This window comes from Hirundo rustica, chromosome 3 (genome assembly GCF_015227805.2).
Source record: "Hirundo rustica isolate bHirRus1 chromosome 3, bHirRus1.pri.v3, whole genome shotgun sequence".
NCBI lineage: Eukaryota > Metazoa > Chordata > Aves > Passeriformes > Hirundinidae > Hirundo > Hirundo rustica.
In genome coordinates, this window is record NC_053452.1 from 83,356,265 (window position 1) to 83,425,436 (window position 69,172).

At 39.4% G+C, this 69,172-nt stretch overlaps 1 protein-coding gene and 1 long non-coding RNA gene across 3 annotated transcripts; both read left to right on the forward strand.

Annotated features, from left to right (window-relative positions):
- Window positions 1-29,298: 29,298 nt before the first annotated feature.
- Window positions 29,299-33,839, forward strand: LOC120751059 (uncharacterized). Its single transcript, XR_005700254.1, has 3 exons — window positions 29,299-29,412; window positions 31,705-31,881; window positions 33,431-33,839. It is a non-coding gene; the product is annotated as an uncharacterized LOC120751059 (long non-coding RNA).
- Window positions 33,840-33,941: 102 nt separating this feature from the next.
- Window positions 33,942-57,882, forward strand: HMGN3 (high mobility group nucleosomal binding domain 3). Of its 2 annotated transcripts, none has more exons than XM_040059135.1 (6): window positions 33,942-34,149; window positions 48,820-48,870; window positions 52,879-52,908; window positions 53,549-53,596; window positions 55,946-56,018; window positions 56,567-57,882. In XM_040059135.1, exons 1-6 carry the CDS (start codon window positions 34,135-34,137, stop codon window positions 56,578-56,580), a joined length of 231 nt encoding a protein of 76 aa, XP_039915069.1. In that variant the 5' UTR covers window positions 33,942-34,134; the 3' UTR covers window positions 56,581-57,882. The 2 variants fall into 2 exon arrangements, with proteins under 2 accessions (XP_039915069.1, XP_039915068.1); XM_040059134.1 differs by having other exon boundaries at window positions 33,981-34,149; window positions 55,946-56,059.
- The last annotated feature ends 11,290 nt before the right edge of the window (window positions 57,883-69,172 follow it).

The following is a 69,172-nucleotide window of genomic DNA, read 5'->3' on the forward strand; positions in this document are numbered from 1 at the left end:
CAAACAATTGTGTTAAGTCATTTGAATAGAGAAGAGAATATCTTTTTTCTTTCCTGTGCAGCAAATGGGGCATTGTTACATAAAAGATTAAAGACCAGGTTTAAAGTCCATATAAAGCAATACATTTAAGTCTGCTACCAAAATTTATTTGGATGTTCCCTCCTTCTGTTCACAAGACCTCTTTTATCAGACATGGCTTCCTACAGGATCCTAATTTTTGGAATCTATCTATCTGACTCCTATGAGCCCTCCTCATTCATCTTAAGTGAAGTGATCTGGGATGGCTTGAGCAGAATTCATTTCGGTCTTTGACACCTTCTCAGGAATAACTTATAAGCAGCTCAGCTGTGGGGCTGAGGAGGATGGAGATCTTGAGTGCAAAGAGGCAGAGAAAAGAAGAGAAAGGGAGGTGTGTGTGTATGGAGAGGGCACCCAAAGGGGAATGGGGGTAGAAGAATTGGGATGAAAACTCTCCCATTGGCTCAGCTAGAACTGGAGGAAGATGTGCCCACGGCAGGGTGTGTCAGAAAGGGATCCAAAGGATGAATTTGGTGGAATTTGCTTTCAGGCACTCAATTAAAGTTGTCACATTCAGTGCAGCACCAGCAGCACTAACACAGAGGAGACAGTGAGTACAGCATGTGCAGCTGTGATCCCACCCTGACTCTAGCCCCCAAGGCACACACAGAGATGCTGGCACCTACAGATAACCCTCTGCAGGGACACTCCTACACCCCTTACACTCACAACCCTCTCCCTGTTTCTCACCCAGAAAGGAGAAGGCTGAGGGACTCACTTTTTCCAATTGTTAGAGTGAGAAACTTAAACTAAGGTCTGGTTCCAGATCTCTCTCCAGCCTGAGAGAATTTAAACGCCAGTCATCACTCCTCTGAGGAATTTCCAGCCCTGTATGTATAAAGGAATATTTTAACTTGATGTGCCATTTTCCAGAAATCTTCCTTTTTTTTTTTTTTTTTTTTTTTTTTTTTTTTTTTTTTTTTTTTTTTTTTTTTTTTTTTTTTTTTTTTTTTTCTTGATAGCAGCACCTAAGTACCACCCTGAAGGGTTTATGTTTCAACAGTGAGTACAGTGGGGCTGTGTAGGGAACTCAGTCTTGTCAGCGTGCATTCCGTGTGTGTTGACAATGCCTGCCAGACACACTCCCCCTTGGGGACAAACTGCCTCTTTCCTGGATGTCCTGTAGTTGAGCAGACACCACAATACTCAGCCTCGTTTGAAGCAGGGCTGCCCTGAACCAGGAGTGTGGTTTAGGTGTATAACGAACAGAAAAGCATTCCCAGGATTAGATCAGAACAGATCCAGATTTTAATTTCTGTATTAATCTTGTTTTACTTTCCTTTTTTCTCTCTCTCTCTCTGAGATCTGGTCCTAAAAGTCTTGCCTGATACCATATAAAGATGCTGCAATGGACCAAGAAGTGGAATTCTATGTCCAGCTCTCAGATTACTTGAATACCTAATTTGTGTTTCAGCACAGCCACAAGTATTCATTTATTTACTGAGAGATGCATCAGTGCAACAAAATAAACTTTTCACATGAGCTCCCACAGACCTATTCTTGATTTATGGCATTATACTAGAAGCTCAGTCAAGCTAATTTTGTTCACCAGATACCAAGGGAACAAATTTTAAGTGCTCTGTTGAAGCATTTTTCTAGTCTGAATTTTATGTGAAAACCAACAGAGTCTACTTCAACTTATTCCAGTGCAGATGAGAAGAAACTCTACGGCAGCTATGGTATATGAAAAGCAGCTTGTGTTTCAGTCATTTCTTAACATGGTAGCCACTTTCTCATTTCTCTTTGTTTCTTGATTGCCATTAATCTTTAAAAGAAGCATGGTTCAAAATTTAAATTAACTCTAAAATCTATAAAAATATAAAATTAAGTATCTGAACCCAGGCTTTTGACAATTACATTTATTACTGCACACTGACTGAACAAGATTCTGTCTTAGATACAGAAGGGCAATTTGACATCAAAGAGGGACTCAACATAAAGTGCAACAATATCTATTAGAGAGAAAAGGCATTTGTGGGGCATTTGATTAATGTACTTTTAATTGGACTTTCCTGCCTCATTGGTTTCATTCTTTCAATTTAGTTCAAGCTGCTCAAATACATAAATAGGCAAAGCACCTACTATAATTAACACAATACACTGTTTGCAAATGGCCATATTTCTCAGATTGTGTATGCACAAATAGAATATTCTGCAAATATTGCTGAACTCCTACAGAAATATAAACAGGCAAGGAAAGTCCATTATTGTCCAGAAAAAAAATCCAAACAACCAAAGAAAAATAATACCAACACCCTCCTCTTTGAAAGCTATTTGGGTCACTTGATCTTTGAAATTTGTTTTCAACGGCAAATTTAATTTTAGTTCTATATTTCAGTAAAAATTCATAGGATGTTCTGTCAATACCATTCAAGCTCGAATTTGAGTGTACTAATACTAAGTTTTGTTCCCCACGTGATGCTCTCTAATCATATAGAGAATGTGTGAGACCATACTTGTATAACCAAATTCAAGAAACAAATATATACTGCATAAAGGATGACTAGAGCATAGAAACCCAACATAAAATGCTAAGTCCTACTTCTATTTATAACACTGAAAATATTCCAGGATTTTTAAGATCATATTGTAGGTGCTATTAATCTAGGATGTAATTTAAAAACAATATTTAAATTGCACAATTGCAAATAAAACACATTAAATATTTAACAACTGAAAATCATATGGGTAATTTGGATTTGATACTTACATTCTCAGAAAATGTGAATGGCATCTGGGCAATAAAGCACATGGACAAAAATTCCATAGCCAGGATATAAGCTGAGTAAACCATTTGTGTGAATATTTGGAAGAAAAGGAACAGACTGAAAACTGCACTTCTTCCATGTTTGTTTGAGTGATCATCTAGTTTTTACATGATGTAAAAATTACAGTTCGTATAATATTTAATATATATATTAGAGGTTTTACACTTTAAATACTCTTCGGTTGCCATATTAAAAACGCCAGGGTTCTCCTTCCTCAGTAAACACTATTTAATTTTCATTTTGGACTATGATTTACCTTGGGAGCAACCTACTGTTGAACACCTACGTGTACGGTACGCAAAGGGAACACCTACAGAATTGATGTTCTGGTCAAATACACCTTAGAAAACTACACAGCATTTCATTTAAAATAAACATAGACAATTAAAGACACAAGTTCCAAAAGTTACCTGTATATTATATGAGACAATAGGGAAAGATATGATTCTTTTCCTCACACAGATTAGGTAAACATTGCTCAGGTGAAATCAAATATTGGATTTATTTTATATTTACTATTGTCCTAGGTTACAATGTAAGATGTACCCAAAGTATGTATTCTATCACCATCTCCATGAGCTGTTGAGACTAGGTTGGGCAGTGTTTCCCTTGCCCCCTCCCTCCAGACTATCTTCTGTTAATGGCCCATCAATGCCCTGCTGCATGACTCATAGATAACTCCCTCCAGGAGCTATCTCTGGCTAATGGGCAATCAAGGACCCATTGCAAGACTGATAAAATGATATCAGCCATTGTGAGATGCTCTGCCCAGGGGGAGGAGCCAAGCATTCCCACCTGGATATAATCTGGGATTTGGGACAGCACAGGCAGCCTTACCCACTGGATTCCCAGAGGACAAGAGCTACCAGACCTTTCTGCAGGAACACTGCTTCAACAAGACCACTTCATCTGGACTGCTATCACCACGGTTTCAGGTTGTATTCTGACTCTGTCAGTGATCTTTTGTATTATTGCATGTGTTTTGTTTTATTTTATTTTACCTTTTTTTTTTTTTCTCTCCTATTAAATTGGTTTTTTCTTACTTGGAGTCTCTTGCTGGTTTTGCCTTCAAGCCACTACAACTACTTTCCATCCCCTCTTCCCTAGATTTTGCCACATAAAAGTGTAAAATTCTTATTCTGTTTTTCTTTATAATGTTTTTACCATTTCACCTACAAATTTAATCAAATAAGCTTGACTAATTACTAAAATTAATATAGTTTCCCTCAATAATTACTCACAAATGACTTTATAAATATTATTGTAGTCTTCATATGATCTTTACATACAGTTATGAAAAGCTAATAGTGTTACAGTTAAGTAACACTATTAGATGTGCTAGAAGCTAAGATGTTAATATTTTCTCATTGGCAAGGAGGATTTTTGAACTTACACTCCGTTTGTGGTGCACCTAGGTATTTCTGGGGAATATCTAGGTGTCTTGCAGACTGACAGGGCACTGGGTGCTCATTATTGCCCCAAAACAAAAGGTTCTGTAATGTACACACTTAGATAAAGAGTTATTTTTATAGGGGAAGGAATTCAAATTTAATCTCCCCATCTGCGTTGCAATCATTTGTGCTGAGCAAAACAATAGCAAAGCAAAGTAAATGTCCATTAGGAGGTAAGAGCTGGAGCATGCTCCGCTACTGCTGTTTCTGCAACGATTATACAAAGCAGCTGTCAGTCAGGAAATTCCTTTGGGAAAACTGCACTTCCTTCCTCCCAAATTAATTACATCAAACGTGATGGATTACATTAGGGAATGGGAGCATGCAGGAATGGTTGTAGGAAGTTTGCTTCCATGCTATCAGAAAGTTTCAATCAGGTGTTTTCATGGAGGTTGCACAATGTAACTGAACTGTCCATGTTAGCTTCTTCTCCAGCTGGGATAAGTATAGAACAGGCTTGGAGTTCTTATTTTAAATGCGTGCACTGTTGCTGTATTTTGAAGAGAAAAAGCCTCACCTGCTTCCTTCTCATAAGCTATGTAATGATACATATTTCTGAATAGTTGCCTGTAATATGCTTCCAACACACATATTAGAGTTGGTGTTCCTCTTATTTTTTATTTAAAATTTCTTCAGACTCACAGTCTTTCAACAGAATTGCTTTTATATCTCTAAGAAATATGTTTCTCAATGGCCCAGCATCCTTTTAACTGAGGACAGCAAAAAATTGATACAACTGTTGACAAAATATTTCAAAATCTAAATGCTGACAAATGGCTCTCTTATCTCTACACCTAGCTGTCCTTAAGATAACTTCCTTTAGTATTCCCTGTTCTCTTTAGTTCCACATCTTGTGTCCGAGACACAAGGAAGATATTATAGGCTAGTTTTACTTGTGTCTACAAAATTTACCAAAGAGATTCTCAAAGCCTTCTAAAAACCACATCATCCTGATTGCTTAAATGTGGGGTGTTTTTTTAATGTGCACATTTGTTTTGAATTCAGATTGCCATAGCTATTTTCTAATACCAAAAATCACTTTTATCACTAAACCTTCTCATTAATTTACCTGCTGCTTCAGTAGTTCAATAACTACTGAATAATAATAGCTGAATAACTCTGATATTATTTTTTTTTAAGTTAGCCATTATTTTCTGATCCCTGAATGGCAAGAGGCTGGATATAAAGATGTAATTGAATTGTGTGTCGCAGTGTCCGGTTTGCGCTGACCAACGCAGCCACAGGCTAGCTCAGTGTGTCTCACTGCGGCAGCGTGGTAAGGTCGGGGCGGCAGGCAGAGCGAGCCGCCTCCTCGCTGTGGGGACTTGGATCCCAACACCAGCGATGAGCACGTGGATGGAGCAAGCAACCGCGGCAGCTGAATGAAAGGCGGACTCCTCTGAGCAGGGTGTAACGTAGGTTTATTGAGACAGAGGGAGCGCGGAGCTCTGCACTCTGTAACCTGCTGCCCAGAAGAGACCCCGAGAGCAGGCGTGCAAGAGCTTTTAAGGGGGGGTGGAAACGGGGGTGGCGACAACTGGTCAGCCAGTCAGAGAAACTGAGGGGGTAACCGGGGGTGTGAACCATAAAACCAGGAACCAACCACAACATGATGGGAGGGGATTTCCAGGGCCCCAGCCTATCACTTGACGCCCTTCCTGGAGCTTTCTAGAAGCCAGGGAAGGGTCCTGGAGTGATAGACAGGGCGCCCAAGGGGAGAGAGAGGGGATTGACAACTGGGATCAAGGGGGAAGGGGTGATTGACATATAACGAACAGGGGACACTTAGCAGTAAATAAGTCAGAACCATTACAGAAACTGGAGGGTTTCATTGGGAAACATCGAACGAACCACTACATAAGATCTGTATAAATTTACATAAAACAAATCACACACCACCACAATTGTGTGTCACTGTAGTTATTTAATAATGTCATTGTAGCATAGTCTCCACAGGTGGTTGAATTAACTCAGTCAAGTCTGAGGCCAGAATGAGTAGAATTTCACAATGTTTATCACTATATGTTAAGCTTCATCATTCTCCCAGACTGCCATTCCAAGCTATGGATTTCCTGAAGTTATGGCCTTAATCTAATGTCATGAGGTTTTTTTCTGAAGTTAGTGAATATTCAAGAGCAAGAAATGGAATTAAATATTTCAAATATACTTTCAATACATTTAGAACTGTCTGAAATCAGACTCTTCCTGCTAAAAATTTTTTATAGTGTTCTAACACTAACAGCTTTCTTGACAACCCTGAGCAAGCTGTGCAAATGTTGTCTTGTTGGAGATCTCCAGTTTCTTCACATATAGGTTCCACTCTGCAAGCACAAGAAAGCATTACTACTGTGTCCAGTGTCATCATCCAAAGTTCATAAAATTCAGAAATAGTGGAAAGAGTGGATGAAAATTCACCTTCACTGAAGATAATGTATTGACATCAGCAGGACAGGATTTCACTCAAAATGCAAGAAATAGAGGGTTTTCACTTCTTCACTATATGGTTTATGCACCTGCAGTATCTTTGAGGAAAAGCAACACTCTAACCTTAGAGCTAATTTAAGTAATCAGAATTATTTAAAGAAAATTACAGTTTCAGCTAGTGAATTGTAATAGCTATACACAGCTGTTAAAATTGCTTATGCTGCACCACCACCAAACTCACAAAGCATCTGTGATGAGAGATCAATCATTTCCTGGTATTTATCAAGACATAGCCAATTAGAACAATAAATAGGATCACACACATTTTCATGTTATAGCATCAATTCATCTTTTACAATATATAGCTTTGACTGTAACCAACATTTATCTTGCTGAATTCTGTCCAAATTGTTCTCTTGGCTTCTCAACTCAAAACTCCTTTAATGCATTCCCTCTAAAAATGTTTGAGTCTTCCTTTTTCTACTGCTAAACTCACTCAAGCCCTTGAAAGTAATTTGCAGCATATTAGTTTCTGAAATACATTATATTTGTCCTTCACATCATATGGTGAGTGCTTGCGGTACAAAGTGTATTAATTTCAATATTGTAAGTTCTTTTGGTCTGAAGGGTCACAGACAGCTCCAGGGAACACAGATGACCACTTCAAACCTTTTTAATGAATACTGTCATTTTATCTTGACTAGAAAGAAATCTTAATCAATTTCAGTGCTAGACAATCCAATCACCATTCACACTCAAAAAGATTTGTGGTCTCTAAGTATATCTAAAATTCTGACTATTGAATGAGGCTTAATTTTATTCAGTTTTAGCTCTCTAATAGAAGGAAGAGGCTTAGTCTGTGCTGGCTGACAGATTTCATCTTCTCTTGGTGAAAAGAGATAGGCTCCTCTAGAACATGTTTAATCCTCTTTCTCTCAGAAACTTGTTCTGTGTCCATGCAGAAAGAGTCCAGCACTACAGAGGCTGCTAAGGGTAAAAGAGATTGACTCCACAAAGAGCAAGCAGAGGAAGACACATTATAGAAACACTATTTCTACAGAAGTAAAATCAAGAAATCAAAGGAGACTATGTGGTGCAGCAATGCTACTTGAGCTTCCTCGCTCGTTTGTGCCACCTGTTACAACTGGCCACAGTCAGACTTTGCAGTTATATCTTTCTAACGTACTTCTGTTCACAACCACTGCCCAACATGACAGATTCCTCCCTTCTCAAGCACTACCTACATTTCTTTTGTCCCACAGCTGTACAGTTTCCTTCAGACTGTCCTGAAGTGCATGTTCAGCACACTTGAAGAGCAATCCACGCTGCCGTCTGCCTCATTCTCTCTGTTACTTACTGCTTTCACACCCTCTTGTGTCTTCTTCAAATAGTATTAGCATCAGAATTTTGTTGCAAGTTTAACTGTGGGACCAGTTAGAACCACCAGGGATTAGTGATTCCAAATTTATGACTACATTTGGAAACACCGTCAGTGAAACAGTTTATCCTTATTTTACTCCATATCAAATGCATCTCAGTTAACTGTAACTTTATGTGTATATTTTGGTTGTGGTATACCAGGTCATGCATTTTTTACTCACTCTATTGTCTTTACAGATTAAACATAATTTAAAAAAAAAAATCAACACAGCAGGATTAATTCTATGTTCAGGAAAGTCCTGTTAGCTGGTATTAATTATATCCCCTGCTTTTATTTCTTAATGAATCAAGTCTCATATCAGTCATTTCACTAATTTGTCCAGGATTGATATTAAGATGTCAGAACTGTAATTAGCTGGGTCATCCTGTTTGGCTTTAGCGTAAAAACTGGTCACACTCTTCTCAAGTTGTCATAACTAGATAATGCTCTCTCTCTTCAATTAAAAAAAAAAAAAAAAAAAAAAGTCATTAGCTATGTGATTATTGCTGTAAATCAGAATTTCTTCAAGGTAATATTCCAAAGCAGAGCTGTATAGTATTAAAGTATCACACTAATTCACAATTTTCTTGTGTCCAAGGGAAGAATTCAGGGAGGATGTTCTCCATGCTTTGACTGACAAGGACTTGGCTCTAACTTCCCTTCACAGCCTTTCTAAACATAATCACATGTGGCTCTTTGTGAAGCTGTTAACCTCATCAAGCACAGAGACTTGTCTCCTCAGCCTAATGAGAGAAGGGACAACCTCCAAAGGTACATTTCCAAACTGCAATCCAGCTGCTGCCTCAGTTATCCTCAGCTGCCAAGTGGAAATCAGAAGTTATCTCAGATCCGTGGTCTTGAATGGACAATGTTTACAGTATCATAGAAACATTGAACCATTTAGGTCAGAAAGACCTCTAAGGTCATCAAGTCCAACTGCTAACCCAGCACTGCCAAGTCCAACACTAGTCCATGTCTCCAAGTTCCTTTTAAATACCTCCAGGGATGGAGGTAATCTGCACAATCCACACTCATTGTATCACAGGGTACATGCCTGTTCATTTTCTTTACTATCTGAATCATGGAGTCATAGAATCATGATCTGCCTGTCAGATCTTTGGCCTTAATTTGTCCAGCCTCATTTGAAGCTGCTGATACCATTTGTCCCCACAGCCCCCTGTGGCAACAGAAGTTCACTACCCAAATATGTAAAGATGTACTTTTTTATATATAGGCTTTAAGATGCTCTATCACTTGTTTCAGTGGATTTCCCTAGTTCTAGTACTGCAGGTTTCAGTGATTAGCAGTTCAGTTTAACTAACACCTACAAGATTTTTTTAAATCCACCTTAGTTTTCTCCTCTCCAGATGGAAGAGTCCTGTATTTTCACAGTATCTTTAGCCTCTGGAATGGGAAGAAGGGAAGGTTTTAAGCCTGCCACACTTTATTTTGTCCCATTTCCCACTCCAGGATGGTCATCCTTTCCTCTCATTCTATGTGTGATGGAAAACCAGACAGCACAGAAGCTCCTGGGGGAACTGGGAGACAGGGGTTGATAAAAGAGGTTTGACTTTGCCTGTGGTTGTGGGACAGCTCACAGCACTGCTATGCAAGAGAACCTTGTTTCTGACAAGGCTCCTGTGTATATCCCAAGCTCTGTGCCTAATCCCTGCAGAGAACTATCCCCCCCAGGACTGCTGTTCTCACAGGAGTTGTGAAAAGGTGGTTCATTAAACCCAGAATGTTGACATATGTATGAATGAGAGCCTCAGTGCACCCGTCCCCCATGCCCACTCTGACTGCTGGGACTGGAAGCTACTCATGATGGTGCTGGTGCAAAGCAGCTTCTTCAGGGGTGACAAGTGGGACTCATCACAATAGATCATCCTTTGAAAGTCCATCAGTAGAAGATGGATATGCCTCTTTGTCTTTGCTTTTTCTTTTAAACTGTTAGTGCTTAATGCTGTCTAGCATGTGCTTCATAATATATTTTTGGCCAATTTTCCGCTTGCCAGTCTGGAAAATCAGCATACAGTCATTTTTCAATATTGAGCTTTGTACACAGCTAATGTTAATGGAAAACAGGGGACTGTTAACAAAGACAAAGAGCATGAGCTGACATTATTTCCTTCAAGCTTCATTCAGCAGGAATGCCCTGTCAAGTGGAGCACATTATTCCCAAAAGCATTTTGAGAATGAGTGGGTGAACATCCTCTATCATTCTGTAATACTTGTCAAATATCAACTGTGCTGCTGGGAGGGATATACAACATTAAGTGTGTGGCTGAAGGACTGACACTCCTGAGCAAAGAGCAGCACAATACCTTTAATTTTTTTGTTAGCTCTTTGTAAAATAAATAAAGAATCTCTTGAGTGAGTGAAAAGCTGGACAGAGCCTGGCTCAAGTTTACAGCTGAAAAATATGCACAGGGAAAATCGAGAAGAGAGTCCTCTGTAAGAAAAATGATCTGACTGTACTTGTCATTGGCTCTGCAGTACATCATTTACAAAATCAAGGGTCTTACAAATGTTTCCTTAATGGTTTCCTAATTATTCTAATTAACGAGTTTCTTGTAGGTTCCATCAGTTACTGGTGAACTCATGTAATGTGTTTCTATTGCTGCCTTGTCTTCAGAAATTCTGTAAAACAGGAAGCCCAGAACATAAAACTGTGAAGAAGAATCCAATAACTAGAACTTCACAGAAAATAATAAATAAAAATAATTATCATGATTCAAAATGTAGGTACAGTGCTGGAAAAAAGGCCAAACCCGAGGGGAAATGGTGTACTGTCTTACCAACTGCCATGATTAGCTGCACTGTAGATTTCTTCCCTTTTTGCTGGTCATAGTGACAACAGAACAAAGACTTGACAAACCCTTTTCATTCTGTATATATTAAGCTATAATCTCACATTTTGAAAGCAGCAGAGAAAAACATATTACTTGGCAACCTAATATCAAATGATGAGTAAACAATTCAGGAATAAATTAAAGCACCACTGAACTCAAATTGCTGCTAAAGCTGAACAAGATATGAAAATATAATTATGTTTTGGGAATTCATCTTGTCTTTTTGAGTAACTCTAAATATGTATTTCACAAATCATTTCATAGATTGTTATATTTTCCTTCTTTTTAAATCTTTCCTAAGTCAATTAACAAAATAGAACATGACAATATGGACAAGTATAAGAGAACCATGACACAGAGAGGCAAGTTCATGGGTTTTTTCTTAATGCCACTCTAGAAAGAGTACTCTAACATGTTACAGATTACTAGGGCACCACTGCTTTGCCATGAAATCCTGGTTGTCTGAATCAGTTAGGTGACACCTAGGATTTCCAGCTAAATGCAAATCAATACAAAAGGGGAAGATGATAGTGAAAGAAGTAGTTTTTTAGAGGGAGAAGTTTGGCTCACAGGCTTTTAGATATTGAGATTCTATTGCATAATTAATCTTAATCTTCCCAATGTAAAGCAGGAATCTGCTGTAAAATAATATTATCCATTTTTTCTTTAGAAAGAAAAACATTCTTGGTAGGAGCCAAAAGAAGCAGGGAAGTCATTAGGAGATGCTAACAAGGTGGTTCAATGGGATCTATTCAGAACAAACGAGCAGTATTTTTTTCCTTGAAAAGAGAAATGCATTTTTCCTACAGACAACATCTGAGTCCCTGAAAATCATAAAACCTAATTGTACAATCTGATCCATATTAACAGTGTTATATGAATGAAATATGCTCCTGAAATTCATTCGGTTTACAAGGGTCTAATATGCTGATCACCTTAGAGAACCTGGTCACCAAGGTTAATTTCCAATTGATCAGCTTAGGCATGTAAAAAAGATATGATTACATCTGCAGTCAGTCCAAAACGTTAGCAGCACCAATACCCTTAATTCAAAATGAAGTTATTTGTAAACAAAAGTAGAGTCTCTATTATCTGATTACTGGTGTCAAGAGGACACAGTAAGCATAGCTGAAATTTTAGAGCAGGCAATAGCTCTGTACAGCTCACTAGCTGAATTATTTTCCTCTTAATGTCAAAACTAATGTGCTGCTAGAGGATGTTCAACACAGCAACACCTAGCATTGCACTGAGGCTTTGCTTAGCAAAGGCTGAGCTTCCCAAGAAAGGTGGACAGCAACCAAGAGGTAGAATTTCTTTCTGTCTAAAATCTTTCTGTCTGTTTCTCTCCACTTCAGCAAGAGTTTTTGAATTTTAATCACTTGGTCTGAATTTCACACACTTCTTTTTAAGGTTTAGTACAGGACATGCAGTATGCAGGCTGCACATGGCTCATTCTGGACCCCAGGTATAATCCATGGTCTTAGAGACCCATGTCAGTTTTCATTTCTCTCTTTTCCTCCCATAATTACCAGTGAAACAATAGAGTGATCCTAGGAGTAAACAGAAAAAAGCACTTCATTTCTGCAAGAGCACAGAAGGAAACACTCAACAATCTCTTATCCTCTTCTCAGGCTTATATGTACCCATTGCCAAAGCTGAGGAATTTCTGTGAGGCTTCAGCTTCTAGGACTCTACTGAGATGCTATAGTTCTTATTTTTTCCTCTTTTTTTGGTTTGGGTTTTTGTTTTTGTAATGTACATTTCTCATATTGTGCCGTTTCTACTCTTGAGAACTAGACCTGATTACATCTAGCCATTCTAGAAGCCATAAATGGTTTTATAAATTAATCTCTGAATGCCTCAGACTGAGAAAATTTTAGATGTATTTGTTTAGAATTAATTACAGCTTAAATGTATGATTCTTGTTCCAAATAATGACTTCACAAAATATTCCCTAAATCCTTAGACCTCCCCTGTCCACACTGGTGAGGTCACTGTAGACAGAAACTTATCAAGATAATACTGAAGAATTTTCTCCTAGTCAAAAATGCTAAAACTGATTTCACAAAAATCAAAAACAAGGAGGGATAGGGACATCCTGTGTCTCCAAGTTCAACAGAGAGGACAGGCTGATATATATGGGTTTGCTAAGCAGAAGTAAGACTTCGGGGATGACCAGGGGCTTATAGGGAAGTCAGTTTTCTTCTACATAGTCAGAAATAAAGATGAGAGGCAACAGGTACAAGGAGCTACAGAGAAAATCTGACTGAATAAAAGGAGGAAAAAAACCCAAACAATTCACAGGAAAATGGTCAAGTGCCAAATGAAGTTGCCCAAAGTGGCTGTGGAATCTCATTTCCCAGAGATACTTTCAATTCAAGTGCACAAAAAACTGAGCAATTTAATCTAACTTTGAATTTAAAAGTCTGCCTTTGAGAAGGAAGTTGAACTGAGTGACCTTCAGAGATCTATTCCAATCTGAATTGTGGTACATTTCTTCTTATTTTGCTAAGCTACCCAAGACAAAAATTTTGTCCCCTCTCATAAAAAAGAACCTTAAACTCATTATTATCTACCATCAAAACGGTAGATTATTTTCCTGTGCCAGTTAAGAATTTGTAAAGAATGGGGTGTATTGAACAAATACTGCATAAATGTATAAATACATTTGTATTGCATAAATATAAATATTGCATAAATGCTTGTAAAAAGTACATTGTCGTGTTTGCAGGTTGATATAAAACAGAAGCTCAGTAGATGGAGACACTTCACACTGAAATGCATGTGATAGAGTCGTGACAAAGGAAGATGTTTTACTACATGTGAAGTCAAAGTTAGCCTAGTATGGGTGACACCTGCTCTGGCAGTGTGACATTTCCAACCTTGACAAGGTGAATCTATTCCTAAATCACCAGGATGAAGATCATCTCCTGTATAACTAAACAACTTTTGGTCAGGATTTCTGAATCTGAATGGATTGCCTGGAAACTTCCAAAGAAACAGTAGCTACAGGAGCTGGGATGGTGCTAGTAGGTGGCTCCCACTGTGGAACACAATATGTGAGAAGAGCAAAGAGAGAGAATCAGGGAAGAGAGGGGTCCATCTATGCTTGCAAAAAAGGGAGGACTGTGACCGGTGCCTGAGGATAGATATTATGGATTGGCAAAAGAGCAAAAGTCCCCAGTGTTTAGGTCCAGTCCCCTCTAGAGGAATCAATCATGTCCAAACTACAGACTGCTTGGCATCGAGTCTCTTCTTTATCTTACATATCTCCCACAAGATCCTGTGACATAATTATTATCTTTTGTCTTTTTAAAACTTTAATCGCAAAGTCTCTGAGATAACTTCAGAACTATCTGCCAGCCTGTCACTCTCATGTCATTGGAGTGTGAAACTGGAGGGTTTCTAAGCAAAAAGGTACAAAACCTAATAGAGGACTTTCTGGGAGTTAAACATGATAATCTCATCCTAAGTGACTGCTAGATTGGTTCCTGGATTGTGTTATACCCAAAACTGTGTCTGGGTTTTTATCTTACGGAGAATGAGATGGAGTGGTCAAACACAGAACCTGGGGTAAGCTGACAAACAATTACATATCCACAGTGGCACCTTCCCCTTAGTATCCCTAAAACTTTTAGGGACAGCCACGGGGTTTAGTGTTAAAGCACAGTCCCTGGCCCTGTGTGTTTGCCAGAGTAGAGATGTGTCTACAAGACCCAGTGTGTCTGCAAAGCAGACTGTTGACAAGAGATTGTTTTTTTCTTAAATGTTGATTTGGTACCAGTTGATTAGACAGTTGTTTTTTTGCTTCTATTCCCCCTTGCAATTGTGACATCTCCTTTACAATTGGAACTAATAATTTATATCTTTCTTTTGACTTAAGTATGATATCAAAATAACTGGCTAAAGAGCCACACCTCTTTTATTTGGCAAGACATTCCTTTAGATTGGTAACAGGGAAAACGTTGGGGTCAATTGTTTACTTAGGATTTCAACAACTGTCCAACTTTCTTAGGACAGCCAAAGGAAAAAGGGCTGTAACCCCACAGTAGCTGCGAGAGCTGCTTTGAGAGTTTGCATTACTGTGCTGATACTGTGCAAGCACAGAGGGAGCCTGGAGCAGCTCCTAACAGACAACCACTTTCCTGGCTGACTTTTTCCCTCTTCACCAAAAATCAATTAAAGCAAAACCAGCATGTTTACAAAGATCAGGAAAGGAATTCGTGTGTTCCAGTCACAACTAGAAAAGTTGTCTAGATCATAGCAGGGTAGTAGATGCTGGTCCTGAATGTCCATGTGCAGCTTGTGTCCATGCTTGTGTCTGCAGGCATCCTCCCAGAGAACCTTCAGATCAGGCATCCACAGTGCCCAGTGAGACCTCCTCAAGCACAGGCTGCTCACGCACACGCTGCACAGTATTTGAGCTGGGTGTCCTTGGGGACAGCGCAGTGACACCGTGGGTCTAAAACATCGCCTCTGTGTGTGTGTCTGTGGTGGGATGAGCTCTTAGCTCCAAGTGTAAGAATTATGCTGAATAGACCCCACCAGAGTATTGATTTTATAACAGGATAGTGAAAGTACCTATTGCCTGCTCTGGGGCTTGGTGCAGCCCAGTGGAGACTAGAGATGTCTTGAGCCTCCTGGGGTAGTGTTGGGAGAGCGTGAAGGCTCAAGGAAGGGAAGCCTGGCAACTGTCTGTAGGGAATGACTGGGACAAATGATCACCAGAATCACCCCAAAGAATGGTAGTCCATCCAAAATAATCCAGCAGCAGCTTTGCTGTATGGTACTCACACCTCCTGGAATCAAGTTTGCCTCTTCCATGGTTGCATCATTTACGTACCACGTGGTCCTCTGGTCATCTGATGAACACAAGAACAGAGATTCTTGTTCTTTGTTCCCAAGTCATATTGCTACATGCCATTTCATCCTCAAACTGTTCTCCTGTTCTCTTTTGTATCCTCAGATTCTGTTTTATACTATCAATATCCAAACCCTCTTCTACGTTAATGTTGCCTCTCAGTTTTGTATCATCATCATCACCATCTTTCATTAGGATATGCACATTTTCCCATGACAATACATGAAACTATTATTGTTTAAACTATACAACACTACTTGAAAATATTAAATTAGAGATTGATACGGACCAACACTGCTCCTGTAGGAAATTTATCACATACTTCCCTCGAGCATTATGACTGTTTTCAGCACAAACTCCTGTGATCTGTGTTCTAACTCTCCTCTTTTCACTTCTTATACATAGCCCCTCTTTATAAACTGATGATTCTCTGAGTGGACTAGAAAGTAAACAACATCCAAGTGGATTAAAGCTATCAATTTTCAAGAGAAAGATAACACAGAGAAAATATTTTTGTCTTCAAAAAGATGTGTTGTCATCATATAATATGCTTCTGGTGAACACAAGCCACATTTTGTTCCATTTATCCTGGAAATGCTGGCAAAAAAACCAAAATCAGCTTTGCTACATAAGATCTGCTGCTTTCTTTACTGTTTTTCTTTTTGTTTATAAGGATATATGTTTAATCTACCATTTTAATTGTTTTTATAAGATCTTCTTCATCTGAACATCCAGCAATTTTTAAATTTAGTCTTCATTTTTTGGCCTCCAGTAAACTGTTCAATCTGGTTTTGTGTTTCACTAAGAGTGTCTATTTTTTTCTGATATACTTCTGATGTTGTTAATTGCCCACCTTGATTCTGAAAATTTTCATACCAGTTTCTGGTTAAAAAATTCATGCCATTTTTTGCAGCTTTCACTTCAGAAAAATCTTGTTCAAGCTTTGCCTTCTCTTAAGCACTTCAATCCATCCTACCTCACTATATAATTTTCTCAGCTTATGAAACTTTGCCCATTCAAAATCCTCACTGCATGTATACAGATCACTTCTGTCAATCCTTCCATTTCATCACCAGCCTTTGCCAGAAAACAATGAGCTCCTTGGTGAATTCTCGTAGCCCAAGAGATTATAAACTTTGTTAGCTGGGGCTATGGTTTACATGTCCAGATGAATGAGCCTGGATGAAGCTGTGTTACCTGAGGCACCTGCCTTGCATTTGTTTGCAGAGAAGATGAATGCACTGCCCCTGGCCTTCTCGTCCTACCAGCATGTATAGACATTTGTTTTAAAATATAAGGTCCTGAGAAGGGAATCATGTAAATGACTCTGTCTGAGACAGTCACTGCAGGTTGCTCTTTGAGTTCCTGAAGAGAGGCAGACATTTTAAAGCTGCAAACCATAACTAAATATTTCCAGTCCTTCCAATAACTACTTTTGCATAGGGAGGCTAGGCAGTTACCACAGAAGGAGATTCTACATGGCACATAACTGCTGTTAAAGGAAATTAATCAAAATGCTGCCCTGCTTTAACCAGTAGCTTCTGAAACAAACTATTGCACCCATTTTTGTGCTAATGAGGTTGTGGATTCTTTCTGCTGCCTATTAACACTGCTGGAAACAGGATACTGGTTACTGGGGCCTTTGATATGATACAGTGTGGCTTGTTCTTATTGCAGACATTTTTCAAGATAATTATGTCACTTAGATTTTGGTTCACTGATAATTAATAGTAGTGAGATTCACTTGCTAGATAATAATTAGTATTATCCCTCAACAGTCTTTTATAAATTAAGTACAAAAGACAACGCTTGCTCAAAATGAAGGGCTGGTCTGAATACCTGCCTTGAATTATATATTAGATTTTGTACAGAATGTGGTAGTTTCTGGAGACCTCTACAAAAGGTGGTGCATATAAGGTGCTGTATAGAGGGTTATCTACTAAGGATAAGTTGATGCGCTAATAAACATACACATATTTGTCTAAAACTTTACATGCACTTAAATTTGCATGGCCACAAAAAGACTCCCGATTGCTTTGTTCACTCTGAGTCATTCTGATTAACCCAGTTCTCTTATATTCTTAGTTAAGCTGTCAATAAAAAATTGGAAATTTAACAGGTCTTCCTTCAAGCCAGGAATGGCTTTTCCTCTGATCATCCATACAAAAACTTACCACTGAAAATATTATTCTAAGAGGAAATAATGCAATTAGGTATTGGCTTTTGTTTGGTTATTTAATCATTAGGTCCAACCCATCTTTTCTGTTAATGTATGTCCTGATTTGTCATTAATCAGATATGTAAAGTAAAAAATTATTTCTGAAGAAATATGTCAACTTTTTCTGTAAGGATAAGGAGAGCAGAGAAAACTGCACTGAACTATTAGATAGTAATGAAACACCTTGACATCTGAACCACTTTATGATACTCTTATATCTTCAGGCTGACATGTAGAAGAACAATAATACCAATATTAAGCAGTATAGAAGTACCAAGTGCTACTGACATTTTGACATAAGAAAGCTTAAGGTGATATACAGACACTCAGTACCAAAAGATTCCACAAGCTCAGCCGAGGCAAAAGTCTGGTGGAGGTGAATTTTCCCAGCAGGTAATGTGCAGTGATGAAAGGAAGGAGGACCACTTCCATTTCCGAAATAGGAATTTCTGCAGCAGGAAAGTGGCTCACAGACTACTGAGCTGTACAGTCATGACACTTTTCAGGTAATAATTTCTCATCAGTTTAAGCCCTTCTTCTTATACTTGTGAATTTTTAGCAATATTCAGGACAGTATTCAGGTTGCACAATTTGCAGGGGTGAGTACTGTAAAATACTGATTGATTTTTTTTTTTTTTTCACCAAAACTGTGTCTCCATTTTTCCACAATATTATAAGCTCACTATTCTCTAGTTTTGTGATGGGTAAGTCTTTGCATCCTTTCTAATTATTCATTAGAGAGAAAACTTATAAAACAGCTAGGTAGGAAATAATGGATAGTGTGTACTATTTGGGAAAAAAAACCAGGCTCTCTGTTTATAAACACAAAGCTACATCCATGAGGAATACTACAATTGTGATGAGCATTTCAAACCCCATTCCTTCAAAAAACATTTGGATGACAAGCACAATTGTACAAGGCAATTCATTGGAATTTGAAGGTTCATAAATGTCCCTTTCTGTAGCTTTTGGTATAAAACTGGCATGAACTTGAACATTACATGGAATGAAAGCAGTCAAAACAGATGAGATTTTATATTTGGTTATATCAAAAAAGAGTTTAGTCTGAATTACCTGGCATTAACAAACAAAGAGCTATTTAACAGAAATGTGCAGCAACTCTATTAAACACATTACATGGTATTTGTCAGTAAGTGATCTTTGAAGATTGGCAGCTAGGGAACTTAACAGTCAGATGCATTAAATTCAGCTGTCAAGTAATACAGTAACTCACAAGAACTTAGAAGAAATTTAGGAGGAAAAAATCCCAAGTAATTCCAGTTCAGTACATGTGTGAGAAAAAGCAGACTTCTGCCCATTGTGGTATGGTCTCAAGTACTAATCTGAAAAATAAGTGAAAGTACTTTACAAGGCTCCTGGATAAGAACACTGGAGGGTGACAAGAAGGAAAATTCAAGTATTCTATTTTTTTTTTTTTTTTTCTCTTTGGTTTTCCTCTGTCTTAAAATATAGTAGTATTGCCCCAGGCCTTCAAGCATCCTGTCAATTGTCTTGAAATTTAACTAAACCAAACAGTACAATCAGTTCATGCTTTACTACCAGGTAGCTCGATGCATCTGTCTGCATGTTATTCCTCCCACCACTCTTCAAAGGGCAGCCAACAAAAGCAGGTGCTGACTGGGGGCAGGAGGCAGCATCCCAAACTCTGCACAGAGAATACATTCCTGACCCATCTCTTTCAGTTCTGCTGCACTCGAGCTAACACAGAATGCCTCCACGTTGCAACCTAGGCTCTCTTGGGTATTGCACATAAAGATATCCTAGGACATACTTGGCTCGTGCTATTTTTAATTTATCTCACTATGTTAGTTCAGGAGAGTTTTACTGAAGAAGACTCATGTGGATTTACCCCTAGCTGCTTGAAGACAGAAAATAATAATGGAATTCATAATTAGACAAATGCCAGTTTCATTACTTCTGACCTCCATATCTCACTTCCAGATAAAAGAACAACTGCTCCATACTCTTAGATGAAAAACCATTTAGATCAAGGCTCAGCAAGAAGCCTTGGACAAACGTGATATATCTATTTAGAGCCATGACGGAGAAGAGAAATTTATCAACATCAGCAAATCCTGATGAATGCCAGGACACCCAAGCCTCCTAAACCAAATGAGGGCTTCAACCAGGTTTTGTCTAATAATTGGTTGCTGAAAGCTGAACGCGAGGTCGGACATAATTAATTGGACTCTCCCTCCTCGCAGCACAGCAAAGCCCTGAAGTGCAGGCTGTGAAGGTTTAGGATGTCAAGCAGGAACAGGAAATTAACTTGCAGAAGATAGAGGAATGGAATTCTCACCTTCTCCAGCAGGTAAGATCCTGTGAGATGTGATCGTTTTGGATTGACTTTTCCAAGCCCCAAAACTTATTTTGAAAGTGAGGAATTCTGCACTCCACCTGCTAATCCTGATGGCCCATTTTAGCCCAAATACTGTAAAATTTTTATATCTACTCGACAGACATGAGAAATCCATATTTGATTTAGGTACTATATGATAATTAATTCCACCATAACAATGCACTTATCTAGAGATTAAAGGGATAAGGGACAATTTGGGGCTTATTAAATTAATTGATGTACTATTTTAGCTTTTGAAACAAATCAAACTTTGCTCTGCCAGGGAACAAATGCCATTTTCCATGACCATGGATAGATGTAGTGTTGGGTGAGTCATTTACACTTTATTTCTGTTCCCTCTCCTTAAATGAGAATATTTTTATTCTCATGAATTTATGGACAATATGTTTGCTAAAAACATAAAAACTGTGACTGTGCTGTAAGAGTGGACCTATGGAAGTATCTTCCAAATAGAACAGTGACACTTTTATTTCTCTCACATTTAACCAATGTACAGAACATGTGGATGAACCTCCAGCACCTGTGGCATCCGGCAGGTAGCAGGAATAAGCGAATAAGGGAGGGTCATCTTTAGATTCCTGATGTTTCCTTGAGACATAGTATAAGAAAAGAAAATGCTGGAGTCTGCACCTGATGTGTTTGGGGTTTGCCATCAGGATAAAAATATTACAGACAAATACACATAGATAACTAGAGGAAGAATTCAGAGAAATAAGTGAGCTAGCTTTCTCTTATATCATTTTCTCCTCTGCAGAGGGAAATGGAATCCTAAAAAACTAATTTTCCTTTAATTTGCCAGAAGACAGCTTTTCTGAGAAACAGGCTTCCAAGCTAGAAGGCAGACCAGCTCTAATATTCACCCACAAGTAATCCCCAGTAAGGATTATACATTTTAAAGGAGAAAGGTGTATATTCTGCGATGATCCTTTTACTTCTCAGCATTTTTCATAGTTGTTCTGTCAAAACGTACCGCTTTGAGAACACAGTCCTCCTGTAAAAGTGTAGGTGACCAAGATTGTTGATGTTTTTCAAAACCCACTGGTAAAATCCCCAAATCTCAGAAAAACTAAATCCCAGGCATCCAAGGCAATGATAGCCAAGATGCAGTTTATGTAGCTCTGCTGTCTAAAATGGAGGATTCCCTGATGTAAGATCGTTAGTAAGATAGTTACTCTCGTTCTTCAAAGCAGTCATCTTAGGGGAAAAAAAAAAAAAGAGAGAGAGAGATTATGCACAGGCAATGCAGTCAAACCTTAATGAATGCTGAATTTCCACTGACTTGTGCCAGCATGTTGCTTGTGCCAGAAAAATGGCAGAAGGTGATGTACAACACAATTAGTGCCTAGGTAGTGGAAGAAAAGAGGGATTAAAAGAGAATTTAGGGAAAGAGTAACCTATTTCTTATTTTGTGCATGAGAAAAGCCCACGGAACCTGGGCCTTGCAGCCACATATAAAGTCACTCAAAATTTGCGTATCATTGACTGCTACAGTCAGTTACAAGCGGGGCTGCTACTATTTCTGCAGCCAGTCTGTGCTGTGAGAGGACACTGACATCCTGCCATCGGGGCCTAAGTGAAACTTAGGGTGAGTCTGTCCCCTCTGAGTGGGGAACTCCCCAAAACGTGTTTGGAGCTCAGCATTGTGGCGTTCCTTCCATGATTTACATTACCCTTTTCTGGGTTCAGTCAGCTCTACAAGGCAAAAATGAGCACTTCATAGGTTGAGTAAAACCCTCTTGAAAGGGATGAATGTTACAACTACTCCACATTCAAGTTCATAGTAAGGAATTGCACAAGGAGCCTCATACCAAAACACTGCCACACGTTACCACTCTAAACAAACTTGTGTCCTGTGAGATCCCACTCAGGAATTTGAACTATCTGGGTGGAGGGCTTATATAGAGAGAGTTTCTGTGAGTATTCTTGTGGCTGTGTGGAGGTGGGACAGAGAGAAAGAAAAAGGAGATGAAAAGAGAAAGGCAGAGGATATCAACTTTTTTTTTCTTTTTTCTTTTTTTTTTTTTTTTTTTTAAGCATATGTGAGCTTGCTTTGGTTGTGCTCCAAGCAGGCACAATTTCTTGTGCCCACGCTATCAGCAAAGGCTTAGTAGCTCAGGCTTACTAACCATGGCTACACTGTTTATGGTTTGGAGCTGAGTCACACCCATCCGGAGCAAAGGCTGGCAACGGTGCAGTTAAAACCATAAGAGACCTGAAAAACAATTCCAGACACAGGCAGAATAAGCTCGTTGAGTCTACTCAGAAGAGTGTAAAGGTCTTAGACTTCCAGCAGGGCTGAAAGACTGTCCATAAAAGTTTAAATTAATCTTAGTGCTGAGCTACAGGAATTCATCTTGCAGTTCTTGTCCTTCAATCCAGTAACTTAACTGCATATACATTCTGGCAAAATTTCTCCTCTTAGTTTTGAAACTGGAACGCACTCTCCAGTTATCTGCTCCATAAGTGATTTAATCCTTATTATTAACTGGTTTTGTTGACTTCAGCTTTCAGCCATGAGATTGTGTTAGTCTCATTTTTCTGTTCTCTGACATTTCATCCATATTGTGTGATGTTGGCTAAATCCAGCTGATGTGCATCAAATCAAATACTGATGTATCCACAAAAAAAAAAAAAAAAAAAAAAAAAAAAAAAAAAAAAAAAAAAAAAAAAAAAAAAAAAAAATCAATTATTTCAGGCCTCAAATTTGGATATGTCCAAGGCTAATGAAAATCTGAAACAAATCTCTCAGCTTTCTTCTGAAAGTCTATGTGAATCTCAGCACCTATGTCACGTCTGCACCAGCTGAATTAGTAAAATCATGATGTGTCTCAATCCCTCCAAGACAAAAGGGAGAATGTAGTCAGGAAGCCTAGCTGGCCTTAGAGAAACCTCTGGGATCTGAGCTTTGCTTTGACAATTTCTGCATTTTATAAGAAATATTCAGTGACAAAAATTCATGAAGAGTTCTTGGAGAACTTTTAGCAGAAACTAAAAACCTAGATCTCCCCTCTTCTGGGTAAAGCACCTAAGGCTCTGAAGCCTAGGATCACATCTTCCTTTCCACTGGGTAGAACTCAAAGGCTTTTTAAATTTCTCTGGTGCTGATAAATTATTGCCAGCTGCAACTCCAACAGGCGGCAGAAGTTCAGAAAACACAGCCAGAAGGCCATTGATTTAAAATTTGTCAATCAGCACCGTTCATAAGAAGATATTTCTGCCACATGTCCTGAAGAGAGAAGACATCCCTCTTAAAATGTTGAGTGCTTAAGTGCCAGAGCAAAGCTGGAATTACCACGAGCACTGGTTAGGTGTAGGCAAGCCAAAACAGTAGAGCAAGCTGACTGTAACTCCTAGTGCTACCTTCCTCTGACCACACATAGCACAGGAACCTGACATGACTCCACCCAACCATTTCATAAGTCTTGCACAAAACGAAAGGGTTGCAATTTTCAATATTGTGATGTTCACTTATAAATATAAATGAAAGCTCTCAATAAAAATACAGATTTCTCAGCGATGGCGGTAACGTTGCATTTGTCCTGAGAATATGTATCATTTCAAGGGCAAACACTACAGGTCTTTTAATGTCTTGATATGTCTTAAGAATCTCTCTGAACTCTACACTGCAACAACCCTCTCCAAGGACAAAAACCTGTATCTTGTGCTTTGAAAATTTGAGCCTAATAATTCAATGAGAGGTGTGTCTTTTCTCCTTAGTTTTAATAAGGATAGGATCTCATTCTTCATATGCATCTCTTCTCCATGTCTCACAGGGTAATGGTCAAACCTGGCAATGTTTTTAGTCAGTGATGGAGAGCCTATCTATGTGCTCCCCACATAGTGAGGAGTGTTGCATTTGGCTAACAAGCAGAGCTGACTGGAAGCTGGTTGCTTCCTGCTGAAGCATGGAGAATACCCTGTGTGCTATACCGATGTTCAGGCACACTGATTCCACAACAGAGGTATTACCTCTGCATTACAAGGTAACGGTGATTATAGCAAATTTCTTTTTCATAATCTAGCTGCATACATAGCTGTGGATAAGATATTTAAAGGGAAACAAAGAAGCAAACAAAACTGCAGGGGTGAGTTTGAAGCTTGACCCCATTAATTTCCTTTTCAAGACAAACTTTCAGTTAAAAAGCCAGAGAAACCTTAAATCAACAATGTAGCTTTTTAGCATATATCTTATCTTGTATCTAAAGAACAATATTGGGATACACAACATGTATTACAATAACACACTACAATATATGTGAGGTAATGTATATTACTTTACATTTTCTATTACATGTTGTACATTTTGTACAGGTGTGCATTTATAAATAATTTTATGTTTAAATATAAAATCAAGTTTACATCCTAATTTAAGGAAAGTTTTAAACATAAATGGCACTCAGTATAGCTGAACAATCTTACCTCCCTTCCCCTTCAAATGCACGTCTCTGGCATACAGAGGTACTATAGCAAGACACTGAGGCAGTTTGACTTTATGAAGTGTAATGCCAAAGTGCTTCCAGAGTCCATTAGCATACTGCACTCCAGCAGCTTTGATTTCATCTCACAAGAGTTAAGAAGAAATTCACTTAATCAGAATGGCTAGGCTCAGTTTACCAACTTCTTTTAATACTTTAACATCTTTGTTGGAAACTGCACTGTGAACCCTCAAAATCAATCATCGCAACTTGTGCTGGCAATTAGGATTAAGGAAATTAAACCCAGGAGACACACTAGTCGTACATACAAAGCTGATCCCATGGGGGAGATTGCTTCACCTGCTCGAGCATGCCAGAAACATCTCTTAAGGCTTTACATCATCACCACACTGGAAAAAACCCCAGTTCTGTAGAGCAGCAGTGTGAGATGTGTTGATATATGTTGTAGGCTGTCGGGGGCTTTCCCCAACATTCAGGTGGTTTCAGGGTCTTTGCTCTCCTGCACAGCTCCGAGCCGAGCCGAAGGAAGAGACGGAGTTCTCAGGTTTAGATTTTTTTCAAGGTTGCATACTTCATTTATTGTTTCTTATCTTACAATTTTCTCAGAGTCCGACAAGATGTTCGCAGCTGCATGGATTCCTCACGTCTCCCCCCGAGCTGGGCTGTCCTTATCTTTTATACTAATTACTACGTATTTCTTGTTTACTATTTCTTACCAATGTCTATCACTATTACTAAAAAGGTCATCTTTACTTTGACCCAATCCTCACTAACTACTTTGTGCCACGTCAATGCAGCAATGGCGTGAGGGAAGGAGAAGAAGAAGGAGACAATGCCCCAGATTCTCCATCTTGTCCCCATTCACTTCAATGCAAGGAACCTAAAATTACTATTTTCTCACCCTGTGATAAGCTAAACTACTATTTCTCACATTCTTGTGGCCTGTAAACCTTCTCTAAGTGTAGGAAGTTTTTCCCATGGACTGAGATCAAAGCCAGTGTCTCTCTGAGCTCTGGGCCAGGGTCCCAGACCCCCCTGCCCAGGTCCCTGACCCTCCAGGGCAACCAAAGGAATGCCCTGGACTCCAACAGTAGGCCTCTGGAGTTTTCAGTTAGCTGTAACTTCAGCTTTGCCACATCAGCAGAGCCCATACCAGGTGCATTGCCTCAGCTGTGGCACCTGTCTGTTAAACAAAAATGAACAAACAAAAAGAGATCATCAACTCCAGATAACTCTCCTCTCACTGAAGTTCTGCACAGTTTAAATTGCAGATGTCTAAATTAGCAAGTGCAGGGTCCCTTCAGCTCGTCACTGGGAACACTTGTTGCTGTATTTGCTGCCTTTCACTCTTCACCCAGCTGAACAGGTTCCCCTAGGATAACAATGCCTGTGATGGATAATAGTTTAGCATTTGGGGAATAGAAGAAGCAATATGAATTTTCAGGAGGACTGGGTTCTTTTTAGTTTTAATTTAGTTTAATTAGTTTCAAGGCCTTCACAGAATGAGTCAGGCAGATTTGAAAACATTTTAAGTAGCATTCATATTTTCAAATGGTTTATGTCTTTGCAGTTGCCAGGGAAAAGACTTATTGAAGGGCTTGGCTTTGGCCTCACTTTGCTTCTATCAAAGGTAATGGCTTCAATGTTTTCAGTGGCAGCAGATAGTTGACATCAGATCTTTGGGAAATCCCACCCATGATGTCTCCTGAGTCTGAAGACAATGCTTGATGTAAAGTTTTGTCAGTTTGGGGGATGGTGATGCTTCTTTCACTTTTGTTTGGTTTTACTTATCTCAGGGTGTTAGGAGCAACAGTTGCAGAAAAAGGATGCACTAATTATATTCTCATGTATGTTTTTACTAGAAGGGATAATTATAAGACTAATTCAGAAAAAAAAAAAAAAAGATCTGTACATAACTAAAAAACTAAAGGAGGTGTGCAAGCATGCTGTAAAGAAAAAAGGTTTGTAAAGACCTTATTTGTAAAGCATTATTTAAAATGGCAAAATTGTTATAAATATATCTAACTAAGCTTTACCATGCCTGCACGCATATACAGGGGTTTTTTTGTTTGGGGATTTTTTAATAGTGACAAAATTTCACCAACAAATGCTTTTTCAGTGCAATGACTGTGTACTATACAGAGCCACACATTCCTGCAGTAATGGTTTTCAATGATGATTCTAAAACAGCACTCTTGAAATTTTTTTTTTTAAATAAATGTTTAGAAGGTGCAATTTATAAGCTCCCTAAAATTATCAATTAGCTTTATTTCCTGGGTTTCCTTGACTGCTCCTTGAGTGCTATGACTAGACTTTGATATATCAACAAACAAAGTTTATGACATAATATGTGTTTGGTTGATATGTTTACTTACCTTTTAATATGTTTACTTACTACATTATATAGCAGTTGATTTAGGATTTCCTCTTTAAATTACCCTGTCTATTTAGAGGCATTATTTGACAACGTTTCCCACTGCATTGTGTTTTTCTTCCTGTCAGGTGAATCAATAATTTATTGATATATTTTTCGTTAAATAAACGTAAAAAAACTGATAGGCACAGTTAGCCCAGGAAAACACATGCAAGGAAAATGGAAATACTTATTATATATTTACACTACTTCCTTGCTACAAAATAGCCAGTAAACTAACCTCTACATCCCTAGTGCAGCCTTACAAAAGAATGATCCATATTTAACCTCTAACAGCAGATTCTTACCCAGAAGCAGATCCACCTTCAGCATAAAGGAAAGAAAAAAGAAATTTCATTGCTGCAAACTCAGGAGCTCTGAGCCACACCAGTGCAGCTACAGTTTGTGTTCTTTTGCATTCTCTCCACTTTTCTAGTTTGAGGCAGATGAACAGATTGTAGAGAAACTCAAAGCAGAGACTGAAGAGAGCTAGTAATAGGGTGTGCAGAGAAACTGCTTGTCATGTTTAGCTGGTCCAGAATTTCAACAGAACTTTAGGAGCACTGACTTGAGCTGTTCACAGTGTCATTAAATGACAAGCTCAGAAAACATTGTTCCTGTGTTGCATGCAGCAGCATTTTGTCATTAGTCAAGGCGGACTCTTCACATTTTCAATTAAGTTGAGTTTTATACAGTGTCTACCAGGAAAAAACAAACAAAACAAACAAACAAACAAAAACCACACACACAAAAAAGCCACCTCACATTTTAGGAATGTAAATAAATGTATACATACCACATTTAGGAAAAAAAAAATTAACAACTATTAAATTTTAGCTGATGTTATTTGGCTTTTTCTAGTACTAGTCCCTACATTTAAATTCTTACAGATTATTGACAGCAGGGTTTAATGCTGTGGGACAGAAAAAACTCACTAGTTTGATTTTTTTTCTCATTGTATGTTAAGAGAGGACCTACCATTAACCTAAAATTGTCTTAAAGATGTTTAATTTAAAAGTTTGAAAAACCCTCTTCCCTATTTTTGTCAATCAGATGTAGTATTTCAGAGAACTGTGATGGAAATGCTTGTCTATACTATCAGAGAAATAATATTCTAGATTTATGAATCACTTTCTTCTATTTATGTGGGTTTTACAATTTCAGAGGGTGATTCAGGACCTTAGCAGGATGAAGGATGTCTCACAGCCACCCAACTCTCTCCATGAATGAAAGAGGGTGCTAGGGATGCTGGTTTTCTGAGTACAAACAGCTGGTTGTGGCTGTAGCTAGGCTACCAGCAGCAGGGAACCTTTAGCTGCTCATTACCACCCCCACCCCAGATTTCCACCTCCCAGGTTCTGCCAGTGTAACTTGTCTGGCTGCTCCCCAGCCCGTGTCGAAATGAGCCCACTCACTTTCAGTGACAGGTCTTTGCAGGTCCATTTGGGTTTGCCCAAACTGAAATAGAGAGTGACTTTTTGAAAGACTGGGCCAGCAGAATTGGGGGCAGCACTTTTCAGAGGATATTTCTCATCAGGGGAGTGGAGGAGTCCCTTGACCTAGCAAAGCTGCCCCTGAAATGGGGCAGCACTGCAGGTGCCTTCTTGTCTGACAGCGAGAGGGCAGGACAAGTGCTGCACTCCAAGCGCAGCCAGTTCCAGCAGAAGCTCAATGATATCCCCAGCCACAGATTACTGCCCTGCCTCGTAAACTGGAGCCCGGCATTTCCCCAAACGCCACGCTGTATCTGTGATTGCTCTTAGCCTCAGTCTTTAAAGTGGTTTGATTAATTAAATACCTCCAAAGACTTGTGTTTCTAACCTAACCCACTTTCACAAGTAGTGAACTAGGGTGTGGCCACATAAATGGATGTATTGGTAGACCTGACAGGGATCTCTAGTTTCACCTGGTATAGGTGGTAGGTGAAGCAACACCTGAGACCTTTGTTAAAGCCTTCTGAAGAGCAGTCATGTCTTCTTCTGCCTGCTTGATATAAACCCCCATGGAAAAATCACTTTGGGGTTCTTCCCTTTTCTAATTTTTTTTTAGCTACTTCATTCTAGAAGTACTTGGGCATGCTAGGAATAAATGTGGAAAGCAGTGTATTCCAGGTAAGTCCCCTGCATTCATAAACCAAATACTAACATCACACTGGAAACATGAGCATATACTTTAAGAAAAGGCTGATGTAGAACTGAAGACAGGGTTACCACAAGCAGAATTACTCAACAGAAGGCTTAAGATGATAGAATCACTTCTCTGGAATTCTTGTGTAACTGAAATGAGACTTTCCCTGTCCACATAGATGAATGCAAGGTTTATTACTTTTAACACTAATTTATCTGAAAAAGTGGAATCTTTCTTGCACCAGCTTTTTTTTACACAAGGAAAACAGAAGATAAGACTTTAAACAAGGGAGAGAAAAAACATTGTGACAATGACATTTTTCTCAGCTTAATGTTCATATTGGTACTTAGAATGTCTCAGCTGGTGCTGCTGCTGAAGCTGAGACAGATGAAGGCCTTTGCTCTTGCTTCAGCAAATCATGCAAACCAATGGACTTGTATATGATAAGCAGTAAGTCACCTCATGGAATCATGTAATAGAGTAAGAGAGCTTGAATGCTGCTGCATCAAGGCCTAACAGACTTGCTAACCACTGAACCCAGATTCTCTGATGGAATTCCACTAGAATGTGAAAAACCTACTTATTGTGAGGGTGGTCAGATACTGGAACAGGTTGCAAAGGGAGCCTGTGGAGTCTTCATCCTTCCAGATATCCCAAATCCAGTCGGACACAGCTCTAAGCAACCTGCAGTATCTGACCCTGTTTTCAACAGAGGGTTGGACTAGATAATCTGCAGCGGTCCCTTCCCACTTCAATCATTCTGTGACATTAAAACTTCTGAGAGACTGTGATCTTGAATGTTAACAATTCACTGGCTGATCATAGCATGAGAGTGTTCAAGGTAGTCCAGGTTCCATGGTGTGCATGGTGTTAGCCCACCTCTACTCTGAACTTCATTGATCTGATTCCTCTTGACTTGTATGGAAACTGTATACCAGATGCTCTGTTTCTGCGAATAATCAGGAGAAATTAATGGCCAAAAAAATTTTATCAGATTTCTAAATTTAACTGCCTTTCTAATACGTGTGTGGAACTGATTGCACTTTTATTGATTAGTACAGTAGAAAAGTTGGCTTTGTTTTCTGTTTTGTAGTAACTAGCTACTAAATATCTGTTTTCTGCTATTCCCTGCAGTATTTGTGCAGAGGACTAGCGAATGAAAGTTCAAGAAGTTTAAAGTGTGGTTGTAGTACTTTGAGATGGTAGAGATGTCCCCTAAACAGTGGTAGAAGCAGCTTTGCTGAATCCTATGACATGTTCCAATAGCTTGAAAAACATTATGATGGTAGTGTGGAGTGCTTGAACATTTTTCTTCTTTGAAGATAAAATGTAAAGCTGTTCTGAAATTTATTTTAAATGGTTTATGTGAGTTTCTTCCTAACAACTGAACTGTATTATAGATTTCTTTCCAAAGGTAACTCATAGATTATTTTTGCTTACAAATAACAATTCTGAAGTAACAAAAATTTCTACACAACACCAGACATTGATAATGATGATATAAAATGATAAATATCTGCTAATGATAAATAAAAATAGTTACCAGGCTTCAGCATGCCTGCATTTGAAAGAGTGGAACAAGAAGTGTGTTGAGACTGCTTAGTTTGTATACATGTAACCCCTCAGCATCAGCATTTGGAATTATTTGCCTACAGCCACATACTCATTTATAAGGAACTGTTGACAATAATGTCTCTTTTGACAGTTCCAAGGCTATATTTCAAGGTGGCTCTGTAGTGCAACCAGCATACCTTGGACACAAAATGTGATGTAGGGCTACATAACTTTGATCTGTGTCCTTCCTAAATGTTGTTGTAGAAAAGTGGTAGTGTGTTATAGTTGCATCCTCTAATTACTTAAAAATAGAAACAGTTGTGAAGTTAAGCTATAAACTAATTTCTATGACAACCAAAAATACGGTCAAAACATGGCTTTTCTAGCACAGCCTACATCTGTGGTACGGAAGTTTGCACCACGTATTGGAAAAGAGCATTTTTGCCTTTTTCCTCTGAAATCCTATAGATCAGTGTTTCTCTTGTTAGTATCAGAGCTTTTCAGACAAGAGGCATCTTTCAACACCAGCAGGTCAGGTATGATGGAAAAAGACAACAGCTACAGAAAGATAAAGCGACCAGATAATTCCTGTGCTTTTTAACTGAAAGCTGTAGCAGCAGGCCAGCCAGCCGGAACATAAATTGTGTTACAGAGAAAGTGTCACACAGACACAAAGGGATGACTATATGGGTAGTAGAAAAACAACATGCTGCTATTCTTAGGTTTCCAGGAACTTCACCTACAACCTGCCACTGTCCAGAGATCCGACAGGACTCGCAAGTGACAGAAAGCGAACAGAAAAAAATCATATTGACACAGAAAATACTGAGGGAGTGAAGAAAGAGACCAACTGCACTCTTCTACCCATCAGCAACTTTCCCGATTGATTTCACCCTGAGGTACAATGTTTCCATTGAACCTGTATTTGGTTCAATTGAGGAAAAAAGGGCATCTGCAAATAGGTTATTAGCTCTACCACTTCTTTCTATTGCTGTCTCACTGCTAAAATTTTGCTTTTCCTTCATACTACTCATTAGTTGTAGATAACTATAAATTAAGTGTCAACAGGATTGCTTCTCCCCTTCTCATAAATCCAGGAAAAATTACCTCTTCAAGTCTACTGGATTTCCTCTCTGCCTTACCAGGCTCCTACTGCTCTCATGGAATTGTTTTTGCTGTTTCCTAGCTGCAAATTTAAAGAAACTGGAGTGACTGTGGAAATAGGGTGGGGACAGTTTTAGAACTGAGCTTATGCATATGCAGGGAAAGAACCAGCAAAGGGTGCCTGGGAAGATGATGGAATCTCTGTTTGCAGAGGCATTCTGAACTTGACAAAGTCTTCCGCTGCCTGCTTTAACGGAGCAGAGGGTTTTATTTGATGACCTCCTGAGATTCCTTTCAACCTGAATTATCCTGCAAGTCTAAAAGTAGGGAGAAAAAATGGAAAAGGAATATAATTAAATGAGGAAGGTAACAATAGAACTAATCTAATCCTCCCCCCCCCCCCCCCCCCCCCCCCAAGTTATTTTGGTTTGGAATGGGATGCAGGACTAATGCAAATTTTTTCAGATGGCATAGGAATAGATCACTGCACAGGTGCATAATTCTCCTGTGGATGATATTTCATCTGTCTTAATAGAGGGCTGACTCTGTTTTCTCTTTCTGAATGGATAGTACACAGTGAAGCTGTAGTGGGTTGCTCCCATCATCTATTAATGATTAAAGGCACCTAGGAAAAATGCTGGAGAACAGGTGGGAAAAGAAACAGGAGACAGTTAAGTAATTCTGACCTGTTTCTTTCCTATGTTACTCAGTACCTAGGCAATATACTAAGGTATATTATAGGTTATGTAGCCCTACATCACATTTTGTGTCTAAGGTGGGCCTGAACTTCTGATTAAAACAGGCATCTCCTGTTAAAGGCCATGTTTGCAGTTTTTCCGTGTGGAACTATACCACTTTGTACAAACGATTTAAATATACATGAATAGCATGCAAACTAGCGGGTGTGACTCTCTAATTTGGTGGTTTACACATATAACTGGGAGCAAACTAAGCTGAGTTCTTGCCCTGGTGAATTATTAGTATAAATTATTTAATTAGTATTTAATTTGTTTAAGTTCAACAAAGCTCTTGAAACTGTACCAAGAGTAGCACCTAACCTCTCCTGCTCCAGAGATACCGTAGTTTGTTGTCAAAATAATGTTGTGGGAGAACAAGAGGTATGAGTTCAAATGCCCCCAGGTAAAGAGGGAAAATGAGGCCTATGGCTGCTGTATGATGCTCCATGCACATCCTAACCACAGCTCTTGGCTAAAGGCAGGTGGCCAACCCCTTGGAAAACCTTTGGTTCTCGTTCGGCTTCTTCTGCAGGTACTTGAGAGGGATCGCTTAGTTTCAAGCTGTTAACAAGTCAATCACTTTTATTTTTCTCGTTAAAACTAAAAGGAAAAATAGATGGGTGGCATTTGAACTTCAAATGAAGAATTGATTACCCCACCTTGTAATGGAGCGTTTCTCTCAGCGGCACCGGTTTGTCTTGCTAGTGATTTATCAGGGTAATGTAATGAGGAGACCTGATACAACAGCACGCTTGCATCTGGAGGATGAATGGATTTACACGGCAAAACAAACCCCCGGGATGAAAAAGGCAGAAACGCTGCGGCTGATTTCAGTCGAGGAGGTGAAACCGGAACATAGGAGAAAAACGAAGGCACGCTGAAACGGTCTGAAACAGTGCACCTGTACAAGGACCACTGCAGAGGTTCGCGAGCGGATGCCGCTCGCCGCACGCAACTTGCCCGACGCGCCCAGACCCCCGCCCGGTTCGCCTTCCCGACGGCTGATGGAGAACCCCGGGCCCGTGATTAGCCGCCGCCGCCGGGGCGGGGGGCGCGGCGCCGCCGGGGGAGCCAATCGGGAGCGGCGGCCGCCCCGCTCCGCCCGCCCCGTCGGCGAGGCGGGCGCTGGCGGCGGGGGCTGCCGGGGCGCCGGGGGCGGCGGGGCGGCGCGGCGGGCACCGGGCGCGGGCGCAGCTGCGGGCACCAGCCACGCCGGTGTCGCCGCCGCCGCCGCCACCGCCGGGCGGATCCCGCGCTTCAGCCGGTGCTTCTTTCGGTCGCTTTACTTTGGCGGCCCGGAGCAGGGACATTATGCCGAAGAGAAAGGTGAGGCGCCCCGGGTGTGCGGCGGGTCCTGCCTCCCCGGCTGGGGTCGGGGGTGAGGGCGGGGGGCGAGCGGCGGCCGGCGGGTAAAACGCGCGTCAGGGGCCGGGGGCGCCCGCCGCTCTCCCGCCGCCCTCCCGCCGCCGCTCCGTGCTGGGTTCGCGGATGACTCCCGAGCCCGGGCATTTTGCTGCCTGTTGCAAGCCCCCTCCACCCCGCCCCGCCGCTCTCCGCCGCCTGTTTACTTTGCCGGTGCCGCGCGGGGCGGTGTCGCCCCTCTCCCCGGGGGGTGAAGTCGCTATCACAACTCCAGCCCCCACCTTCCTCCTCCCCCTCCGCCGCCGGGGAGAAGCGCCGCAGCAGCTGCGGCTTCGCCCCTGGCCCCCGCGGGAGGAGTTTCCTGCTCGCAAACTCCGGCGCCGCGGCGGGGAGGAGGCAGCCCCCACCCGGGGCGGCCGGATCCCGCCGCCGCCGCTTCCCGCCGCGCCGGAGCGATGGCTCCGAGGTAAAAGGGAGGAGGGGAGAGGCAAGCCATGTTTAAAACAAACTACACCCTTCTCCTCGCCTCCCGCGGCAGACCCGTATGTACCAACTCCGGTGCCCATCCGGGCAGGGCCCCGGGGGCGGGGGGCGGCGCCTCCCGAGGGAGCGCCCGCGGGCCGCCGCCGCGCCGGGGGGAGCCGTGCGGGGCCGGGGGGCCCCCGCCGCCGGCCGTGCGGGCACCTCGGGCCGGGCAGCCTCCTCCGCGGGAGGGAGCCGGCGGCGAGACCGCCTTCCCCCAGAGAGAGAAACTTGGGCGGCCGGGCTCGGCGGTGTGCGGGTTTCTGTATGCCTCCCGTGGCCGCCGGCCGCCGGGAGCGCTCCGGCGCTGGCAGAAGGCGGGCTGAGCCTGGAGGGTGGCAGTCGGCCCCTCCCGCCCCTGCAGGGCCCCGGCGGTGGGCGGCCGAGGGAGGCCCTGCTGCTGGAGATCCTCGTCGAGAACTTGCTGCCTGCCTTCCTAGGCGCTAGCAGCGTGTAGCGAGAGGCTTGGCGCTGATGCATGCGGTGACAAAAAAATGATAGCTGCGGTCCTTTAATTTTAACTAGGTCAGCCGAGGCACGGCGATTTGTGTTTTTCCCAAATGTCACCCGTGACCTCCTAACACACCGTTTCTGGGCTGAGGCTGAAATCTGTTTTAATAAAGTAACGGGTAGATGATGCCTTCCAGGTAACTTGGTGTTTACTTGTCCTTTGCTTCTTCCTTATGGGAGGTATCAAAATGTCAAATTGTCAAGTATGCTACGAAATTATTCAATTCGTAGTTGAGGGTCTGATTCTGGTTCTGAAAATGGATACAGCTGTGGGGTTGATTGGAATAACTGGTTTTGAAGTCAGTGAATGATGGGCCTTTTTTCCTCTTGCTCTTCTGTCATTGCACTCTCACGTGCTTCTGTTCTTTTAGGGCTATTGCTTGTCGCCAAGAGAAACTTGAAAATTATCTTGTGTCCTTAAGACCCCCCTAACTTTTGAAATGGTGCGAGCTTCCTACGCTCTTCTGCATTCTTACACTACAGATGTTTCAGGGTGTCCTTCTTAAGTGGGGGTAAAGATGCTCCTGTGGGTTTTTGTGGTCTGTTGTGAAATGTTTGTTAAGGGAAACTATCTTTGAGTAGTAAGTCCATAAGAGCATGTCTCATTTCTAGAAGATTCTTTTTACAAAAGTAATGAAGGCGTTGCAAATGGGACAAGAGCAATGGAGATGAATTTTAACACCGTAGTGAATTTTATTTTGGTACCATTGTTTGGGTAAAGATTTACATTTAAAGATTATATACAAATTGTCGGTTTTGGGAAACACTGGTTCCAGGAAAAGTGTATGATTAATGGCTTTTCTTTGTAAGAAAACTGTAATTGTAGTATTTTACCATAGTCGGTTTTACTCCAGAATAACATCTGCAGAGTGTGAAGTTGGTGATGCAGCAGTAACTGAATAATTACACCAGCTAGTTTCGACATGGAGACAAACCCATCACGCACAACTAATAGTCAGTTCTTCTCTTAAAATTTCTAACTTGTAAAGAGGCTTCTAACAGGGAAAATTTTCTAAGGAAATAAACATCAAAAGTCAAAATGAGAAATTGTCACTGTTACAAGAGTAGGTAAATAACTAATAATGCAGAAAGGGCTTAAATCCACCTGTATCTATTTTTGTGTAGCTGTAGTTATCTAAGCTGGCTGGTTCTTTTTTGTTTGCTTTTCTTTTCATCTCTGATGTTTCTCATCTCTGTAAACTCAAGTCACTTGCTAAGTCTCTGGCCCTATGCTCATTATGAATATTATGAACAAAAAGGCTGCCTTCCCTTCTCTAGGGGTCTGTGGCATAGGATATCGGCATATCATTACTCATTGCTTGAGGGTCACAGAGAAAAGGAAGAACTTACTCTGGGATGAGATGGTGTTAAATACTGTGCTGAAGCAAAAAGGGGTTGAACTCTGGGCTGCTCCTGTCAGATTTCTGTACCCTTCATCTGTTGTAATAACATGTTGTGGTGTGAACATGGCCTTTCTCAAGAAGAGCAGTGTGCCAGTGTGGGATAAACCAGAATGCTTGTTGTGGTGTTGATAGGAAGAACACCTTGAAATGGGTTGGGGTGCTTCGCTTTTCACTTGTCTTTGTGGAATTAGTCAAAGAATGTCTTGGGTCATATTGACAAGCTCCTTGAACTTGAAACCGCCCCAGTAAAATATATCTGGGTGTTATCCAAGAAGGATGAAGAACCATTCTGTACCTGATGACAAGGAGAATCATGGTATGGTCACATACAGGTGCATAAGCGTACATCAAGCTAAATGACATTTACATCATGAATGTGCATCACGTCTGAGGGGCATTAATAGGCCAAGTGGTGACTTGTCCAGTATTGGCTGGGGAGCCTGTCATTTAGTTGGGATTGCACTCCAAAATGACCCATTTTGTTCTTTAATCTGAATATCTGAATCTGTGCACTATCACCTGCATCTCACTTGTTGTTTTGAAAACACTTGGAGTTGAATCAGATGTGAGGACTAAATGCAATTTAAATAATCTCTTTTTAAAATAATTTATATACATGGCCATCTTTGAATATTGTTATTGTTTCAGAGCTAATAAAAAAGTATTGTGGTCTAATTAGCCATTTCAGTTGGTTATTTGCTGGCTCCTTTTAGTCAGGAATGTAATTTCTGCAGTACAATTGATGCTGTGAAGATATGCTAGAGACCATCTGGGACAGGTTCCCATTCTGCTCTGCTAATTCACTTTCTTTAAAGTCAAAGGTACTTGGTTATATTTACTGCTGAAAAACAAACCTGCAGAGTATTTTGCTTGTAATGCTGCTGCTTTAGCAGAAGTTGGAAGGGACCACATTGTTGTCCTATCATAGTGCATTTAGTTACATGGTCACACTTTTTTTTTTTTTTTTTTTGTGAGACCCATACTGATTGTTTTGCCAACCAGGTATCTAATCAATGTATTTTCTAACCTTTGGGGTTAAATGCATGTTCTTGCAGGTACTAACCCAGAGCTGTTAAATTCTCCTTGTGCCTTTTGTCTGGACCTAAACTGAATTCTCTTTGTGAAATTCTTCTGTGTGTTTAAGTTTTTATTTCTGAAGTGTCACGAATATTCAAAGAGAATATCCACCATATTCATCCACCAAACAGGGGAATTGAGGCACAGAAGTAAATTGCTTAGTTGTTGGAATGGTCCCTTTATCTTGAATTTTCAGGTTAAGATGTCTGTCCTGATGTTTTATTCCCATTAATAAGCACGTCCTACACTTTTGAGTGGCGCGTTTGTTGTTACTTTGCCAGATTTCTCTTGCTTTGTGCTGTGTACATAGAAACTGAGGAAACTGCAATAGTAACCAGCTCTCTAAAAATTTTTTAGAGCAACTTGTATGTGATCAGACAATTAACTAATGAAGCTGAGGTCCTACAGGTGACAGCTCTTTTTTGCTGTTTCTCTGAATGATCTTGCTGTTGCTCTTTGGTCTGTGGAATGAAGTCTAGGTTTGTGCAAGCATAGTAGCAGGTATGGTGCAGCAGTATGAAGTATGCTCAAGTTCTTTTCAGCTCCATTTCACATCTCTTTCCATGTCTTGATACTTCAGCTGTGATTCACTCTGCATCAGTGTGATACACTGTATGTAACATAATGGGGTTTTTTTAGAGGTTCTCTTAATTTTTAAGCTATTTGTCAGGAAAGAAGCTCCAGTGATGTTGTGGGGACCTGCATCTTCCCAATAAATTGTTTCAACGCTGGAGTTGGAAGCTCTTTCTCTGTAGCAAGGCCATTCTTTAATTTATCCTAGAACACAAGGGACTCTCTGTTAGCAGTGAGACATAGAAATGGGGGATGTTCTGTATTTAATTTCACAGTCTGTAGGTAATTATAGACTAGGAAGGAAAGGGGGGTCAGTACTAGATCCAGCTGTCTTGGCTGCTGCCCTCTCCCCCCTCCTATTCTGTCCAGTCCTTTCTCCAGATTTTTCCTTGGACTCACTCTGCCTTCATGCTGACTGCTTTCTTCTTTCTCCTGGCCCAGGAAAATTAAAAGCAAAAGTCAGAGCTCTGAAAAAGGTAGTTTCTCTTTCCACATTTTCTAGTAGGTCACTCCTAGACCATTCAGCAACTAGTGGAAAACAGCCTAAGCAGCAGCAGAAGATGCCCTTTTTTGAATCTGTCATTGACATACCCCTGACTTTGACAAACTTCTGTTTAACGTCCCAGCAGAGTCCTCAGGTGGACTTCCACCTTCAGCATGCCTTGCAGGGACTGGTAAAATGATTGCTATGCAGAGATGTGCTTTAAATTCAAGCAAGACAAACAGAACAGATGTGCCAGAGCATCTTAAAAGATTGCAGGAACTTTCTAGTAGAAGGGAGAAGGATGTTTCGCCACTAACAATTTTAGCAATTGTACTGGATTTGTAACTATTGCAGAATTTTAAACCTTGAAGTGTTTAGAAGTGATTGAAAACTGCCTAGTTGGCCTACTTCCCAGTCAAACAACGAAATCAGTTGACCAGACTGACTCAAAGGATCTACATCTTTCATAGAAAAATTAAGCAGAAAAGATCAAAAACTCTTGTCTGCACACAAAATGGTTGGATCTAACACAATGTAGCAGTGTCCAGTGGCACTGAAGAAAAAACATGCTTGAACAATGCTGCTTTGCCACGTTGCAGTAAATGAAATATACAGGGCTATTAAACATTCAGCAAATATTTGTTGATGTTTTATATTAGAGACTCTTTAACTTGGAGCTAATTATGTAATTTTTAGCTGTTGTTGTTGTTATTGAGTTATGGAGATTAAAAGGAGATTAAAAGGTCGTTGACCAATGATTTAATGATCTAAAATATTTCTGATAATTTTGTATCAGTCTGTAAAGATCTGACTCATTTATTAGCAATTGATGACAATGTATATAAATTTCCTTCTTAGACTACACTAAAATACAATTGAACTTAATGAATGGGCAACCTAAAAATTCCAAGGTTTTCATTGAATTGTCAATTAAAAATTATTCTTCATGCTTCTTGGGCGCATTAAAGCATAGCAGTACAACCTTTGTAAGTCATCAACTCTGACTGCAAAATTGACTAGGTGCAGGTAATCTTTCTGTATATGGTACTTCAACACTCAAATATGGGCAATGTTCTTTTGTGTGCTGGAGTATCAGTATTGTTAAGTTTAAAAAAGAAAAAAGCTGTGTACATGGAATATAGTTATATATGTAAGTAGGATATACCTATGTATTATTTAGTTAAAGGTTGCTTTCCTTCTGTGCCACTTGGAAAACTTCACTTTCTCTGCCGTTTTATACCCAAACAGTAGCTGTGTGTAAGAATACACAATGTTACAAGGTATATCATTCTTTTGGAGAAGTTGTATGAAGTTGAATTTTGCTTGACAGGATTGTAACTTTATTTTGCTTAGAGTGTAAGTAAACCAGATCCAAAGATTTTCCTTGGAAGTGAGCGCTTGGTATGATCATCATGGCCACCATCTACTTCCTATTCTTTACCTGCACTAAGCTAGCACTGTGATTTATCCCATGGTCCAGTGGCCAAAAGGCTGCTTCAGTATGCTTTAATTACCTTTCAGACCACAACTCTTAGAGCTTGTCTGCTGAACTGATTTGAACATGATTTGGAATTTTTTTTTTTTAATTCTGGGTCATTTTACTCGTCCAAGTTAGAGATGCTGCACAATGGCACAATGAATACACATATTCTTATTAGAATAATAGGTAACCTATTAGAAGGAGTAGGCTGGGAATGAGCAGCTGGCTGCATGCAACAAAGAAGTAAGGTGCTCTTATGCCAGTCAGCAAAATTGGCAGTGTGGGACTTCACAGTTTGGACAGCAGTTCAACAGGTACTTCAAGCTGGCATATACAGGCTGGAAGCAGAAAATCCAGATGCCCATTCTTGTCCTTATTCTGATTTAACCTGTGGGATATCATATTTGTTTAAGGTAGTTTTTGGGCAGACCTGACTGCTGATCTAGTTTGCCATACCTTGACACAAGGAGTTAAACTGGAGCTGGCAGGAATGATTAGGTAGGGAAGGGCAGACTGCTTCTTAGCAGCAGCCAGGCATTCATCTTTGATTTGATTGTCCCTAACTCAGAGTTTCTAAAGGAATATTCTTTAATTCATTAGAATAATCAGAACAACTCAGAGCTCAAATTGTATCCTTGCAGCACTGGAGGGAGGAGGCATCAGGTTTGGTTTTTATTTTGTGAGTTTTTACCCCCTTGATGTCTTTGGAAGTTACCAGTTTTTGGAGATACAGCTCCTGTCTTGCCATAGTAAAGAGTGGGTGTTCTTGGTAACAGTGAAAGCTGCATATAAAAAATGCTGTTTTTCCTAAGAACCTTGGAATCTGTCTGCAGAAAAGAATTGTGTATGTTCTCATCATTGCCAGCTTTGTTGGGACTGTTGGTATGTTTGCTCATCCCACATAGCTTTCTCCATTGACCTAATGCTACCTGAGTTAGTAGTAGCTTCCATTATTGAAAACAAAGATCTAAGGACATTTTTACCTCTGCAGTTTTGCTCCTCTCAAGAAGAGTAGAGATGTGTCAGTGGTCTATTAGTAGAAGGAAATCATCCTTTACCTCTGCTGCATCATGTAGTCTTTTCTCACCTGTACCCACTTGGAGACATGTTAATTTATTCTTCTCTTGAAGCTGTATTTTGGTTGCCTGTGGAGCTCTTCATTCTGGCTGTTGTAGTAGAACAATGCTCCTTTTAACCACATCTGTAATTATTACCAGGATGTGAGAGATGGGTGTAATCTAAGGCTTTTTACCAGTTGTGGTTTTGGTACCTGCTGTCATCATCTCAGAGTTTTGATGTTCTGTAATACCAGTTAGTTGAAACAACAAAAAAAGGTCCTTTTTCTAGATTATTGTGGGTTTTGTTTCTGTAATGTTCTCTGGCAGAAGAGAAATTAAACACCTCTTTTCAGTCCTTCATAGTATTTTTGTTTGTCAGTGTTGGCTATTTTAGGGAATCAGTTGTTATTGAAAGGAGTTATCAAAATGTAATTTCTATTTTTAGATATTTTTTTTTTTTCAGAAGTACTACGTGCTAGTTTTACTTTGCAAATCTGATCAGTTCTATTTAAATACAGATTTTGGAACACAATCTTGAAGGTTTTAAAAATTGCCTCTATATGTAGACTTGGATGAGTGCAGCAGCTTCATCTCACTTGAAGAACTGTCATCAGCTTTGAAAGTTAGAGAAGTAATATTAGGGTCTGGATTTCATCCATTATGTTTTTTGAATCGGCCTTTTTATTTTATGGTGGCAGTAAAATGGTTAAGCAAATAATAGAGACAAGAATTTACTCACTACCTAGCTGAATTTTCACATCTGGTGTTCAGGGGAAGCTGAGCAATTTCAAATGCTCGGTGCTCTCTTCTCCCATGGCTGATCTGTATTTTTCAAAATGCAGCTGATTACTTCACTGTCTGAAATGGGAACTGTCTGCCTAATTTTAAATTTCAATGCTATATTTTTTTTAAGTCTGAGCCTCTAAAAACTGCTTTTACTTTTTCACTTTGCCATAGGTAGATGTCATGTTCAAAAACTGACTACGGGGAAGAGAAACTTGGAAGGAAAAATAAAAGCCAAACCAGTTGTGATATATTTTAAAATGTCCTATCAAATATAAATGTATTGTCAATTATATTTGTCAATATTTGACCCTCTTTTCAGTGGGAATAGCAAAACCTCAATCTACAATGAAGGAATTTCCTCTTCTGGAAAAGCACTTATTCTGTCTGGTTTTGGTTATCTGGAAATATCCCAGCTCTGATTTGCTGTCTTGTCTGGAACAGCATAAAGCTCACAGAAGTCACCTGTCTTTAAGAATTTAGGAATTTAATAAAATGCATTTTCTGCACCTTCTGATTTTATTTATGGCCAGGCTTTTTGTATTCTTATTTTCTTGTATATTCTTTGAGAATACATTGCATGTACGCAAGTCACTCTGCTTGGCTTGAATCTTTAAACAAGAGTGGAAACCTTGATCAGGAAGTGTTTTCCCTGATTCTTCCCAATTAATATGTAATTAGCATATTAATACAAGGGATATTAATGCTTGTCTTTAAATTTAAACCTTTAAGTATCATTCATCTTTTCAGAGCTTTATGATCTTGACATTCTCCCCCAATGAATTAGAAAATTAGGTATTCTGATCTTAATAGATGTAAGATGGAGGGATGTAAATTCTAAAAATGACATTTTATAGTATTGTAATAATTATTAACAAAAATATTAAAATGTTATGTACTTAAAGAAGAAATACTTAAGCAGCATGGGGTTTTGTGTAGATCATGTGTTTTGGGGTTTATTTTGTGAAGGGCTTATTTATATGTATATACACAAAAACCCAACCTCATTTCTTGGAAATGAGCAAGACAGATATAATTTTGGATAAGTATTTTAAAAATCCAAACTGCCACTAAACAGTTTTAATCTGTACTTCCCCTGTGGTTCTGGCAGATATATATATATATATATTTTTTTTTTTTTTTTTTTTTAGTAGCAGCATGCATATTTCTTTTCCTCATCCGGGATTAGACTCTTGGTAGAAAAAAGAAATGAAGCTGTGTCGTAGGAAGAATACCTGATTTTTAAAAGCATTTTTTAGGGGCAATTAATTATTCTTGCAAAGCTAATTCACATTGGCTTGGCAATAAGCACTATTCTATCCACTGGAAACAGATCAAAGAGCTAGTTATAAACAAAGGTTAATGATAAGATGCTGGAGGAACTAAATGAGGAAATAATAGTTAGAAGGGTACTGCAGGAGTTGGTGTTAAATTAGTCAACATGTAGTCTTCATTAATCTAAACCAAGAAATAAATAGCATTTTAATTACATTTATGAACTAGCTCAAGATTCAGAGCTGCTCTGAGGATAAATAATTAGAAGATAGAGCATGTATGGGGAAACCATTCATGGCATTAAATTTAGTCTAATGCATAGTTCTACTCGAAAGGAAATGAGGGGTAAAAAAAATTTAAGGAAAGAGTGCAATAAACCCTGAAAAAGAGTTTGGACTTGATACATCTGCTCCTCTTGCAGCATTGGGGTTTTTTGGGGTGGGTTTTTTTTTGTGGGGGTTTTTTGTTTGGTGGTGGGGTTTTTGGTGTTTTTGTTTGTTTGTTTGTTTTGGGGTGTTTTGTTGTTGGTTGGTTGGGGTTTTTTTTGGGGTTTGTGGGGTATTTTTGGTTGGTTTTTTTTTTTTTTGGTGTTTTATTTTTGAGGGGGGTTGGGTTGTTTTGGGGGGTTTTGTTTGTTTGTTTTTGTGGGGTTGTTTGTTTGTTTGGGTGTTTTTTTTGCAAATTTTTACCTTATTTTTGGATGGTGAAAAAAATTGTAGGAGGAATGACCAAAAGCATTACATCATGGAAATTGTAGCTGCAAGAGTGAGCCAGGAAATCTATGGGCAAATCCCCTTGCAGGCAGTGTATCAAGATGTGGCTGAACCAAGCAGCTTGCAAAGGAAGGGAGGAAATGCTCTTCAGAATGCTCATGTGCTAGGACAGTTAAGGCTTTCTGCCTTTCTAATCTCTATCTTCTTAATGTGGTAGTTAGAATGAAAATTTGCATCTGCTTTTTTTTGTTTGTTTTGTTTTCATGTGGGTATGAAAGGACTAATTTCTCTCCCATCAGAGCCAAGGTGTTGAGTTTCAGCTTGTAATAAAATCCTTCAGAGAATGATCCATCTATTTAATTTTATACCGACCGTCTACTGATTGTTACTTCTCACATACTTGTATTCTCATTTTCCAGGCTTTTTAATGTACTTCTGTATAATAAATCCATTCATAATAGTGCAAACAAAATATTTATCCAGGAGTTGGACACTGCAAGTTCAAATGTGTATCTTTGGACCTCTCAAAAGACATCAGTGACTTCACTGCTTTGGGTTACGGTACTCTCATTATATACTGCTTGTATTTCAGGGGCTTGGTTTGAAAAAATGAAGCTTTATGTTTCTTTTGTGGTGCCATCTCTATCAAGTAGCCTTGCCTTAAGAATAGTAAAAACAGGAAATTGACCTGTATTTTCTAATAAATGTTTGCTTAAAACAGTTGTCTCATTTTCTGTTTTCAACCTAACAGTTCTGTATTGATGCAAATACTGCAGTATTGCTTTGGCATGTGGAGATACTGGTTCTTATGTATACGTCACAGCTGGTGGAAGAGCTGTGTATACAAATAAGCTCAATGTTAATATTCTTTCAGGGTTTTTTTAACATTCTCTACCATCTATTAATATATTCCTTTGCTTTTTTCCAATTTACTCAGTAATTGTTTAGGTTGCTCTTAAAAACAGCTGGGGTAAAAGCAAGTAAAAAAAAAAAGCCAATTGCTGATAGACAATCTTATGGTTTGGAAGTTATGCAGCTGTTACAGATCTTGCAAAGCTTAGCTACAGCTTAAGTTGCAACCTTATTGCCAATATTTAGTGCTAATTGAGATGTGACACAATGTGTGGTCATCTGAACCTAAAACTTGCTAGTAGTTCAAATGTCAAAAGCATATTTAGAGATAGCCAGTCATCTTCTTTCCTTGTGTGTGCCTCTATGAGAAAAAAAAAACAAAAACAAAACAAACAAACAACAACAAAAAAACCCCAACACAACCACTGTTGTCTATGTCCTTATTTGCCTTTTTAAATGCTTTGTTTCTTGTAGGCATCCATAGAGTATCACACACAGCAGGCCTATAGGGACTACTTTAGAAATATGATACAGGTATATGATGGTGTACAGCTGAGGAATTACTGAGGCTGGAGTGCTGCCCTTGTCAAGTGATTCAGTGCTTGTATTGGTCTCTGATTTGCAGCACAGAACTTGCAGTGTGGGTATCCCTGCTCCTGCCTGGTTTACGATGTACAGCACAGTATTCAGGGTGCATTTTAATGTGGCTGGGGTGTCATGTGAGATAATGGTGAGCCATTGCATTACGTCATGGGGAAAAATGTGCCAAGGGGAGGGGTGACTTAGTACATTTTGTTGCTTTGAAACCAGAGGTTCTTCAGTAGTTTGTCACTAGGACAAAAAATGGGGGAAAGATTGCTGTGGAAGAGTTAAGAGCAAAGGCTTTAAGGTTTTCTTGGTATCTACATAAAAGTCCTGTGACTCCACATAGTAGCGCAGTCAGTCTCTGCTTGTGGCATGCCAAGTTCTTTGGGAACTATGCTTGGCGCAAATCCATTTGTGCATAAATCTCTATTTTCCCCAGGGGGAGGAGAAAGTATTGCAAAAACTGGTGTGAAGAACCACTTCAGCTGGGACTCATCAGGACTCATAGAGGGGAAAACAAGTTTCTGTTCCTCTTTTAACCAGTACATTGTAGCTATATCTGACATCTGTATTTTTATTTGGTGTGTCTATCAGCTGCAATAGATAGACAGAGTAGATGGAGTCCCAGGCTGCCTGCGGCTGCCCCATACCACTGCATTCTTGTCTGTTGCACCGACTCAATGGTTTGTGCAGCTGTGCAGTAAGATGATTCTGCTGGAGCAGGGAAGACTATATACCTGTAATTTGCCAATATATTATAATATTTATGCAGGAGGCTATTTTTCAGGTGGATCAGTTACCTTACTCACGACATGGCCTCCCACACATCTCTGCCAGGGTACTGAGGAGCCAAGGCTGGGAGGATGAGCCCAGCTGCCAAACACCTGGACTTGCAGTGATTGCAGAGAGGAGGGAGCAGATCAGAAATGGAAATTTGAGAGCGTGTCAGAACCCCTTGCTGCTTATTCACACCTCTGAAAATACTGTTATGCTCCATGTCCCCCCATGGAGAAAAGTTATGTGGCCTTCAGAATTGCTGTTGGATTTTCTAACTTGAGAGGGAATGGTGGGCTAATTAATTATCTAACTTAATTGAAGTATGTTGTGTAATATATCACAGTAGTTAGTATACAGAGGTTGTGGTTGCATTAAGAGTATTTTAATATGATTTTTGCTCCTGTGGTTAGCCTCATGAGTAGTTTTTTTAATCTGTTGTCTAGCAGTAGTATTGGCATCTAAAATCAGACCGCCCTATCTATCAGAAATGTGGGAGACTTCTCTTTCATAAGTGCTAAAGAGAATGGGTTAAATTACTGTATGTTAACTGTGCAGTTTTGCAGGTGGAGAGTTAGCTCTTGTGCAATTCCTGCAAGGCTTTGGCATGTGGCAGTGCCATCTTGGGTTAATTTTGCCCTCTCTCAGAGCTCTATGATTCCTAAAAGTGAAGCAGGGTAAAACAGCCTGAGTATGGACTGTCAGTCAACTTCGTTTAAGCTTATGATGAGTTTTTTAGCTTGGCTTCCAAAGGAAATGGATCATGCCATCTTTCTGTCCCTACCCCTGTAAATTTAAAGTCTCTTGACCACTGTGAGAAAAGATTATAAAATCTCAGAGAACTTCCATATGCATAGGTCCTGCCCAGGACAGGAGGGATGCTATTTGAGTTCCCTCCCAGGGAAAGGGTGCAGCACAAGTTTGTTAGAATTGAGAAAATTCATATGGGAGAAACAGCTCTTATGAACTCATGGACATCAGAAAAGCTGTACCCAGAACATATCCTGTATTGTGAGTCGAAGAGGAAAGTTGTAGGATACAGGACTTGGTTACTGACACGAATAATGGAATAGCTTGTTTTTTTGTTTTCTTTCTGACTTCTGATGCTCCCAGCATCACAACATCAAGCTGTAGTAACTCCTTGGTAACCAAACTGAAAGACTTTTAGAAATGCAAACCTGAAACCATCCTGCAGGTGACTGGTGAGGCTGCAATTGCATAGGGAAGAGTCAGGCTCCATTTTGGATGCCTGCCTGTTGCTATTCTGAGTTGCTCTGCGCTGTGCGATGCTGCTTAACTTCCTGCTGTTTTCAAGCTACTTACACGATCAGTCCTCGGCTTTTTTTTAAAGCAGCTGCTCTTGTGGCATGCTTCCTTTCTGTCGGGAGAGTGCACAGTAACAAAGCCAGGTTTTATTCCTGGTGGGGGGATGTCTTTCTGTTAGTATGTTAGAGCCCAGTGCCAGGAGAAGGCACTGGTCAGCTGCTGCAAACTAGCCGGTCATTTTCTCTGCTCCAAACCATAGCTCTCTAACCCCGAGACATTTTGTGTGAAAATCTGTGAGGAAGTTAGAATTAAGATTGAAATGGAAAGAAAAGGGAAAAGATAATCAGCCTGCTTCCTTACTGATTGTAAAACAAAACAACAACCAAATTGCCTTCTCTGCTGCCTGTAAAATGCCTTTTTGAAATATGCCGTTCTTGTAGTTCCCCTCTACCCGCTGCTGCTCGCTCTTTGTCCAGGAATTGCTTGATCCTACGTGGAAACACAAATGTTTGCAAAATGTGCAGTAACACTGAGATGTAAACAGAAGAGGAGCTTGATTTTACCTGCCCCGCCTTCTTTAATATAACCAGCCTTTTTCTAGTGCCTATGCAAGTTAAGTTCTACAGTGTTCAAGTGGACACTTTGTTCTTGAGAACATACATGTTTGTCTCAAGCTTTCCTGTCAATGTCTCAGTGTTTTACTGATTTATGCTCTTCTGATGGAGGAGGTGAGGTATGATGTAAGGATACTTTTAAAACTTCAGCTGAGTGAGGCTGAGAGAAGAAAGGAGTAAAGGAGGTAAAGAAATCATTCATTACGGTAATGCTGTGGGTTTTTTTAGTTCATCTCGCTGCATCGCATAACAGGTTAAGTTCACGTTTGGGAAAAATGTGTTAAATTTCTTGGGGATTTCAAAAGCCGTCATAGAGCAAACCTCAGATTTCCAGTTCCTTACTGTTGTGCTACCAACAGCTGATTAGGTGGAGCTTCCACTGGAGCCTGTGGATGCTTTGGTTAATTGGCTAGAGGGACTCTGAGGGGTGGTGTGTGACATGATATGTATGTACCTGGTGCTCAGTCCTCGGGTTCTTGCTTGGTTTTGGTAAAGAGACTGGTTTGAGTACAATGCTGCTTGTACATACTAATGCAGATTTGTCAGGCCGCTTTAAATTGTTGCAAATGAAAGAGTAGTCAGTCTTCACCATAATCTTTGTTTTGCTGTTTGTCTGCATGCTTTTAAGTCTGTAAAAAAACCAGTGATTTAATATTTTCTTTCAGTCTCCAGAGGGTGCTGAAGGCAAGGATGCAGCAAAAGTAACTAAACAAGAGGCAAGTATATATATGTGTGTATATATATATGTATTTAATTTGTTTTGGCATGTAATTCTTTAATAGGAGATTTGCATATTAGAAGATTATGCATTTCTCTGACACTTCTGGTGAGCTGTTTTCAGTGGGAATAAAGACAGTAAACCATATTTGTACCCTATCTGGCTTGATTTCATCTTGGTGTGCTGAGGATTTATACAACTTATTAGGACACCAAATAAATTTGAGAATATTTTAGGGCTTTCATAGACAAACTCTGGTGGATCTGGTGGTGAAAGTGTAGTATGTTACTGCCTGGAACTGTTGCTCTGTCTCTAGTGGGTGTGCAGAAGAGGGTAAATGCACACACCTCAGCCAGTCAACTTCAAAACTATTCTTAGCTTAAGTGACTGATGGGAGAGTGTCTTGAATTAAGATACCAGACTCTAAACTGGAGCAGCTGACACATTGTGTGTTTTCTTTGACTGGATTTGTTTAAAGGACACAGTACCTTCTGTTAGAGAAGGAAAGAAGACAGCTGGTAATATCTTGGTACCTACAATAAAGTTCACTAGTTTGTTTTTCACAGCCCTTCATGTGAATTTAAAAAACAGGTAGAGAATTCTGAGAATTTGTTTTCTTAGCTTGCCTTCCTTTGTGGCAGACAAATTTAAATCAGGACCTTGAGAAGAATGGGGGATTATTTAATTGCTCTCTTTGTAAATTTTGGAGCATATTTGATCAAGGAAATAACAAGTAATATTGACATGTGCTATAGTTTACTTGCATGTAAAGAGCACTTTCAAGCGGGCTCTTAAAGAAACTAACTAGCATTGAAGATCTTTCTAAGAATTTCTAACATATAAACTTATGAGAAAAGAATGGAGGAGTGAAAGTTAATTTTCATAAAGGAGGAGATTATCAGTGGAGTACTGGATTTCTTTATGCTTTTGCTGCTGAAAATATTTGTTAATGATCTCTAGGAGAAAAGGTACTAAAGAAATGACAAAGTTTGCTGAAGTTTACAAAAATTGTCAGGGTAGTCAGAAGTGAGGGAGGCTGAGAAGGCTGTCACGTCACTGATAAATAACCAAGTGATAAAATATCAAAAGAAATTCAATATGGAGAAATGCAAATTAATACACAGGGGCAGGGGAAGATCCAGTAGTGGTCACCAAGCTGTTAATCAGGGGAGAGATTGTAAAATCACAGTGAATAGTTTCCATAAAATGTCAGTAGTTCTAAAGAGAAAGCAACTAGAACATAGGAAAAAATGCCAGAGGACAGAGTAAGCATCAGTGTATCGCAAGATTAATTTGTTGTGCTCTCAGATGTGAGTACTAAACGAAGCTCTCCTGACAGAGGCCATGATAGAATTAAAAGGATAGTAAGTACCGTGGGACAAATAGAGGATGTAGAGCAGCTTTTTTTAAAAAAAAGGTAAACAGCCCGAACTAAAAAAACTGAACAACACAGTTTTTCCAGGATTCTTCATCTTTTTATATAATGGAGCTGTGATAAAAGAATTAGTAACAGAAAGAAAGGCACATAGGAATTACTCTTCATGAAAGCTGTAAACAAGAGGAATGTAATGAAAATAAGGCCAGAAGTTAAAAGGAGACGAGGCAGAGGGGGAAAGCTTTGCTTTTTATTTTCCACACGGTGCATAATCCCATTATGGAACTCATTGACGTAGGATGTTAGGGAAACTGAAAGTGTAAATGGGTGCTATGTTACTAAACAGATTTGTCTAGAAAATAACCCTCGGGGACTACTTAAACACGTGATGTGTATATGATATCCAGGTTGGAAAGTTGGCAACTTCGGATTGCCAGGAGCTGGTGCAGTAGGAGAGTGCAGAGAGTTGTTCTGGCTGCTCCTTTTCACAGACTCTTTCCGTAGATGTTTGCTAGCGGGCCAGTGTCAAACAGCCTCTTTGCTGACTTGGCTGTAGTTCCCTCCTTATGATCAGATAACACAAAAATACATACGAGTTCCAAATGAGAATTAAAATTACTTAGCTGTAAAGAATTTTTGGAGAACTTACGGTTCGTGCTGACTTTCTTATGGCAACCAAGTAATGGAACAGGAGGTAGGAGAGAGAATTATAACTTACCTAAATCAACATATTACCCTTTAAAAAGTAGATGCTAGCAAAACATTTCAGTTCCTAAATGTTAAAGGGATAGAAATAATTGGTTAAGAAAGCAGATTTGTAAAAGATGATACCTTGAATTAACTTTTCTTTGGTTACCTGACCAACTTTAATGCTTCCTTTATCCTGTTGTAAAATGATGCTAGGCTGCTTCTTAAGCAGTTGATATGCTAAATTGCCAAGAAAAGAGGTTTACCTTTTTGCTGTTAATGATGCCTAAATATTTCGTAGCTGAAAATGTCTTTAGGTATTTTTTTGACCTCTATTTTTCTGGATGCAGGTTTGAACTATTCACTACTGCTTTCCACTAAGAATTCTTGAATGGCTCCAATGAACACAAATTACAGCATTCTTCAGATATTAACAAGAGCTTTTTCCTGTTGCAGGATGTGCAGAGCCATGTTTTTTCAGCTCAACTTAAATGCTTAATATGTAATTAGAAGTATTTTTGATTCCCTTTATAAGCTGAGTTATGTTGGGTATTTGTTGCAGTTTAGTTCTCCCTTCATTTTGGCTGCAGGTGTAATTCTAGTTTTATGACATAGACCAGACTTTAGCTCAGTTTATTAACTATGCTGCATAACTGGGTGAATCTATTTTAATTAATACAAAAATATTGTGAACAAATTGACAAGCTAACAAGTGTTTTCAAGACTTCAGTAATAAATTTATGACAAAGAGCAGGATGAAATCAAATTTAATAGGGAAAGTGTGTTGAAGTTACAAAGAAAGCTGGAGAGAAGCAGAATATCTGGCTCGAGTCCTTCCCTTCGAGATTTGTGTTTAAATAGAAGAAATAATTTCTCTCTCTCATCCTGCAGCTGTCTTTGTGCACCTGGACTCTAAGAGCCAGCATGTGGAGAACTGAGGAAGTGGAAGGACTTAGTTTCATGTTTGGAAATTTTAGCGCACTGATATCCTCTAGAGAAGGATGTTAGCTTTATTCAGCTGTTAATCAGATGGTATTTGTGCCCACTATTACAAGTGGCAGCTGTTAAATTCTAAAAACATCATCCTAAGCGTGTATGGCAAAGGTTCAGTCCTTTGCACAGGTATTCAAGCTTACTGGATTTATGAACCTTTCATGGAGCAGGGAGGGACTCAGAAGTAGTTGTAAAAGGGATGTGTGTGTGAAGTATTTAACTGTGTGGAGATTTTGATGCCTTAGGATTTTAGCTTTTATATTTTTCATATATTTGTATTCCTGCAATTCTTTAGTGTGTAGCTCTAAACTCCCTATATAGGGTGTTAGCTACTGCCTTCCCATTTTGCTCAGGTAAAACAATTTCTCTCTAGGCCTGGAAATCAAGGACACCTTACAGTCTCAGGCCCCAAGAAATGTAAATAAAAGTGAGTTGTGGGGGGAGCAAACTCGGAGTAAATTACTTCACTACCTGAAGCTGTAATTGGAAGTATTAACTTCCACTATACAAATGGACCAGGCTTATAAAAATATGAAAACCCCTGACGTGTTGTCCATTTCAGGTGTAGCCCCTGGGAGGGCTTTGTCTGCCCAAAATGCACCTGAAGGCCTTTGATAAAGATACCCGCTTTTTATTCCCTTAATGTTGTCTGACCTCTGTTTTTAGGCAGTTCCAAGAAGGTGTCACTTTAGATGGTATAATTCCCGAACAGCTTTATTTCTAAGTTTCACATCACTCTGTCCCCTTACAATTTTGAGTGTCCATGGTGAGGAAGATGTGAATTGTGTTTGGCAATAGACACATATTTTGGTAGATGGATATTTTATGCTGTCCTGTGAAATGACTGATACTGTGTTGCTTTGGATACTTTTTCATGTAAGCCTATAAAAACTTTCTTTTTTTCTTTTCTTCTTTTTTTTTCTTTTTTTTTTTTTTTTTTTTTCCCTGTAGCCCACAAGACGATCAGCAAGACTGTCAGCTGTAAGTATGTGTAAAACCTCCTGGTGTATTCTTTTCCAAGCACATATGGTTTCTCAGACCAAACAAGTTTTTTACATTTTGCTTGATTCAATTTTTATTCTTGCTGAGGGGTATTTAAGAACTCTAGCAATGAAGTTATCTTTGTTTTCTCGGTTTCAGGTTTTCAGGTTGTTCTGAAAAAAGATAGATTTCCCCACTTCAGTGCAAAACCGTCTGTTAGGTGCGGTATTGACTTGGTTTCATTTTGCAGGCTGATGTTAGTTGTGGAAATGCAGCTGCTTCTCTGGAAAGGAGAAGGAGCTGTGTTTCGAGGACTTCATTTGATGCCACTGCTAGTACTTGGTTTTAGTTCCTCTTCTCTGTAAGAAAATAGCTGATGGGGGATTTTTTAATAGGTACTACTAGTCTCCATGTTTTACTCGTAGAATGACCCCCAAATTACTGTCACTTCTAGATGAGTGAACTAATGCAAACAGGTGTGTGCAGAGATGAGGTGCATTTGTGCAGTAAGGTTTTTCAGACTTTTTCTAGATGCATACTATTGAGCAGGAAGTAAAGGAAGGTGTGGGGGGGGGGGAAGCAGGGTGTGGAGGAGGCTGGCTTCTGTCTGACATGTTGTGCAACTAAAAATGTTTTATAGAAACCTGCTCCGCCAAAACCTGAACCCAAACCAAGGAAAACAACAAAGGTAAATACTATCTCTTTTTAGTTACCATCATTTTAGCCAGTAGTAAGCAAGCATACTCCTTCTTTATGTTGCAAACAGTTCAATTCACAGCTTTTTTTTTTTTTTTTTTTTTTTTTTTTTTTTTTTTTTTGTTTTGTTTTTTTTTTTTTTTTTTTTTGGAGGCATGGGCTTCCCTACCCTCTCTGCAGCTCCCTGCCCCCCCCCCCCCTGGAAAAAAACCCCACAAATTAGATCATTCTTTTCTTTCTGTTCCACCCCTTCCTGGCCTCATTACTGGCCCAAAGAAAATGTCTTGCCTGTTTGATATGCAGACCATGTTAGTTTGTAGTGAATTGCTAGTTTAAGAAAGATTTTTACCTTTATTACACCTTTCCTGGAAAGTACAGGCTTGATTGAGTAAAGTCTACCTGAGACCTAGCAATTTCTACAAAAGCATTTGAGGTTACTCTGTATCGTTCTACTTCCTTGTCTAGAGGTGCAGAACTTAATTTTGTCCTGAGAAACTCTTATCTGTTCTTGAAGCCTGGCTGTTGCTGAGAATGCACAATTATAATTAAAGGTGAAATTAAATATATTGAAATTGAATAGTGTGGGTTTTCTGGGCCAGTTACAGTCAAATTAAAATTTTATTAGCATTTGAAATACCTTTTCAGGATTTTTGCATATAAATCATGTACTTCAGAAACTGTAGATTTATTTGCACCTAAGGGGAATGTTGAATAAGAGCAATTGCTCTTTATTGGGGAGAAAAGCCTCCATGCTGGACACTGAGTGCAGCACTCCTCACACTTCCATTTTTCAAGTCCTTTTATTGTCATCTCAGTTGGGCAAGTGCCAGGATACAAAGTCCGCATGTGAAAGTAAAACTCTTACTTTAAATACCGTGTGATTTATCCTATAAAATTACCAGCAAAGTCTTGCTGAGTCCATCCTGCTCCCCTCTTAAAAAGAGTATTAATAAAGAAGGGAATGTGGTAGCTTCTGTAGCTTCATGTACCTGTGGGATGAGCTCTGTGTCACAGACCCAGTCTAAGTTGCATGAGAGACATTTGAAGCTTATTTCAGGTGACTCAAATCCTTTATGATATTACTGTAAGTAACTTTTTAATACTCTAATATTTTTTTCCAAACCCTAACTGGATCACATTTTAAGGAGTACATTAATCTTGGCTTCCTCAACAGAAAACAGCAAGCATGTACTCTGAACTTGCTGGTAAACAAAAGATGGTACAGATTTGAGATAATGTTTATTGTTAACAGCTTGCATGCTATGGATTTCCTTAGTTTGTTCTTTCAAAGGCGAAGAGTTACAACTATGCTCATACCACCTGTAAGCTTTCAAATTAATCTGCTATGTAACATTGAAGCTGAGGGATTGAAGGAGTAATTCAGGCTGCCCTGGAACTGGGATTACTGATGTTCTCTCCTCACTGTCCCACTCCTGTATGAGGATCAGTGGGGGAAAGGTAGTAAATGATGGAAGGCAGACCTTAATATCCCTGTTCACAGCTGTTACTGCCATTTTGCATGGAGAATTTGGAGCAAATGATTGCATGAAAGATATCCAGTGTTTATCAGAACTACTTGAAATACTAATGTAAAAGCATTAAAATTTTTATCCCATTCCACTTTAAATGCTTGAGCTGTGTCTCTGCTGACCTTTAGATCACAAACATAAATAAATACATAGAGAAAGGATTTATAAAAAAATAGTAGACTTCAGCATAGGAATTAAGAACATATCTCAAAATGAAACTGTGGCTGTTAGAATTTATCAGAAGGAACTATTCTCTGCTTTGTGTTGCTACAGATGAACTTTTATCAGTGTTTGCCTCCCTAGTGTGTTGGCTGGTTCTTTCGTTGACATGACCATCACAGATGTTATCCAAGCAACAAAAGGACAGCAAACAAAAAAAGCTTAATTTTTAAAAATTAATTTAATATTTTATGTTAATTGAAAGTGTAGCACTGGAATTACACAGTGTGGTGTTTGTGCTTGGCTGAATAATTTTTCAGTATACCGTAACTGGATTTGTTCACACAGATATCCTGTACGTACCTCATAGGACAGCTCTACCAAAGTAGTGCGATGTGGTTTTGTATCCCTGAGAAAATTAGCAGAAAAACCTGAAGAGGCAGACACCACCATTTTCTAGAAATGTTGAGTCTCTATGTAACTTATGTGGGTTTACAGTTTCCAGGTAGCCTTTAGATGGTTTTCTGTTTCAGACCAGCACATGAAGCTTGCCAAGACATGTGGTTTAGTTCACGTGAAAGTTGTTTTGATAAAGATGCAGGGTTCTGGCTACTCACATAATGTCTATGGCCATGTTTTTAATCTTCTGTCAGAAGGAACCTGGAACAAAGGCCAGCAAAGGTGCTAAAGGGAAGAAGGATGAAAAGCAAGAAGCTGCAAAGGAAGGTACTACACCATCTGAAAATGGTGAAAATAAAGCTGAAGAGGTACTTTCCACACATACCTCCTGATGATTGAATCAGTGTTTTTTAATTACCCAGACTTTCAGACATTGTTAGCATGTTCATAATGTTTCTTTTTATTGCCCATAATGTTATTGCAGATTCGCATCTCGCTCAACTCTTAGTGTTTCAACATCCAGAGGTGCCCCACCCAGCACACTGTCAGTAAAAGGGCAGATTGAAACAGTGAAAGTTGAGGGTGCGGTAGAGCATTCAGCATGTGTGCAGTGAATAGAAACAGGTGGTAGTGTGGTGCTTTTCAGTGTGAACGATGGAAGCTGACAGGTAAGGCTTGTATTGCTTTTGGAAAGCTGGGGCTGATGAGTAGAGAAAAGCGTGTGACTGTACCTGTTCCGGCTGCGTAGATGTCCTGTGGACACGGGTTTGGAGCTGTTGCGAGTAAGGAATCAAAGAAGTAAGGATAGCTTGGGTATTTAGGTACCTAATAGCCTTTCCCTACAGTAATTTAATTTCTTTCTTTCTTCTCCACAGGCTCAGAAAACTGAATCTGTAGGTGACAAGAATGAATGAAATACCATGAAAATTTTGGGTTGATTTTATGTACCTCTTGGACAACTTTTAAAAGATATTTTTATCAAGTATTTTGTAAATGCTAATTTTTTTAGGACTATGATAGTTGACATATTAAAATGTATATGAACATTTCCCTTCTCATAACAGTGCTTTTAGAAATTCCCATTGTTGCCAAGTTATATAAATATCAACTTAATATTGCAAGGTATGTGTAAAATTGGATCGGCATTCCATACACTTGCTTTAAGAAATTATGTCTTGTGCATATGGTGATGTTTTTACTGTGTGTATTTGAATTTTTCATGCAGTTTTTCTAGAGCAATAATCCGTGGTGCTTTTGTACTTAGGTTTTATGTGATTTTAATGAAACATGGATAGATGTGGCCACCTGCTGACTATTTTGGGTTCTTTTAATCGATTAAAATAAAAGGTCTCCTTGCCTGCAAAACTAAAGACTCCTAATGTTTTCTCTAAATCTGAAGGATGCCTTACTCACATCTTTGACTGTTACAAGGAAGATTAAATTATTTAGTAACGGTTGTTTTGCATGCGGTGTGTTTGCTTTTTTTTTTCTGATGTCTGATTAAAAATCACCCACATAGGAGCCACAAACTGGGTTATTCAGTGGCCTACAACTTAGGGGGCTTACAGATAAATTCTTCATAGATACATTTATCAGATGCACTGTCACAGGGTGAGTAGAGTTGCCATTCTCTGACAGGATATTTTGTCTTCAGTGAGCTATCAGAATAGAACAAATTGCTTGATTGATAGAGACGTACAGTAATTTAAAAGTAGCTTTGTTTCTCCCCCCTCTCTTTTCATTAATGTACATTGTAATCTGTGGAAACCTTTCTTTCTATCTGTAGCCTCAAATTTAATATAAATAGTAATTACTGTTCTGCTTCAGCTGAGGACAGTTGTTAATACATTGGAATCGCTGTTAAACAGTGCTATATATTTGGTACCTGGTGGAAGTGGAACAATGAATGTTGGTTTTGAGGTGATTGTGGTGATGTGGTAAATTAGCTAATGATTTTTTACTGTCCATGTTTCAACTCTGCAGCTCGTTCTAAGTACCTTTTATGATCTTTCTCCTTCTCTTTTCTCTAGGGGTCCTGGTGTTTCTATTGTTACTTCTGGGATGGGAGGGGTGAAAGAAAATATGTTCCCTGTTCTTCAGTAGCATTGATTTGTATTGCTCAAGTTGTAGCCATTATGTCTGAAGATACCTTTTGCTTGTTTAAGTCAATAAATAAATGACTGTTGCATGACCTAGCATTCCATTTATTCTTTGGGAAGAAGTCTCTTGTTGCTTTTTTTTATTAAAACCAAAAAGAAGCCAAGCATATCTACACTTAAAAATTGAAGCATAATTGCTAAAACTCTCTCTGCTAGGTAGAATAGGAGTTCAGACCCACATTGATATATATATGTCACTTACACTTTTTTGGTAGTCTTGCTACCACCACAGAAGAGAGGCTGTTCTCTGCAGCGTGAACTTAGTTTTGTTAGAAAACTTGAACCAATGCTTTGCTTTTAGTGATGGAAGGCAAGGGCTATGACAGAAACTGTAAACAATGAGAAGGCAAGTCCTTAGTGTTACCCAGTGATTTGTGTTTGGTAATCCTGCACACTACTTTTGAGTTGCTTTCTGATGGAAGCTGTTGAAAGTCTATTCGAAACTGCTTGTGGGAAGTTGAACCATCTGAACTCTTTCACAGAATCATCAAAGTGCTATTTGTAAGCATTTTTTTCAATTTATGAGTTTCTTGTTCCTCTGTGTGTGTGTGTGTGTGTGTATATATACTCTGATCATTTTGTGTGGATCACCAAGAGAGTAGTTACCTAATCCTATCCAGACACTTGAAGCTCTTGAAATTACCCTTTTGACTTAGACTTAAACTTAGGCATGAGCATGAGAAGACATTTCTCTGGACAGGCTTATTTAAGGAGAGCTCTTTTAATAAATGGCTAAAAGGTGGGAAAAAGTTGGGTCCTTAAAGCAATTGCACAATATCTTGACCTAGTAATTTTGGCATAAAATTCTTCTGTTGTCTCAACCAGATTAGGAGGTTCAGCTCAGTGCCAGAATTCCATTGGAAGCATTTAACAAAATACCCACTTGGCTAAAGTGCAATGAAACACACTACCCTGCTGATTCACTCAACATTTCTGATTTTTCAAAAGTGCTTTGTAAATGTCATGCTTACTTATATTTTTTCTCCACGTGTCAAATTCTCAGAGAAATCTTCAAGGCACTGCATCAAGTTCTAGAACATGTTTTTAAAATTAGAATGGTCACACATTCAGACATATGTAGCAAGAGTCTTCGTGGGCAGGTGGTGATCTGCACAGCACCTTCAGGAAGTGTGTAAGTATTTTAGTTTTGAAGTGGCAGTTGGAAGTGCCAGGTGTCACATCTCTGCCATAAGGAAACTATTTAATGACTGGCTGCTTCACACTTAAACACAAGGTTTGGAGGGATCCCTGAAAGCAGTGTTTGTCCTTTGTGGGATGTAACAGATGGGTAATTCAAGGTACATTAAAAAAAAAAAAAAAGTGGAGGTGTCCAACTTTCAGCGAAGGACAGGGTTAATGTTTTGCAGCAGCTGTGAGGGGGCAGAGCCTGGAGCTGTATGGGTGTGTCCAAGACCCAAACATTCAATACCATCTTACCTGGTGGCCAGGGTCCCGGGGCTGGGGAGAAGGGAGACTGTCTCCTGCAAGGAGAAGTATGTTCCTCTCCAGTGGTGGGCTTAGGGTTCATCCCTCATCCTTTAATTATCTTGGGCTTGGTGGGCATTTTGTGTGTAAATCACCCCCTCTGGGTACGCTTTTGTCAGTCTTGTTGCTGTTCCTTATCTCATTACTATTTCCAGTAAACTGTTCTTACCTCAACCTGTGATTTTCTTCTTTTGTGCCTCCAATTTTCAACTCCATCCCTGGTGTGGCAAGGGTAGAAGAAGTGAGAAGAGTGAGCAAGTGTCATCTGGCTTGGGAGAGTCTCAGTGGGGGCACTGAAATGGGGGGGGACTATTCCTAAACCATGACAGAAGGACAGACAGTTTTTTTAAGTTTAAAGGAGGCAAATACATCAGAAATTAGACATGATAAATTCTTTAAAAAACGTTACTCGTGAGTAGTTAAAGATTCCCCTTTCCTTATATATAGTTCCCCTTGGTTGTCACTTTCCACTATTTCCGTATCATTCGCTGACCTTGGGCTAATTGCATGTGTCAGCACGAGGTTACACTTGGCATTTTGTCTGTTCAATGGCAAAGGCAGCTTTTTCTGAACTGTGGGTAAGATGCAACCAATTAACAGCAATCCTAATGGAAAATTAACCCTTGTGCTAAACAACAGTGAAAATTAATTTGTTTTGGTGCATCTTGCTCAACCCTTAAAAGTTTGAGAGTTATTGAGGTTCATAACTGTGCAAAAATAAAACAAAACAAAACAAAACAACCCAGGAAAGAGAAAAGGACTAGCAAGAAAAGAAAGATCACTTATTAGAATAAATTACATGCAAGTTAAATTTCTAGTGGAATTGCAAAATTGGAAAAAGGAATAATTTAGCCCACACCACAATATCTATTTATATTAAATAAGACAGTAAGCATCTATATGTGAAATAAAGCACTAAAAATACAGGAGACTCTATAAACTACTCCAGCATGGCAAGAACTCTGTCACTCTCTGGGCTCAAGGTTTGTTATCTTTCAGGAAAATAAGAAGAATACTTTTGCTGTTTGTTAAATTGTTCCATACATAATGGTCAGGAGAGGCATTAGAATGTTCGGTGCCATTATTTTTGACAAACCAAGAATTTTCTATTCCCATTCTCTCTAATATACATACTTTTTGCTTTATTTTAGAACTGAACTTACCATAAGGCTGTTACTTGCCTAGGTATGACTAAATTAGCTTGCCAAATTGCCAGCAACTGCTTTCTAGAATGTTCAGTTCTGCATATATAATAGATCAGAATGAAATAGTTAATGATTTCCCCATAGAAAATGGACAGTAAAAGAAATAAACTGTTTTGATACATTATGCCCTTTGTGATGACAGAGACTAACAGGTGTTTGACTAATAAAGCAAAATACCATCACAAGCATCTTCAAAGTGGCTGTAAATGAGTTCTGGTGAAACTGACTTAACTAACACTATTAACTATTAAGTTAACTTTGTCTATTGATGCTAATAATAATAATATGAGTGGAAAATCATATTTGCATACCTGCTAAGATAAGGATAAAGTTAGTAAATCAAATTCATGCTCAAAAAATAAACCAGATTGTGTGAGCCAATTGTGCTTTTTTAGTACTGCATTTATGTCACAGTAGTGTAACTTGTAGGAATTATTTTATCACAGTTTCCATTCTCATTCAGAAATAAATTTCAGACTTGAAGCCCATAAAAACTGAATTTATACTGGACAATTTCAGGTACTAAGCTGTTTGATATGAATCTTCCAATAATGAAAAATTTAATGGAGAGCAATATAATTTAAGATGACAATGCAATGACTGGAAAGAGTGATCTTGTCAAAGTCCTCAGTCTATTTTTAAAATGGCTATAAAATATTATTGTAGTTCCTTGCAAAATAAAGGTTGTAGAACAAGAACTTTTGCCCCACCGTGAGACAAAGCTGGAAGGCCATTCTAAGCTTTCTTTAGAATAGTAATAATAATAATCTAATTTCTAAAAACCAAACCAAAACCCTCCTACTAGTTTCTGATGTCATATATACATATATGTCCGGCATATTCTGTAAGAAGTTGGAACATGTGAACTATTAACGCAAAGAGGTTCATAACTATTGGAGACAAAGTATGTGATGTATGGCAGGTGCATCTAGAATAACTAAAAAAAGAGTAGCAGTAGTGGAGAATTTTTGTGATTCTGTTCATAGTCATCTTATAGATGGCTGCACATTATTCACAAGAGGGAGAAGTGCTGCTGCTGCAGCAGCTGGGGGTCGTCCCAAAATGAGGTTGGAAGAAAGTTCCCTGGTGGCTGAGTGCAGGAGCAACGTGTGAATACTCTGCAGTGACTGCACAGCAGCGATGCTTTGTGGAAGACAATCTGGATGGGTGGAGGGCAGGGAAGAGAGCTGGGAATGGCAGGAGGGGAAAGTAGTCTGATCCTGTAATCTGGGTGGGTGGGTGTGGAGGAAGATACCTTGCACAACATAGGAGAAACATTTTTCTAGGAATCGGAGCAAGAGAGAAACAGCAAATTTTTTTGCATGTGCAAGCAAGCCTTGAATGTCACTAGATTTCTTTTTTCCCCTCAGGTCCTTTATCAACAATCCAGTTACTGAGGGCACAGTGTTTTTGTTTTGTTCCCTCTGGGATACATTCCTGGTAAAGCTTGTAATTGTAGGTGGGTTTTTTTCCCCCTACTTCCCTGAAGGCATTTTTGCACTTAAGTATCATTTGTGCATTGGTGCCAAATCACCACCTGCAGTATAACTACTGGTTGTGTTGATGAACTTCTGGAGTCTTTCAAGAAGCTCTTTACCCCCAAGGGAACTAGGTAAGTAAAGGTTTAAATATATGGTAAATCTGAGCATCAAGAGGCTACTGGGGAGTCTGCTACCAACCTCAGTGACAATAGATACTAGACTTTCAGGTGAGATGGGAGAGCTAGGGGAAGGCCAGGTGAGCATGGCACCTCTGCTTACCGTTTTGAGACTTCTTTATAGTGGCCATACATGAGATGAGAGTTGCTTGGCCTCAGCAGCCAGAGGGGAGGTGGGGACCTTGGATTCACAAAGTGTGTGCAGTGGTGGTTCATAGGAGGCAACAATGTGACTGATGCAAGTTATTCCGATGCGGAGTGGCACAGAAAAGGCACACTTCCAAATAGTTGCATAAGGCTAGATTTGGTCGTGACATTTTTGGCAGCTGGTTGTCTTATATGATTACCATGAATCAGAACACTGACAATAGCTATTAAAAAATAGTGAATGGGGATGGAGTTAACAGGAATTAATGACAAGTGATGGCTAGTGCTCTGTTAGTACACATGCTGTTAGGACTACAGGAAGTGTACAAAATTGGTTTTAAATATTGAGTTGCAAGTGCCAATTACAGTAGCAGTTGAATATAACTGTGAAGATATCCCCCCCAAAAAACAGCAAAAAATAAATTTGTATTTCCAAATAGATGTCACTCTCAGTGATGAAACTGCAAGATGGATCAGTGCCACACAGGTTGTAAGCAATTAATATTGGAGCACTTGTCTGGCTCTATCGAACCACAGTCCCATTCACACTCAAATGATCACAGGGGAGGTCCTAACATATTTTAAATGCGGTCTCCTTTAAGTGAAAACAATAATAATGCTCCTCATCTGATGAATGCTTCAGTATTAGCATTGGATTCATCCTTTCATGGTGGGGTAGTGTTTTAGGTTTATAGATCTCACAATGCATTAGGTAATATACAGAAAGGAGCCAGCAGCACAAATATTGCATCCTTACAAAATTCAATGACCAATTCAGTTCATCACTTATAACAACAGACTTGTTTTATACCAAGCATGGAAAATACTGGCTGTCCCTTTATTCATGAAGCAATTGGACAAAGCATTTGGTATCATATGTCTCTTAACAACAGTGCATCTGGCATGTTTAGCAGATTATATTGTTGTTAGACCATGAATAAAGGACTCAGTTATATATTACCTCTTTCAAAAAGGGGTGTTCCACCTCCTTCCCCCCAGTCATATTTTCACCAGATAACAAGCCAGTAGCAAGAAGCTTTATGGCCAAACACTGTCTGAGAATTCAGTACTTTCCGTGCACTAGTCTTCCTTGTTCCCACTAAGGTCTGACAAAGTCTTTGACAAATTAGAGGACTGGGAAATCACCCAACTGTAAGAAGTTTGAGAAAGGCAAGTGTTGGATCTGTACCTGGGATGGGGCAACCCTGAATGTACAGACAGACTGGGAATGAGATGCTGGAAAGCATGTAAAGGGACCTGAGGTCCTGGTCAATGGCAAGTTGAACATGAGTCAGCAGTGCCCCGGCAGCCAGGAGGGTCAGCCCTGTCCTGGGTACATCAGGCACAGCATCGCCAGCCAGGCAAGGGAGGGGATTGTCCCCTCTGCTCTGCACTGGGGCAGCCTCACCTCGAGTGCTGGGGGCAGGTTTGGGTGTCACTGTGTAAAAAAGACATTGAACTGTTAGAGAGTGTCCAAAGGAGGGCAATGAAGATGGTGAAGGCCCTTGAGGGGAAGCTGTGTGAGGAGCAGCTGAGGGCACTGGGTCTGTTCAGCCTGGAGGAGACTGAGAGGAAACATCACTGCAGTTACAACTTCCTCATGGGGGGAAGAGGAGGGGCAGACACTGATCTCTTCTCTGTGGTGACAAGTGACAGGACCAAGGGATGGCCTGAAGTTGTTAGAGGAGCTTTAGGTTGGATAATAGAAAAAAGTTTTTCACCCAGAGGGTAGCTGGGCACTGGAACAGGCTCCCCAGGAAAGGGGTCACAGCACAAGGCCTGATAGAGTTCAAGGAATGTTTGGACAATGCTCTTAGGCACACAACATGATATTTGAGGCTGACCTATGCAGGACCAAGAGTTGGATTTTCATGACCCTTGTAGGTCCCTTCCAACTCAAGATATTCTATGATTCTAAGATATAAGATGTCCTTTGTGACATCACTCGAGCACCTTTAAATAGATTTGTTGGTAGCAACTCCAGCCAGTGCTTGACTACCACAAACTGTAGGTAGTTATCAAGTCAGAACACTGTAGCAATAATTGAGACATACTGTGAGTCTCTCTGACAGATGTTAATTTGCTTACCTCCTAGCTGTCATCATTGTCGAGATGACCACAGCACTCAAGAGTTCCTCTTTAAAAACTTCAGGGGGCCTCAAGTATCAGTACCTAGTTACCTAAAATACCTTCTCTATATTGCAGTCCCATGTTATTTAAAAAGTCTTCCATACCTTTGCTAAGTTGCAGTCCTATGGACAACCCCACACAACTCTGGCTCTTTCTCTCCTTCTTCTCTCTGCATTTCTAGCTCACTGCTTCCTGTCCCTTCCTCCTCACAGCATGGCCAGTGGACTCCAGCAGACTCCAACCAACTGACCACTCCACTAACTCACTCTTTTATCACCCATAGCTGTGATGGCAAGGATGTTCCTACTCTTTGGTAATTAACACAGCTGCAATATATCAGGGGCAAGAGTGCCTTCAGCACTATCTCTCTCTGTTCTCCCACACCTTGTAATGTTACATTGTTTTCTTTCAACTTCTCATCAGCTTGAGACTTCCTATTTTCTGGTTTATTTTCCACATCAACTCTTCCTTTAAGGATCTTTAGCGTGGCCCTGAGAAGCTTTTATGATCATTTTAAGCACTCCAGCATTCTCATTATTTAGTGTACAGAATAAAGACTCAAGTAATTTGGAAGTTAAGCAAAAGTGAACTGAGCTGTCTTAGGGTTTGTTACAAACTAGCTAGGATTTATCTCTGCCTCTAGAACTTCCTAGCAAAGGACATTGTTGTCGAATATATTCCATGTTTTATATATTATACCTTACTATAAAGATACCCCAGTTTCAGAAGTAGAGCACAATGGCAGTTTCAGTTTTGTTTGTCACAAAAGCTGTGTCTATGCTAGCAAACCAAAATGTGCCAGGGCACAGAGCTGCAGATTTGAAGCCCACAGCTTACCCTGTTAAATTGTTGACAGCAGAGTCCCTGCACTAGGTTCAGGACAAGCAGCATTCTCCCAAACCGCCCTTGGCATGGCTCAGGGCAGCTCAGGCCCAGCGGACAATGCAGATGCAGCTGTCCTGTTTTGGAGGTTACTGAGCCCAGTAACATGGACATGGCCACTGGCATGAGCAATTGGCCAGAAACTGAGTGGGCAGTAGTGCTCTCCAGATTACTAGTATGGGTAAAATTCAAAACTGAAGAAAACAGCAGCAAGAATGCCTTATCTTCTGTGTATTGCAATTTGAAATTTTGTTGTCTGCAAATATGCCATGACCTGTCCTCTTAGAGTCCTACGCTATTAGAATTATCCATCAGTGAATGAACTGAAAGGCATACATACCACTGTCCTGGGGGAGGAGAAAAATGTAAAGGTGCTGGCTGCTGAAGAGTTTCAACTGAAAAATCAGGGTTGGGAGTGTAAGGAAACAACACCATTCAGAGGTACACTTAATGTGGTGCAATCTGGGATGCACCAGGATTGGCGTGTTGTTAAAACTGTCAGAAACAGCTATGCAGGGTCTGAGGAAAGCACTTTCAAACACATACAAAAAAAGTTATGCATGGACTAAATGGACATGGCTTTATTGTAACTATGTTAAAAATAAAGACCTATGTATTCAACTGCTCAATCTAGTTTTCATAAGATGTGTTTCCTTACATTAGCTGATTGACTTCTAGTGTTATTTGGTGCTATATTTATAACGGCCTGCCAAGAGGCAATTAGTAGTAGTCAAACTTGATGCTGAAAGATCAAGTTCATTCCTTTTTTATTCAATCTTGGATGCTGGATTAAAAAAAAAAAAAAAAAAAACAAAAACCCACGTGTGCAGAAAACAGCCTTAGGTTCATGCTCATTGCAAGAACACCCATTCAGTGATGAGGTGAGGATGTGTATGACACTAACTATAAAATAATCTTTCCATAATAATCCAATAATCTAATTCAAAATATAGATACTTAATTCTCCAACAGTAAGCTTCTGAGTGTCTAAGAAATTTCTTAGTTTGCCCAACACTGCCTGTTCCCCATGATCCACAAATCCCTGCTTGTCTTGCTTGTATACCCTATTCATGGATCATTTTCTGAGCATGCTTACCAAACATGAGCATGCTAGGTCTTAACCAAAGCGGGGTTGTGTATTTTAATATACTCTGGTGTGCAGGAGGATCCGACTTCAGTTCAAATTCTTCCAGGGAAATCAGTATTTTGTAGCTCAGAAAAGACTGAGCAAACCCCCCGGGAAAATATCCTCAAGAGAGGGTTCTTCCTAATCTCTGTTTAAAAAGCTGCTCCACTCTGCATGAGAAAACTACCGATTAGTCCATCAAGAGTGATCACAATCTTTTAATCTCGTGGTAGGGCCTCACCTGGGAAAAGGGAGTCACATGTGCCAGTCTTCATCTTACATTAGTATATAGGTTAAAAACAAGGAAACAAAAAAAAATGCAACCAGCATCATGTATATGCAGGGATCATTTGCAGTCTGATCATACTTTTCTCTGGTACTCTACAACCTGTAAAATCAAGAGTTTGGTTCAATTATTTTAAATCAGAAGTTATCTTACACAATTTGTATCTCAGTTAGTACAGCATGCCTATGTGGCTCACCGCAGCTGGGCAAACTGAAAATATAAAATAATTCTTTCAAGGCACCAAGTAGATGCTATACAAGAATACAGAATGTTGAGAAATCTGGATCAGCAGACCAGTATTTTCTCAGAATACTGAACAATAAATGGAGATCGGAATCTCAGTGATGTGTATTTCATGGATGACTGACAAATCACATATGCTACACAAAGTAGGCACTGTCAGCCAAATGGCTCAATGCTAACAGCCCTGAATTTTTACTGTAAGTGCAAATATTGGTACTATTCACTCTACATCATTGCTGTTTTGGGGAAAGTAGCTATTTCAACTGCATAGAAATAAAAATACTTGGTAGGTCTAAACTAAAACAACATTAGAAGGAAACACCTGGGAAAAACGAAGGACTGTCTTTAGGCTGGCAACAGAGCAGGCTGTGTTGGATCAGACTAACCATCTTTATAGTTATGTATCTGTGCTATCACTGGCTGTTCTTACCTGTAGAAGTATCAGTTCTTCTGAAGACTGCTAAAATCCTTGCCATTGAGAATTCTGAGGCAAATGTGAAGCCAGAATGGCTATATTTTGTTATGAGGAAAACCACAGTTTTTAATATGAAATCTTTCAAGTGTTTCAATTCTTGAACTATGCCCCAGAGTTTACAAAGGATCTTGCTTTATCTTCTCTGAAACAGAGAAAATGTATGCACTGATTAAATATTACTTCCTCCATGTACTTTATTCCTTTTCCCTGGCCTTTAATCCTATTCTTAAAGTGTTTTTCCTTGATCCTAATTTCCTCCTAACTCTAATTTTTTTTTTTGAGATAAGGTGAAAGACGTAATGCAGTATTACAACAGAAAATGTGTTATTGTTTTGTTTAACTGGCTTCATGTTAGAGTTCTAGAAAAACAATTAGCATATTCTCAATGTTGAACATGTAATAAATAGAATGGTCTTTTAAAAAGATTTACTACTGGCTACCAAATAGAGGTGTTTTTGGTTTTGTTTTTGTTTTTTCCCCTCCCCCTTATATTGGTTTGGAGCCCACAAAGAGCCTGAAAGATTCATATAATTTCTTCAATTGATTATATTGAAAATAGCATCATGAAATTTTACACACATTGTTCTGCTCATCTCTTCTCTGGGTAGATCTCACTGATGTTTCTTATGATCTCCTCTACTTTTATCTAAATTGCATATTAGCAAGTTTATCAGACAATATGTCTGATAACAATATGACAGAATCCCTTAAGTTATTACATAGATGTAAATCTTTTACAGTCTTTTGTATTAACTCAGAGAAATTCCAAGTCTATACCAAAGCTACTCATAGCCAGCACCATTTTGAAAATCAGGCAAATAACCTCTCATCTGTATTTTCAAAAGTTTCATTTCTAACAGGGTACTACAGTAAATGAAAAAATCAAATCCAAACCCCTACCTGGAAATGGCCCTCAAACTTGGTTAAACAGAAATCTAAATTTTAATTTAGAGAAATTGAAAGACAAACAGTAGCTGAAGGCCACTATTAAATTGTGCCTTAATAAACTTTATAATTTACCAATTTAAATGAAATTTGTCACTTAAGGCTTCAAGTAAGTCTCCTTAGACTTAGTACACTAATAGCAAACCATTGAAACAAATTAATGATACACCTTATTTTGAGATCTTCCCCTCAACAAAAATTGTCTTAGGATACTGGAACGCTTTAATACAAGGTGAAGTAACAGCAAACATTTTAAAAATTTTTGTAGAAGTAATATTCTAAGCAAATAATTGTCAATATACAAAGCAACAGAGTTTCTATTTTCATTAAGGAGTAGCTCTCTAAAATATACCATGTAATAATTTTTTCAGAACTTCCATTAAAAAAACTTCTACATAATGCTTAGAAGACTCAGAAAACTTTGGAGACATCAAATAGATGTGAAAATAGATATGGCAAATATCCAAGAGTCTCTGTGAAGAAAAGCCCAACAGCAAACAATTAAGTTCAGCAGTTTAATAATCTTAATATTCTCTGCATAATTGGGGAATGTATTCAGCATAGAAAGTTGAACTGTCAAACTGATCCAGGAAATGTAATTGAAAGTCTTGTACAAAACACAGGAGAAAAAATAAATTTGCTTTAAAACAAAACAAATCCAAACAGAATCCCCAGCATGAACCAGTAGAATTCCTCTATTCAGTAGGAATAACATAGGCCTTATTCTTAGTTTCTTTTTGG

Excerpts from the sequence above, each read along its gene's own strand:
- HMGN3 (XM_040059134.1), top strand. Across the intron at positions 48,871-52,878 it reads CAAAAGTAACTAAACAAGAG|CCCACAAGACGATCAGCAAG; the intron begins GCAAGTATATAT and ends TTTTCCCTGTAG. Across the intron at positions 53,597-55,945 it reads AACCAAGGAAAACAACAAAG|AAGGAACCTGGAACAAAGGC; the intron begins GTAAATACTATC and ends ATCTTCTGTCAG.